A 72,089-nucleotide genomic window follows, 5' to 3' on the forward strand; every position below is an offset into this window, starting at 1 on the left:
TACAAATAATGCATCGAGTATGTAAGGAATAAAAACTAGTAAATAATAGACATGAGAGAAACACGGAGTAAAAGACTCAACATGTAAGCCTGCATAGCTATGTGAATCATTTAATATTTATAATGTCATGCATATGCCTATAAATATCATACCATGCATAGTTATATGCGTTCATAATATCATCAAGCCTCTGAGGGCATCCCATTATTTCATCTCGGCCACTATGGGAAAAATCATCAATGTATACCAGCTGATCAGGTGGTGGTGCGTATATAATGTTGTAACCTTTTCTCATATCCCATATACATATATATACATATACATATACGCGTATATAACGCCATCTAGTTATGGGTCAATGTACATGCATAAATAAAGGCAATGCATGAGAAGTACGTCAATAAAATCTCTCGGAACGTCATAAGACCATTATGCCTTTGATTAATCTCATAAAGTAAACTTTATCAACTTACATATTTTCTGAGACCCATGAACAGATTATAGAATAATAGGGCATATGGGGAATCAAGAACATAGGCATTTCTTTCTATGAATACAGTGAATTATAAAAGTTGTGCATTTGCTCGTTTCGTTTGTATCATATGGATCATGCCAATAGGAAAGAAGTGGTAGCCTTAACATACCTGAACCAATTCTCTTGACAATCCCTCTAACACATGTCTTTTGCGAAAATACGTAACGACGGATCAAAGTAGGAAAATTCGTATGATATTCTTGAGAAAGATTGTACTGAACTTTTTTTGAATTTGCAATTCACGTTGGACCTTGTAGGGTCCATATGAATCCCTTTATAGAATTACATTATCCATTACTTTGTAGTCATAAGCATCACAATTAAATGGATTAGGAAGGCCTTTTATCAATGTGGTTGTGGGCCCACTTGATACTATAAGTGTGCCACCTAGCAATCTAAGCCAAGGAGTCATTGTTTGATCTTAACAATTAGACTCCTTGCTGCCATGTTGGTGAAGTGTTAAGCTTATATACCAAATAATTATCCACAAAATTCAATTTACAAGTTAATCTCCCACTTACAAATTCATAATTACCCAATTATCCAAATAATTAAAAATTATCTCAAATTACTTAAAATAGTAGTCACCTTTAATACACTTTATATACCTTACTATCATGGTCATATGGTACCTTGTATGGCACAAGTCTATAAATACGAGGTATTATAGCTTGGACCGTATTTTATTCCAAATCGGCAAACTTCGACGAAACTCAATTTCTTCGATTCGCTTACCCTCTCACCTTCACGAATTTACTTATCACTTGTTTGAAATAGCATAATACAAATAATCTCAAAATAATCTCATTACCGAGCTTACGTCGATTAACTTACAATGAAAATTTAACGTACGAAAATGTGGGATATAGCATCTCATTTCCGAGCTTATATCAATTTACTTATGTCGTACTTCCACATATGAAAACATGGGGTATAACAATAAAAGTGTAGTCCACCTCCTCAACTCATCACTAGAACAAGTCGAGGTAAGATCTGTAAGCTTAACTTGGGATTGGCGCAATCGTATTATCGCCTATTTGCAGGACGACACACTCCCAAATGACAAAAAAGAAGCCAAGAAACTAAGAATTCAAGTAGCCAGATACATTTCCTCCATAGAGACCTGTACAAGAGGACTTACACTGACCCTTTGGAAAAATGCTTGGGCCTAAACCAAACCCAGCGCATCCTCGAAGAAGTCTGTGAAAGCCATTACGGGGCTCACACTGGCAATCGAGAACTCGTCAGATGCCTCATACGGGCAGGATACTATTGACCCATCATGAAAAAGAATGACGTATAACGTGTGAAGAAATGTGAACAATTCCATAAGTACGCCCCAATGATTCACCAAGAAGGCGAACACCTCCACTCAGTCACCTCTCTGTGGTCATTCATCCACTGGGAAATGGACATCATGGGCCCCCTCCCAGTAGGGCGAGGTAATGTACCATTCTTTTTTGGTTTTAACTAATTATTTCTCTAAATAGGTGGAAGTAGGAGCATTCTCCCAAATATGCGAACAAGAAGTAATCACCTTTATATGGAGGAACATCATCTGCCGGTTCGGCCTACCCAAGGAGATCAGCTATGACAACAGACCCCATTTCAGGGGAAAGAAAACAACTGAATTCTTTGAGAAATGACATATTAGGAGGATACTTTTGACCCCATATCACCCATCGGGTAATGAACAAGCAAAGTCCTCCAACAAGTCCATATTAAACAACATGAAGAAAAAGCTCGAAGACGCCAAATGATTGTGGCCGGAGATATTGCCAGAAATATTATGGGCGTATAGAACTACTCTAAAGACGAGTTAGAAGAGTAGAAAATAGGAAAGCAAAGGTCCATCCGCTCAAAGATGGGGACTTCATACTCAAAGTCAAAACTCAAGCGAGCAAAGACCTACGGGAAGGCAAGCTGGGAACAAACTGGGATAGCCCATACAAAATTACAGCCAAAGCGAAGAAGGGTTCATTCTAACTTGAGACAATGGAAGGAAAGCAACTACCGAATAATTGGAACATCAGCCACCTAAAATACTTCAACTTCTAAGGGAAGAAGTGTCCCCAAGTCGTACACTTTTTTCCCTTACTTGAGTTTTGTCCCATTAGGATGTTCTCAAGGAGGTTTCTAATGAGGTGACAATGGGAACACTTCAAGTCGAAGTATGCGAGGGAGGGACTATTTTTCTCTTTCATTGCTCGACTCCTCGATACTATCCAAGTCAAACAAAGAAGGGACTAGATAGGCTGGGACTAGGACTAGAACGCTAGCCAATGCCCAAAAATTTGTAACTTTCTCTAATCATGTAATCAGAGCAGCAACATCAAAGTAATAAGAAACTTATGTTTATCAGAAACACCTATCGACCCTCAGTCACGATTAAGAAAATGTTATGTTCGACCCTGGTCGAACAACACCTATGAGCCCTTGGCCATGATTAACATAAGGTTATGTTCGACCCCACTTGAACAGAATCTATTGGCCCTCAGCCGCGATTAACAAAAGGTTATATTCGACTCTACTGCAATAATACTTATTGGCCCTCGGCCACGATTAACATAAGGTTATGTTCGACCCTGCTTGAACAACATTTATCGGCCCTCGACCATGATTATCAAAAGGTTATGTTTGATGTCACGGCCCGACCTCGGAGAGCGCAACCGATGCTCAACCGAGATACCCCGGTCGAGTAACCTTGCACAATGTCGTCTACCCATCTCACCCATGAATAAAGAGAAGATACATTTCGTTACTTAGACAGCAAGAGGTCATATGAATAACACCAGTTCATTTCCATTAGTTACTTCATTAACAAGTATACAAAATAGTACACTATACAATCATAGCTTGAAATGGAATATGTAATACAATTACAACACTTTTAGTTTAACTTCTCTAAAACAAAGTACAACCCAGACTATGTCTACAGAGCCTCTAATAGAAATAAAAGAGTGATACGACAGTGCCAGCAATAAGGCTCCGGCTATACCTCAAAATGCTATGTACAAAGGATAAGAGATACAAGACCCCAAAATGAAGTAGGGCTCACCAAGTCAGCTGAGGAGAGGGTGTACTGCTATCAATGCTCAATGTCTCCCACTATGAAATCACCTGCATCCATTAAAGATGCAGCGGACCCGGCAAAAAGAGACGTTAGTACATATGGAATAGTACTAGTATGAAAAACTAAACACCCCCTCAATAGAACGAGTAATAGTACAATGAGAAAGAAACATGGAATCAATGAGGGCCTCAAACAATATTAAAGTACCAAGTTAGGAGAATGATAGATTTCAAGTAAGTTTTAATATTTTAAGTTGGGAGATCAATAGCACCGATACTCTATCGTGCTTTTAGCACGAAGTCCGATCTAAGACCAATCGGCTAAGCCGTCTCACCTCGAGACATGCACTCACAATACCACCATGTACGCAGCATGACATCCGATCTTAGCCTGGTCGGCTAAGCCATCTCACCACAATTCCATGTGGGTCGATATCACATCATATATTGCTAGCAATAATCTCGTCTCATTCAAGGGAAAATATCTCAACACATCAATCTTATCACATCAACACGGGGATTTACCCTTCAATCACTCCTACACCGGCACGTATAGTTTCGGGATTAGGTTACTTCGACCTACCCTTCCTCGGTGACTAAACAATACTGCCAAAGTATTTATTATTTAAAGGATTCACAACTCATTTTAATGTTTTTTACACGTCTCTTTATTTCATTGGCACTAGTGGCCCCAATTGTAGTATCATTCTTCGCACGTCGGCCATATTTAATAACTCATGCCACCTTTTCACTTTCAATCATCATGATGGATTATCAACAACAAGGAGTTTCTATTCAAGACTTTAAATACTCACGTGAGAAAATAAGAGTCTTAGGCACATTGAGATTTCTTACACAATTTGGCATAATAGCTTTAATTTGAAACACTACTTGAAGTCATAGCATGTTATTAAACAACCCATACTTAGATTACATTCTCGAAGGATAACACAATAAGATAAGATAAGAGCATTCAAAACACATTTTTAACATATAACTTTCGACACAAAGCTTATTCGAAATAGTCCAATTTATAATGAACAACTCGGGTCTTACAACTCAGGATTTACTATATCATTGTAGGATTCAATTCTAAGAGAAAGGTTTAGCCAACATACCTTATTTGAGTTTTCTTGAATTACCACAATATTTTCGGAAATCTTAGCAACTTCGATCTATTTGGAAATATAACAAATTTGAACACAAATTAGGAAGTTCACACTAGGTGGACATTATGATCTCAAGGTCCTCCTATGGTGGATTCTTCATCCCACAGCCCAAAGTCTGCCCATTTGAACCCAACAACCTTCCCATAAACTTTGATAGTACATGCATGCATAAATTATCACTCTTACACCCAAGAATCACACTCCCCATTAATCATCTTCTACCCCAAATTCGAAATTGAAACTAGGGTGTGGAACGTTACCACTTGGATGAAGAACTTGCGAGTTTTCCTTGTAGATTCTCCAACTTTTGAGAAAGGATTGATGAACAATAGCTTAGGAACCCCCCTCTCATTCTAGATTACTTCCTCACTCTAAAAATATCATATTTTCTCTTTAGAAATGGTCGTTAATGTCTACATATTGAAATAGGGTCGGGTTATAAAAACAAGAAAATAGACCCTCCAAACATAGCTCTGCACTCGCAGAGTGGACCGTATAATGAATATGCGGTACGCAAAAATGGGCCGCAGAAGTAATGTCAAGAACTGGGATGTTCGGCTTAGGTCTGACTAACACCTATCGGCCCATGACTACGTTTCAATAACTGCGCCGCAGTAGTAATGTCATGAACTGGGATATTCATTCCAAGGTTTATTACAAAGGCTCTTGAAGACATAGACAAATATATGCAGGAAAAACTACCGCTGACCATCACCATCACGACCTATGATATCCTCGCTGGCCAAATCATCAACAACCTCTCCCTCTTAGCCTAAAGGATACATAGAATCATACTAGGCCTCATCCTTATGGTGATCTACAGCATCCTCACGTCCCCATCCTCCTTGCCGGGATAAGACACAGCCAGGTCATAACCACAAGCAACCCAAGCCTCACAAGCCTTGACCCGAGCCTCATCAATGTCTGCAGTAGGAACAGAGCCAACCATATGCAACTCACGAAGCACATCTAATCGGGCTTCGGTATGGATCCACTCTCTATATAGCTCACAAGGAATGTTCGGGAAGCCATAAGCCATAGATGAAGACGGCCTTGCAAATAGTTTGGCCTTCTCAGCCTCCAGAGTGGCATCCCGATAATAAAGATCAGATGTTTCTTTCTCTAAATCCTCAATCCTTAAATCAAGTCGTTATTCCTTGAGCCTCGCCATCTACAAGTCATTTTCTCACTCAGAACAAAGAGTTCGGTTCGCCATTTCAAGGGACTCCACCCTCCTCTGAGCCTTCGACCGAGCTGACTCCGCCATGTCTAGCTCCTCCTACTTCTCGACAACCTCACCACTAAGTGCCTTCGCTCTAAATTATCACTCTTCGAGTTGGCCTTGTAGCAGGACCACTTGGGCTTGGAGATCACTGCATGGGCTTCTACGCCCCTACTAAGCTCAAGCTCCTCCTCTTTGCTCCTCAATGTCCATTCCAGGATGTTGTATTTCTCCACAACATGCATCAGCTCCTCGCCCCCCTCTTTCAAGTCCTCCCTCAGTTGGCGCACATTTCCGCCTTTGTAGAGCCGACACCGGAGCTCCCAATACTTTACAAGACATGTAAAACACTTTTCCTTAAACTTCACGAAAATATCTGTACATTTTTTTGTCCCGATGAGCACTCTCGATCTCCAGAATAACTGTCTGCAAAACGAAGAAAAGAAATTAGAGTACAAAAGAAAGCAAAACATAAGGAAAAGAACGAACAATAGTTGTACTTACCTAGAGAGAAAGACCAATAATGTTATTTAATAGGGTGCTGTTGTTTATTGTCTCAAGGGTCGTACCCTCATCTTTAGAACAAAGAGGACCGGGGAAAGGGACTATTTCCTTGGTGTTTACAAGAAGATTACGATCCATTGGGATTGCAATAGTCATGGAGCCCCCTTCCAACCTCACTTCGAGTTGTATGAGTCCCTCATCAATCATCCTCAACTCGTCCATATCCATGTTGGAGTCAGACCCAACGTCCTCCTCAGCGACGACCTCACTTTTGTCATCAACTACAGAAAGGACATCCACTACGGCCCTAGAAAACGAGGCCTCTTCTTGCCTCAAAAGTGCAAGGTCGTCATTGTGCACCTCGTCCTCGACCGTGTCCTCAGTGGGACGCATTGATGCACTCATGCTCATATCCTCCTAGTGCGGGACCTCGAGACCTGCCTCGAGGCTCTCTCTAATATGCACCGTGTCCCTCTCTCGAAGAACAAATTCACAATCCTCCAAATCGATGGCTACCGGCCTTTCTCCCCTTGCATCCACCGCTTTCCTCTTATGAGGCATTAGACCACCATAATCAGGAGAGACGTCATCCTCATCAACCAGTAAAAGGATTTGAGGAGTAAAAGCAGCAAATGGAATGGAAACGGGCTCTCAGTCTACGACAGCTGAGGTTGGGACCGGTACAGAAGACATTGTAGTCGCAACAGGGTTAGAAGCTAAAAGCACAGTAGCGTTCCTTTGAAAATAGGGAACCGATGCCCGACTCCTCCAAGAAGATCCCCTGCCTGAGAAAAACACACAACGTCAAATTAGCAAAATGAATTCACACACAACGGGAAGTGGAACGGCCAAGATCAAAGAAAGAAATTACCTGTCAAAGGAAGAGCAGGTTTGAATCTCTTGAAAAAACTCGGTCAATCATGAATTCCTACGATACGGGGGAGGAGTCGCTCGACCCAGTAAGAAATATGAGCGATAAAATGATAAGGTTGGCTATTGGATGCAAGAGAGGAAAGTGAGAAATAAGAATTAGAACCGAACAAATGCAGAAAGAAACAAGGCACTCACGAGTGTAGTTCCAAGCCTAAGGAAAGCCATTGGCCACGACGTCCTCAGTTCTAATGAAGAAGAAGTTAAGTCAGAACTGACGATTGGCCTTGTCGTCCATCTTCACTAACAAACATTTTCCTCCTCGGTGGTGAAGGTTCACCATAGTTCCCCTATAGAATCTAGGTGTGAATAGATGTACTAGTGCCGCAACATCAGTTCGACCTCGGCCAGCTCGACAAACTTAGTCAACATCTTGATGACCTTGTAGATATACGACACAAACCGAGCAGGGCAGATGCCATAGTGACAACAAAATTCTTCCACCAATGAAGAAAGGGGGAAAAATATCCGATGAGGAAGGGGTAGGCTTAAAAAGCACAGTACCCGGGGCGATGAACCTGTACCGTGTGTGCTTCAGTCGGGATCAGTTCGACATGGTTTGGAAAGCTGAATTTGGCCTTGAGTTCCACTAATTTCTTAGGCATCATCATTGATTGAAAGACTTCAGGTGCAACGTCAGGTACTTTGGTGAGCTCGAACCTAGAGTTAGTATTATTTCCTCCACCGATAGGAATGCGTCATCCTTAACAATGGCGGAAATGCTCTCTCCATGGGAGGGGAACATCACTACCAAGGGAGCAACACGACTCCCTTCGCTAGCGTCAGAAGGTACGTTTGACATGATTCAAGGTAGTGAAAGAAAGTAATAGATGCGAGAGAATAAAAAATGGTATAGGTCAATGAAACAGAGAAAGGAGATTCAGAGAAGAAGAAAGCATGAAAGAAGGTTGGTTCTTCGAAATGTTAGAGGAATGAAATTTTAAAACCATGTCCAAGAATCCCTATTTATAAAATTCATGGCACCAAAACCAAAAAATGGCTCGTCATAATTGGCACCGGAATCGAAACGACAGGTCTAATCAAGGTTCACACATGAAACGAGGCTACGTATTGGGAATTGTATCATAATGACGCATGATGTCATGACGTCATTCTAACCCTTGGACAGGATAACTCCAACAAATTACCCGGGAAATTTGAAGTATCTGAAATGTGCGGCTCACGGAGGGCCACAACAACCACAACCCGTATAGTCCACTTGATAAGCTAGAACACAAATGACATTATCTTCTAATCGAACTTGCACACAAAGTCGACCTCAATAAGAGGAGGGACTAACTGTATGGATCAAATAATATCTCTAATATGCTTAAGTCATGATGGTATTAATAAGGCATTCACAGGCCTCCATGTATCACCAATGCAACTCTAATAGGAATCTTCCCAAGGTTGAAATGGCTCTACAAACAATGAAGCTTACGATCAAGAAGTCAGCAAGGATTAAGGTCGAGGAGTCATCAAAGATCAAGGTCGAGGTCGAACATTCTTGACAGAGTTATAACGACTAGTTTCAAAATAATATATTAGAGAGAATATTTTAGTGGATATTCTTTGCACTTGTAATATTCGGGTTTCTAGGAACATGTTCCCTATAAATAAAAAAAGATACAAAGATAGAAGACATGAGATATTCATTTTGTAAAAAGCACATTAACTTTATAGAGAGAATCTGAATATATTGCAAGCATACAAAAACAACCTTTTTACTAAGATTCTTGTCTAGCATTTTCATCGGATCCAAGATCAACCTAAGTGTTCAAATATCAATCATTCATCATTGTCAGAAAGAATAACCAATGATCTCATCCGTTTTCGGGTGACTCACATATTTTATTTACTTAAATATCATTTACTGCTATTTAGTGCCATATTACATCTTCTTAGACAATTGACTATTGTTATCATTGCTGATATTCATTACTATCCGGATGAAATATACTAGTTATTTTATCTTGATAATGGTAGTTTTGTCTTTTGGATATTATTTTTAACTAAGATGAATCCTCTTTTATACAAATTTAATTGGTCGAGCCAAAATCTATATTTTTGGTCAAACATAGCTTAGTGGTTGAGTTGGTGTCACGACCTCGGTTCGCCCTCCGTGAACCATGGTGACGGCACCTAGTCTCTACGACTAGGTAAGCCTAAATTGCGGAAGATAACCAAAATTTGCAGAAGTAAAACAATTTAAAAGCAGAAATAAGGCAATAACAGTGTTTAAATGTGCCTCTCAGCATGCACCATATATAAATCTCAAAACCAATATCCAAATCCAAGACCTAGAAACCCACAAATCACAAGCTAAGAAAAAGAAATACTACATAACTCTAACTCCAAAATTTGTCTAATAAGAACAGAAAGTATAGAAGGGCTAAATACTAAAAGGCAGGAATAGAAAGGGACTCCTCGGTCTGTGGATGCGGCAGATGTACCTCGAAGTCTCTAAGTAGTCGCCTCCCTCAAGGATGGTAGGCCTGAGTAGAAGTACCTGGATCTGCACATGAAAAATATGCGTAGAAGGGGCATGAGTACATCACATTGGTACTTAGTAAGTGCCAAGCCTAAACTCGGTCGGGTAGTGACGAGGAAGGTCAGGACCTTACTGAGGTTAAATACAATATAAGGGTTAATAGTGTGGAATAAAATAGCATAAATAAGTGCAACAGTAAGAAATAACATAGAATTGACAGAACAACAACAACTAGAACAGAGACAAAACAAGCCATGGAAAGAAATACATCTCAACACAGAGATAACAACCGGGGCACCTTCCAGGATACCGTCCTGTAGTCCCAATTACAACTGTCCAATGGATCTCCCAGGATACCGTCCCATAGTCCATCATATATATGTCCAAAGGATCTCCCAGGATCCCGTCCCGTAGTCCAACTATCAATGCGCAGGGATCTACCGGAATCCCTATCCGTAGTCCCAAATGTAAATACCCAGTACTGGGGGAATCTACCGGCTGCATTCCCATAGTTCAATATAACTGTGCAGGGGGATCTATCGAGAATCTAACCCGCAGTCCTAAAGTAAATGTGCAGGGGGATCTATCAGAAATCTAACCTGCAGTCCCAAAGTAAACTGACAAGGGGGAGCTACCGGAATCCCACATCCGTAGTCCCAATGTAAATACACAGCAGCAGCAAGAAAATATTCAGAGAAGGGAAATTTCATATTAAGGCAACAAATAATTCTAGCCTAGCATGCTGCACAGGGTTCAGGTAAACAGATTGAGCAATTAAAGCAATTAAATCACTTAGACATGCTTTTCTAAGCTAATAACGGGCTTAATAGTAACAACAACAAAAACAACTCAGTATAATCCCACTAGTGAGGTATGAGGAGGGTAGTGTGTACACAGACCTTACCCCTACCCTGGGGTAGAGAGGCTCAGGCTTAATAGTACAAGTAATAAATGCAGGAGAAGGAACATACTGATAAGTACTTAAAGAAAATCGGATTTCCAATAATTTGCACAAATACGCACTCGTTACCTCACGTACAAGGCATTTCAATTACCAAATATATCAATCCTAAGGGGAAGATCCTCCACACAAGTTTAGACAAGCCACTTACCTCGAACCGGCTCAAAATCAACCCGACATCACGTCTTTGTTATGAGTACTCGACTCCAAATGGCTCAAATCTATTCAATTCATTTGCATAATATAAATAACACTTCAAGTAACGTATTCTACAATTAAATTCTAAGCTAATATGTGAAATTGTGTAAAATGACCATAAAGCCCCTCAGTCCCACGTCTTGGAATCGGTGAAATTTATATTTTCAGAAACTTCATACTATCACGAGTCTATACGCAACAAGAACACTGAAATCGGAGTCCAAATGGCCCCTCAAATCCTCATTTAAAGGCCTCTTAAACTCAAGTCCTTATTACCCATTTTTTCTCAAATTTCACACCATTAATTAGGTCTTTAATCAAATAAAAATGAGTTATGAAGTCAAAAATGTTACCTCAAAGTGATTCCCCTTGAATCCCTCTTCAAACCTCTTCAAAAAGCTTCAAAATTGCCAAATAATGGAGGAACCTAGGCTAAAATTCGTGAAATAAACCTTTAAATACATTCTGCCCTGGCATTTAATTGCTTCTTCGCGAACACAGTCAAAGCTTCGCAATCGCGAAACACAAAAATGATGTTGACCAAAAGTTCTCTTACGCGAACGCGACAAGGCCCTCGCGAACGCAATGCTTTACCCGTCTAACCTTCGCGAACGCGTTCCTCTCATCGCAAACGCGATAAGTAAATTTTACTGGGCCAAATTTCCTCCTTCGTGAATGCGGTTCACAAGTATCCAACCCTTCGCGAACGCGGATCTCCCATCGAGAACGCGAAGGATTAATATTTTCCTTGCTCAAATGACTTTTCGCGAACGTGTGGTTCCACTAGCGAACGCGAAAAGTAAAATTCCTCTGCAACAGCTGAACAAAATCTGCAACTTTTTAACAACTTAAAATGATCCGTTGAGCATCCGAAACACACCCGAGGCCCCCGGTACCTCAACCAGAGGCACCAACATATCCTAAAACCTTATTCAAACTCGTACGAATCTTCAAAACACCCCAAACAACATCAATTCAACCAAAACACATCGGATACAAGCCTAAGTCTTCCAAAATCTTCCGAATCACGCTTTTGATCAAAAACCCAACCAAACCACCTCCGAATGACCTGAAAATTTGCACACACATCCCAAATGATATAACGGAACTATTGCAATTGTCAGAATTCTATTCCAACCCTCGGATCAAAATCTCACTATCGAACCGGAAACTTCAAAAATACAACTTTCGCATTTCAAGCCTAAATTAGCTACGGACCTCCAAAACACAATCCAAACACGCCTCTAAGCCCAAAATCACCTAACGGAGCTAATGAAACCATCAGATTTCCATTCCGAGGCCGTCTTCACACTGTTCCAACTACGGTCAACTTTCCAACACTTAAGCTCTTATTTAGGGACAAAGTTTCCCTAAACTCTCCGAAACTTAAAATCGAACATCCCGGCAAATCAAAATAGCAGAAATAAACTTGGGGAAAGCAGTTAATAAGGGATCGGGGCAGTATTCTTTAGACGACCGACCGGGACGTCACATCCTCCTACACTTAAACATTCATTCATCCTCGAACGAGCATAGAAACATACCTGAAGTAGTGAAAAGATGAGGGTAGCGGTTGCACATATCCTGCTCGGTCTCCCAGGTCGCCTCCTCGACCGGCTGACCCCGCCACTGAACCTTCACTGAGGCAATGTTCTTTGACCTTAACTTTCTGACCTGCCTGTCCAATATTGTCACTGGCTCCTCATTATAGGATAGATCCTAGCCCAACTGGACTGAACTAAAATCCAACACGTGTGGCAGATCACCGTGTACCTCTGGAGCATCGAAACATGAAAAAAACCCGGATGAACTCCTACCAAGCTGGGTGGTAAGGCAAGCTCATAAGCAACCTCCCCAACAAGCCTCAATATCTCAAAAGGTCCAATAAACCTCAGACTCAACTTCCCTTTCTTCCCAAATCTCATAACGCCCTTCATAGGCGAAACCCGAAGTAGAACTTGCTCTCCAACCATATAGGAAACATCATGAACCTTCCGGTCCGCGTAACTCTTCTGTCTAGATTGGGCTGTACGGAGTCTATCCTGAATCACCTTAACCTTCTCCAAAGCATCCTGAACTAAGTCTGTGCCCAATAGCCTAGCCTCACCCGGCTCAAACCAACCCACCAGAGATCTACACCGCCTCCCATATAAAGCCTCATACGGTGCCATCTGAATGCTGGACTAATAACTATTGTTGTAAGCAAACTCCATCAATGGCAAGAACTGATCCCATGACCCTCCAAACTCAATCACACACGCATGGAGCATATCCTCAAGAATCTGAATTGTGCGCTCGGACTATCTGTCCGTCTGAGGGTGAAATGTTGTACTCAACTCCACCCAAGTACCCAACTCATGTTGAATGGCTCTCCAGAATTATGATGTGAACTGAGTACCTCTATCTAAAATGATCGACGCTGGAATACCATGCAGACGAACAATCTCCCAAATATAAATCTCCGCCAACCACTCCAAAAAATAAGTAGTACACATAGGAATGAAACGAGCAGGCTTGGTCAGTCGATCCACAATCACCCAAATAGCATCAAACTTTCTCAAAGTCCGTGGGAGCCCAACTACAAAGTCCATGGTGATTCGCTCCTACTTTCACTCTAGGATTTCAATCTGCTGAAGCCACCCACCTAGTTCCTGGTGCTCATACTTCACCTGTTGACAGTTGAGGCACCGAGCTACGAATCCAACTATATTTTTCTTCATCCGCCTCCACCAATAGTGCTGCCTCAAATCCTGGTACATCTTCGCGGAACCCGGATGAATGGAATACCGCGAACTATGGACCTCCTCTAGAATCAACTCTCGCAGCCCATCAACATTGGGTACACAAATCCGACCTTGCATCCTTAATACTCCACCATTACCAATAGTCAAATCTCTGGCATCACCTTGCTGAACCTTATCCTTGAGGACAAGCAAATGAGGGTCATCATACTGCCACTCCCTAATACGATCAAATAAGGAAGACCAAGAAACCACGCAAGCTAGAACCCGACTAGGCTCCGAAAGATCCAATATCACAAACTGGCTACCTAAGGCCTATACATCCATTGCCATAGGCCTCTCTGATACTAGTAAATAAGCCAAACTCCCCAAACTCTCCGCCTGGCGACTCAAGGCATCAACCACTACATTGGCCTTGCCCGGGTGATACAAAATAGTGATATCATAATCCTTCAGCAATTCCAACCACCTCTTCTGGCGCAAATTTAGATCCTTTTGCTAGAACAAATGCTGCAAGCTCCGATAGTCAGTATAAATCTCACAGGGAACCCCGTATAAATAATGATGCCAAAACTTCAGGGCGTGAACAATGGCAGCTAACTCAAGGTCGTGAACAGGGTAATTCTTCTCATATATCTTCAAATATCTGGATGCATAGGCAATCACCCTACCGTCCTGCATCAACACCGCTCCGAGGACAATCCTCGAGGCATCATAATAGACCATATAAGACCCCGAACCTGTAGGCAATATCAAAACTGGAACTGTAGTCAAAGCTGTCTTGAGCTTCTAAAAGCTCGCCTCACACTCCTCCATCCACTGAAATGGAGCACCCTTCTGGGTCAACCTAGTCATAGGGGCTACAATCGATGAAATCCCTCCACAAAATGACGATAGTAGCCCACCAAGCCAAGGAGACTACGGATCTCTGTAGTTGAGGATGGTCTGGTCCAACTCTGTACGACCTCTATCTTCTTCGGATCCACCTGAATACCCTCACTCGATACCATGTGGCCTAAGAATGCCACTGAATCCAACCAAAATTCACATTTCGAGAACTTAGCATATAACTTCTTCTCTTTCAGAGCCTGGAGCACTGTCCTCATGTGCTGCTTATGATCTTCCTGACTCCGGGAATACACCAGAATGACATCAATAAAGACAATAATGAATGAATCAAGATACGGCCAGAATACACTGTGCATCAAATGCATAAAGGCTGCTGGGGCATTGGTCAGCCCAAATGACATGACGAGGAACTCGTAATGACCATACCGAGACCGAAAAGCAGTCTTCAGGATATCTGGCTCTCGAATCTTCCATTGATGATAACCTGAGTGTAGACATGTGATTATTGACCCTCCCCAAGATTTTTCATATTTTAGCGCGTAAACATTTAATTTAGGCATAATATAGACATTTTAAGTAATTTTGACTTTTTTACTTTATTTTATTACAAGAAAAACAAAAAATCACAAAAATAGGTTCATTAATGTTTTGTAGTCATTTTTAATCTAAAAAAATCTTTAAAAAATAATGCAAAAATAGTATCGTATTTTTATTTTAATATGATATTTGAAAATACCAAGAATAGATTTGTTTTAATGGTTAGTTTTATTTCAATAATTATTTGAATAGTAGGATTAATTAATAAATGGGCCCGTATTTCTAATCTCATTCGTAGCGAAAGAATAGAGCTTGGGCTCGAGCAACCCATATTTAGGCCTAATTTTGGACATAGCCCACAATTGCCAAGCCCATAATTCCTAGGCCCATACCCCTTAACCTAAACCCTACCCAAAACCTAGACTATAAAAATAAAAAGGAACGAAAAGAACGGGGGAATGGACAAAAAAAAGCAGAACAAAAAGATGCGTCTGATCGATAACAAAAGAATGAAATAAAACGCTGAAAAATTGAACGAAAAGAGAACGGAAAGAACAAAAGGAACGAAGAAGGAACGAAGAGAATGAACGGGGGGATTAACGAAGAGAAAGGCTGAAAACGAAAAGGACGAGTAAAAATAACAAAAAGAACGGACAAAAAGCTAAAGAAAAAGGCTGTGCAGCCTTGACACCCACGAGACCCCCCCTTAAGGTCATCGTCTTCAGCCCCCCTAACGTTTTCTTCTTCAACAAGAAAAACCCCACCCCTAAACAACCCTCCACTCCCCGTCTCCCTACCAGCGGCGACTCGCCGGAACACACAGACGAGGACCCTCATCCCAACGACCAATCAAAACCAGTCACCAACATCCACCAGTTCCATCGACGACCTCCCTTCAGCAAAGTTGCCGGAACAAGCACACACACGCACATAGCTGCAACGGGAGGGCAACAACAGTGAAAGCAGCAGGAGTGAAAGGGAGATGACGAGTGGCGTTCGAAAAATCGATGAAACAGTAGTCTCGACATAGGTTTGTCTGAGTTGTCCGTTTGCGAATCCGAAGTGCCGATGCAAGGTACGTCGTTGAATGTTGTCACGTTTCCGGCAAAGTTTCCGGTGAGGCTTCGATGTCGAAGCTCTAACTCAAAGATTCAGTTTTTTTTAGGTCAGTTGGATCCTTCTTTGTTTTTAGACGTGTTGACTTTGATCATCCATAAAATTTGTTCGACAATTGGATTTTCTGGTGTTGAGACTCGACGCAATTTTAAAAAAAAACTTCAGTTTCGGAGATTGATTTTGAAGCTGTGTAGCCTCGTTTCGCTGCTGGAATTTCGTTGGTTTGAGTCCATTTTGGAACTCGCTTGTGAGATCTGCTCGGAGCCAATCGTTGAAGTCTCGAGGTCATTTCATCGAGGGTCGGTCACGGTTCGATTTTCGTACAAATTTCCATCGGAGCTTGCCGTTGCACTTTCGTTTGGCTATAGTGAAAGGTCCGTTTTGATTCATCTCATTTACATGACTTTAAAGTTTCATATGTTTTGGCTGAAATTTCTCTTTGGTTTCAAAATCATATTTTCTCGTTGTTGTTTATAAAATGATGTCTGGCATGGATTAAGTTGCTAAAATATTTGTTTAAATTGAAGCTCAAAACCACTGAAATCAAAAAAAGGGCCCATGTAATTGAGCAAGATATATATACGTGATATTAGTTGCTATTTCCAATTGACTTTGTATGGTATTGAAGTTTAGTCATAAGTTTCCTTCCCTCTGTTTCGTGACTTTGTATGGTTCCTTCTATTTTGATTGTTGTTTGTCTTAATAGGTGTTTATACTTGTTCAACGATTTTATCAATTTTAATTCCTCAAAGTATTTGGTCCGATTGATTCACATGTTAATGGGTTGTGATGGATATGCTGATTTGAGCATTAAATGGGCTGAAATTTTAGTTGGATTAGAGGGGTGAAGTTTTGTTCACTTAATTATTTTAACTCTTTATGAATCGAAGCGTGTCGTTTAGCGAATTTTCCATGGCTTTCACGAGTGTTATGATTTAGATAAAAAAAATGAAAAAAATGAACTTCGTAGTTTACCTTAGGCGCGTTAGTTATATAATTATCATGGCTATTAAAACCCGGGGGTGCATTTTGTGTGACCCGGTTCTAATTTCCAACAAGGTTAAATAGAGCGTGTTGTGAACCACGGGTGTATTTCATGTGGCGTGGCTTTCAATATGTTTTAAATAACCTTGAATTAATTCTTTAAATAAGTAAAAGCGGTTTTCAAAAGCTAAAATACACATAGGTATAAAAGCGTTTTAAAATCAGATAATTAAGCCAAATTGTAATAGTTTAGCTACCGTGCTAGAACCACGGAACTCGGGAATGCCTAACACCTTCTCCCGGGTTAACAGAATTCCTTACTCGGATTTCTGGTTCGCGGACTGTTAAATAGAGTCATATTTTCCTCGATTCGGGATTCAACCGGTGACATGGGACACCATAAATCTCCCAAGTGGCGACTCTGAATTTCTTAAAATAAATCTCGTTTCGGTTGTCCTTTAATTGGAAAAACTCCTTTATATGCCCCTTTTCCGGGGTGTAGTAAAAAAGGGAGGTGTGACGCTGAGCGCAAATCAATCTTAGAAAACACCCGTGCTCCCTGAAACTGGTCAAACAGATCATTAATACGAGGCAAAGAATAATGGTTCTTCACTGTAACCTTGTTTAACTGGCGGTAATCAATACACAAATGCATAAAGCCATCCTTTTTCTTCACAAACAAGACATGAGCACCCCAAGGCGATACATTGGACCGAATAAAACCCTTATCAAGAAATTCCTGTAACTGATCCTTCAACTCCTTCAACTCAGGAGGAGCCATACGATACGGAGGGATAGAAATGGGCTGAGTGCCTGAAAACAGATCAATGCCAAAATAAATATCTCTATCGGGCGGCATGCTGGGAAGATCAGCTGAAAACACATCGGGAAAATCTAGTACTACTGGGACTGAATCAACTGAATGGGTATAAATACTGACATCTCTCAGATAAGCTAAATACGCTTCACACCCCTTCTCAACCATAAGCTGAGCTTTAAGAAAAGAAATAACTCTAGTGGGAGTGTGATATAAAGTATCCCTCCACTCAACACGCGGTACACCTAGCATAGCCAGCGTCACGGTTTTGGCATGACAATCAAGGATAGCATAATGGGGCGACAACCTATCCATGCCCAAGATAATGTCAAAATCTACCATGTTGAGCAACAATAAATCAACTCTGGTCTTAAAACCACTAAGAGCAACCAAACATGATCGATAAATGCGGTCCACAACAAGAGAATCTCCCACAATAGTAGAAACATAAACAGGGGAACTCAAGGAATCCCGAGATACACCCAAATGCGGGGCAAAATAAGAAGACACATAAGAGTAAGTGGAGCCTGGATAGAATAGAACTGATGCATCTCTATGACAACCCATGACAATACCTGTGATGACAGAATCGGAGGCAACAGCCTTGGTACGGACATGAAGGGCATAATATCTAACCTGGCCTCCCCTCTAGGGCGACCTCTACCTTCCCGACCTATACCTCTAACTAGCTGAGTAGGTGGGGTAGCAACTGGTGCTGTAATCATAGCTTGAGAACTCTACGGGGCACGCTATGGCTGAGAAGTCTATGGAGGCGCACTCCTCCCAAGTCTAGGGTAATCCCTCACCACATGGCGTGTGTCACCACACTCAAAACAAGCTCTGGGAGGACGTGGCAGTGAGAATTGTACGGTACGGGTACTCCAAAACCCCTGAACATCTGAAACACTGTGTAAAATCTGAGATGCAAACTGAGTTGGCTAACCCACAAAACCTCTACCATGCCATACTCTTCCTCCAAAATAAGAACCAATGGGTCTCTCCACACTATGATGTCTCCTCACTTCCCTATACTCTCTCTCCTGACCTCGTTTGTCCTCTACTCGATGATAGGTCCTCACCACCCACTGAAATGGGACCACAAGCTATGTCGCCATGACACCGGGAACTTGAACAATGGGAACTCGCTGCTCTGGAGTGGGGGTGACGAAAGTCTGGATCCCTTCCCCGATCTGTGAAGTAGTTGGTACAACCTAAATCAACCCCGCCTGAACTAATATACCAAATATGCTCAGGAACTGTGCTAATGTCTCCTGAAGTGCTGGAGTAGTAGTAGCAGTAGGCGTATCCGATGCCTGGGCTCTGGATGGAACTACTGGTGGCTCCTCGGTGGCAGCTCGCGCGGGTGCTCTGGCTACACCTCATGCGCATCCTCGGCTTCTACCACGGCCCGACCTCTGACGGCTCTTGCAAGGGGCGTGGGTGTCTGATCATCACTGGTAGCACGTGTTCTCACCGTTTGTGAGAGAATGGAAGACAAAGGTTTAGGATTGTGACGTCAAAATCTCGCACAACAGGGAAATCAAATGAAGTGGAATTTTCCTAACGGTTATCCAGCCTCTCGTAGATAAGTACAGACGTCTCCGTACCGATCAACGAGACTCTAATAAACCGGCTTGTGATTCATGAGTCCTATGAACCTAGAGTTTTGATACCAACTTGTTACGACCCCGGTTCGCCCTCCGTGAACCATCGTGACAGCATCTAGTCCTTACGATTAGGTAAGCCTAAATTGCAGAAGATAACCAAAATTTACAAAAGTAAAACAATTTAAAAGCAGAAATAAGGGAATAATAGTGTTTAAATGTGTCGCTTGGCATGCACCATATATAAATCTCAAAACCAATATCCAAATCCAAGACCCGGAAACCCATGAATCACAAGCTAAGAAAAAGAAATACCTCATAGCTCTAACTTAGGAATTTGTCGAATAAAAACAGAAAGTACAGAAGGGCTAAATACTAAATGGAAGGAACAGAAAGGGACTCCTCGGTCTGAGGACGCAACAGATGTACCTCGAAGTCTTTAAATAGTCGCCGCCCTTAAGGATGGTAGGCCTGAGTAGAAGTACTTGGATCTGCACATGAAAAACATGCACAGAAGGGGCATGAGTATACCACAACGGTACTCAGTTAGTGACAAGCCTAACCTCGGTCGGGTAGTGACGAGGAAGGTCAATGCCCTACTGAGGTTATATACAATATAAGGGTTAACAGTGTGGAACAAAACATTATAAATAAGTGCAACAGTAAGAAATAACATAGAATTGACATAACAACAACAACTAGAACAGAGACAAAACAAGCCACAGAAAGAAATACAGCTCAACACAGAGATAACAACCAGGGCACCTTCCAGGATACCGTCCTGTAGTCCCAATTACAACTGTCCAGTAGATCTCCCGGGATACCGTCCCGTAGTCCATCATATATATGTCCGAATGATCTCCCGGGATCCCGTCCCGTAGTCTAACTATCAATACGCGGGGATCTACCGGAATCCCGATCCGTAATTCCAAATGTAAATACCCAGTACTGGGGGAATCTACCAGGTGCATTCCTGTAGTTCCATCTAACTGTGCAGGGGATCTATCAGGAATCTAACCAGCAGTCCCAAAGTAAATTTGCAGGGGGATCTATCGGGAATCTAACCCGCAGTTCCAAAGTAAACAGACAAGGGGTAGCTACCAGAATCCCACATCCGTGGTCCCAATGTAAATACACAGCAGCAGCAAGAAAATATTCAGAGAAGGAAAATTTCATATTAAGGTAACAAATAATTCTAGTCTAGCATGATGCACAGGGTTCAGGTAAACAGATTGAGCAATTAAAGCAATTTAATCACTTAGACGTGCTTTCTAAGCTAATAACGAGCTTAGTAGTACAAGTAATAAAAGCAGGAGAAGGAACATACTGATAAGTACTTAAAGAAAATCGGATTTTCAATAATTTGCATAAGTACGCACTCGTCACCTCACGTACAAAGCATTTCAATTATCAAATATATCAATCCTAAGGGGAAGATCCCCACACAAGGTTAGACAAACCACTTACCTCGAACCGACTCAAAATCAACCCGACACCACATCTTTGCCACGAGTACTAGACCTAAAATGACCCAAATCTATTCAATTTATTTGCATAATGTTAATAACACTTCAAAAACTGATTATACAATTAAATTCTAAGGTAATACGCGAAATTGTGTTAAATGACCAAAATGCCCCTGCACCCACATCTCGGAATCGGGTGAAATTTATATTTTCAGAAATCTCGTACTCTCACAAGTCTATACATAATAAGAACACTAAAATCGGAGTCAAAATGACCCCTCAAATCCTCATTTAAAGGCCTCTTAAACTCAAGCCCTAATTACCCATTTTTTCCCGAATTTCACACCACTAATTAGGTCTTTAATCACATAAAAATGAGTTATGAAGTCAAAAATGTTACCTCCAAGTGATTTCCCTTGAATCCCTCTTCAACCCTCTTCAAAAAGCTTCAAAATTGCCTAACAATGGAGGAACCTAGGCTAAAATTCGCGAAATAAACCTTTTAAAACATTCTGCCCAGGCATTTAATTGCTTCTTCGCGAACGCGGTCAAAGCCTCACGTTCGGGAAGCACAAAAATGACGTTGACCAAAAGTTCTCTTACGCGAACGCGACAAGGACCTCGCGAATGCAATGCTTTACCCGTCTAACCTTCGCGAACGCGTTCCTCTCATCGCGAATGCGATAAGTAAATTCTACTGGGCCAAATTTCCTCCTTCGCTAACGCGAAGCTAGTCACGAGCACGGTTTACAAGTATCCAGCCCTTCGCGAATGTGGATCTCCCATTGTGAACACGAAGGCTTAATATTTGCCTTCCTCAAATGACTCTTCGCGAACGCGAAGGGTAAAATTCCTTTGCAACAACTGAACAAAATCTGTAACTTTTTAACAATTTAAAATGATCCGTTGAGCATCTGAAACATACCCGAGGCCCCTGAGACCTCAACCAGAGGCACCAACATATCCTAAAACCTTATTCAAACTTGTATGAATCTTCAAAACACCTCAAACAACATCAATTCAACCAAAACACATCAGATTCAAGCCTAAGTCTTTCAAAATCTTCCGAATCACGCTTTTGATCAAACACCCAACCAAACCACCTCCGAATGACCTGAAATTTTACACACACATCCCAAAATGACATAAGAAAACTACTGCAACTCTCGAAATTCCATTCCGACCCTCGGATCAAAATCTCACTATCGAACCGGAAACTTAAAAAATTCATTTTTCAGCATTTCAAGCCTAAATTAGCTACGGACCTCCAAAACACAATCCGAACACGCCCCTAAGCCCGAAATTACCTAACGGAGCTAACGAAACCATCGGATTTCTATTCCGAGGCCGTCTTCATACTGTTCCGACTACGATCAACTTTCCAACACTTAAGCTCTCATTTAGGGACTAAGTGTCCCAAAACTCTCCAAAACTTAAAACCGAACATCCCGGCAAATCAAAATAGCAGAAATAAACTTGGGGAAAGCAGTTAATAGGAGATCAGAACGTTAATTCTTAAGACAACCGGCCGGGTCGTCACAGTTGGAAACAGAACATCATTCTAACCTACGAGTAGCTATAAAAAAATAATATATATTGGACATTGCTCAAGAGAAAAGAAGTCGAGGCTGAAACTGTTGACTGTTAGATATTCAGTACCCGAGAGAGAAGCACATAAAACAAGAATCGATTAGCAATTAAGCAGAACAAATTATGAATCTTTTACTGTTGGAGTAAAATTACTAAACAAAGCAGCATCCAGGCAAAGAACTAGCTAGTCCAAATCACAATATTTGGCATAGCAAACTGTGAAAAACTACTGCTATTTTCATACCAATACATCTGATGGAAGATCATTCATTCAGCTAGAGGAAAATGCAAATACAAGAATCTATATATACCAGTATCTCCAAATGAACATATACACCACTACTTACAGCTTACAATTATCTTCTTTATAAAGAACTTCTTTAATATGAAGTTCCTAATTCTTCTTTTTGCAACTCTTGGAATATGAGCTTCTAAAACTACAGCAAGAACACTTGCTGATGAACCCCTGATGCTAAAATATGAGCAATGGATGATTCAATATGGACGTGTATACAAAAACAATGCTGAAAAAGATAGTCGTTTCAAGATATTCAAGGAGAATGCAGAGTGAATTGAAGCTTTTAATGATGTGGCAAACCAGCCTTACAAGTTGGGAATCAATGCATTTTGCAGATTTAACTAAAGAGGAATTTAAAGCAGCTCGAAATGGTTTGAAGATTCCAATTTGTAAACCAAAAATTACCTCATTCAGATATGAAAATGTGACAGTAGTTCCAACAACTATGGATTGGAGAACAAAGGGTTCAGTCACACCAATTAAGGATCAAGGACAATGTGGTAAGTGGTCTAGCCTTACATTTTTATAACGATGAAGGATTTAATTTATATACAATGACAATATAATCTAACATGTTGTATCAAGTTGCTTACCATTATTTCCCATATTACTAGTTCCACTTATTATTGAGAAGTACATGTAATTATCTTTTAGGTGACACAATACTATTAATTCACATTATCGTTATTTTGTGGTCCTCTTAACATTTTTTCTATTACAAACAAACAGGGAGCTGTTGGGCATTTTCTGCAATAGCACCAACAGAGGGGATTACCAAACTCTCAACAGGAAAGTTGATCTCCCTATCAGAACAAGAATTGGTGGATTGTGACAGAAAGAGTGAAGATCAAGGATGTGAAGGTGGTTACATGGAAGATGCATTCAAATTCATAGTGAAAAACAAAGGCATAACAACTGAAACAACTTACCCTTACAAAGCTGCTGACGGAAAATGCAACACAAAAAAGGAATCTTCCCGTGTAGCAGATATCAAAGGCTACGAGAAAGTACCCAAAAACAATGAGAAATCACTCATTAATGCTGTGGCAAATCAGCTAATTTCAGTGTCTATTGATGCCAGTCATAAGAACATTTAGCTTTTCATGCATGAGAACAATTCTCAAATTTCTATACTAGTCATCAAAGTTTGGTCCTACCAACTTGTTGGTCTCAAATATTTCACGCAGTGATATAACAGACATATTGAAAAATCTAAAATATAGAAAAGAAAAGGCAATGATATAAGAACATATTTGCATATATCATAAAGACATAGACTTTTATCTAAATGATATTTCCACTAATTATTTTAAACTATTTACCCTCATTATAGTTTACGAAATCTTTATTTCTGTTAGCGGAGTAAAGGAATCCTTTAACAATATGTATGAGCCCTTTGGAAGTCAAGTCGTTTCTCACATATATTTTAAAGGTAGGTACTCTTACCAATTGTATCCCCATACAATTTTCTTAAATAGCTCTATATCAAATAGTCCCCTCGTAGTCAGATCGATCCTATTGGCATAGTTGAGTTCAACCATCATGATAACAAAGAATTTATTTAATTTTATACTCCCCCGGGTGGTCCAGGCGTCTAGTGTAAAATTGAATAATTCTTTCAATCCATACATCTAATGCAATAAATAATTTTAACATATTCTCGAACTATAAGTCTCATGATAGTCAGGTCGCTCCTTATAAACAAGAAATAAGTAAAATAATTTACCTTGATGGATAGCTCTATAATAAAATATCTTATATTTTATTATTTAAGAACTCAAATTTTAGTAAGAGAGAATTGTTACTAAAACAATTTTTAATAACATGAAGATCAAATTTTTTATAGCATGTGAATTTAGTTCAAGTTGTCTACATGCTTAGTTCTAAATTAATTTACATCACATGTAATAAATAATTCAAAATTATGTAATGAACAAGCATGTGACATAAAAACAAAATTCAACATTCTTCTAACATGTTTCATCTATATATCACATATATCACAAAAAAGTAATTCATGCCAGAATATCATTATTAATTAACATCTCATGAACTAATAACAATTAAAAATAATAATAGAATCATGTAACCTATTATAAATTCCCGTCGTATCTAATACAAAATTTCAAATTCAAGTTATGAACTATCTCAATAGTTATATGAATACATATTTTATCCACAATAAAATAATATCAACATTCAAACGATTTGACTATTGCATAAGACACGTGTATTATGGTTTGAACTCTTCAAATATAATATTAAAATATTTTGTAAAAATTTTTTAGACACAATAAACCACGGCTCTGATACCACTGAAGGATTGCGTAGAGGTGTTCGTAACACGCAGCGGAAAACAATAACAATCCTAGGCAGATCTTGAAGTGTTTAAAATTAATTTACATGTCAATAGATCGGATCTAAGACGTACCTGGTGAAGAGAGTCTCGTTTCAAAAAAAATTTGATAGTGCGAAGACTCTATGCGTATCCACATCTAGACTGATCCTTGCTATCAACTCTTTGATTAATGAAACCCGCGAACAAATTAAACGAAGAATATTGTATTGAAATTTTTCTCAAAAATCTCAACTCAAAGATAAAAGAACAAGAAACATTTTTCTTGTAATTGTATTTTCTCTCTTGGCTTTGTATTGCACTCTCACTTTCTCAAACTGTTTTTCTTCTAAAGAAATTAATGCAGCAAATTTTCTCCATCACCCTTTATATAGTATCACATACAAACTCTTTTCCCTTTTGGTTGAGGTAATGATTTGGTTAGGGTAAAAGTTTTTTTTTTCCAAAAATAAACTTGATGAAATTTCTATAAGTACCGAATTCCCTTTCTCGGTTTCTTGACTGCCGATCTTCCAATTCCAAATTGGATTGCAAAATCCTTATTAGTTTTTTTTTTTCTATAAAAAATGTAATTCCCATTCTTAATGGGTTTAAATTGCCGACTCGTCCTTCCATGGACTTTTGTGTCACTCCACTTCTATATTGGAGTTACCAAATAAGTTTTTATTAATATATTATATGCATATTTTGTACAAATAAATATTAATTATATATATCCCATCAACCAAGAAATATAATTTAATTTTCTATTCTAAATAGAAAATTTCAATTCGACCACAATATTAATTATAATCTCTGTGCTAGCAAAAAGTATAATAATATTTCATTTAGATTAATAATTTATTTATTTGACTAATTAAATTCTATAATTTAATTATCAAATAACAAAATAATTAATCCTTTAGCAAAGATCAGAACACTCGTTAGTGTGTGACTCCATAGGTTCAATACTAAGTCGGTAGCAAATTGATCACATCAATATACTAATGAAGGGTGACGTCTAGCAACACTCTTTAACGACTGTATAGCATGAAGTATACAATTTACTCTCAAGAACCCGTAGAAGAATAATGTAGTAATTCCTTCTGTCCTTATAGCTCTGGATCACCCTAGGATATGGTTCAACTGTCAAATCCTAATAGGCGACCAACTATGTGTTCATGTCAAATATAATCGACCACTGAATGACCTAAGAAACTCATTTCTTCTTTCATTCAAATGCCCTGACCAAGGTCTTAGTTTGGTTGTTTATAATTCATGACAACATGGAGCTTAAACTCATTACCAAGAGTTGACAGATTCCGTCTTGATCAATATCTAATTCTACAAGTATTTAATCGTATCCTTTCAACTATCGCCCTAGGGCCATTTGTGTCTGGTATCAAAGCACAATAAATAACTTGTCAATTACTATGACGATCTCAGGTCAAAGGAAACTCTTACATCACATTCTTCAAGAGAATATCCTATTGACAGTTTATGGTAATTCTAACCATTAGGAATTATCCAATGAGTCGGTTCAATGATCATATCTCTATATGCATCATCTATCTATGTGATTTAGTTAATGAGATCAACTAATCTTTATCCAATAAAGACGATCACATAAATATTAACTGGATTATTAATGTCCAAATTAATAATCCTCTGATCAAGAACAAATTTAGATTAAATTATAAGAAACTTCACTCTCATTATCATGATCTCCATCACAATATCAAGTCTCAAAATTTAATCAAGGGCCTTATCAAATTAATCAAACAATTAATAATAATGATAAAAGAATATCAAATGCCATTTATATTTTATATCAAATAACGTTCACAAAAATATGTTCGAATCATCAAATATGAGATTGGATCTAGGGCATACCTACTATATCCCTAACAATCTCCCACTTGCACTAGAGCCACTCACTCTTGTACTTCATTCCCAATTTCCACGTGTGCTTGTCAAACTCCTTTGTGCCAAGAGCTTTAGTGAATGGGTCTGCAACATTTTCTTTTCCATCAACCTTTTGAATCTCGACGTCTCCACGTTCAATGATCTCTCTTATCTAGTGATACATTCGCAGAACGTGTTTGGACTTTTGGTGTAATCTTGGTTCTTTTGCTTGAGCAATGGCTCCAGTATTGTCACACAACAGTGGAACCGCACCTTCTATTGAAGGAACCACACCAAGTTCAGTTAAGAACCTTTTCATCATACAGCTTCCTTAGCAGCTTCACTAGCTGCTATATATTCTGCTTCAGTCACTGAATCAACTACTGTAGCTCGTTTGGAACTTTCCAACTCACTGTACCACTATTTAAGGTGAATACATAACTAGAAATAGATTTGCTATCATCTCTATCTGAAGAGAAACTTGCATCAGTATAACCTTCAAGTTTCAACTCAGAATCTCCATAGATGAGGAATTGGTCTTTAGTCCTTCTTAAGTACTTAATAATGGTCTTTACCACCTTCCAATGTTCCTCACCAGGACTTGCCTGATATCGGCTAGTCACTCCAAGTGCATAAGCCACATCAGGACATGTAGTCATGGTATACATGATAGCTCACACTGCACTAGCGTATGGGATCCTACTCATGCGTTCTCTCTTTAGGTGTTTTAGGACAATCCTCCCTACTGAGAGTAATTTCAGTACCTATCGGTAGATAGCCTCTTTTGGAATTATCCATATTATACCTCTTTAAGATGGTATCAATGTACAAAGATTGGGAAAGTCCAATCAGCTTCCTAGATCTATCTCTATAGATCTGTATTCCTAATATATAAGCTGTTTCTCCCAAGTCTTTCATGGAGAACTGTTCAGATAGCCAAATCTTGGCACTTTACAATGCTGTAATGCCATTCCCTATGAGCAATATATCATCAACATACAACACTAAGAATATAATTGTGCTCCCACTAACCTTTTTGTACACACAAGGTTCTTCTTCGCATCTAAAAAAATTGAACTTTTCAATTGTCTTGTTAAAGCGAATATTCCAACTTCGAGAAACTTGCTTTAGTCCATAAATGGATCTTTGTAGCTTGCAAATTTTATTATGATCAGACGAAGATGTAAAACTTCAGGTTATGTCATGTACACATCCTCTTCTAGCTCACCATTAAGAAAAGCTATTTTTACATCCATTTGTCATATTTCATAATCATAGCATACTGCTATATCAAGCAAAATCCGAATAGATTTGATCATTGCCACGAGAGAGAACGTCTCGTCGTAGATAACTCCTTCTTTCTGACGATATCCCTTGGCAACAAGACGGGCTTTGTAGGTCTCCACCTTTTCGTCTACTCCAATTTTTTTCTTAAAACCCCATTTATAACCTATATGTTTTATATCCTTTGAAGGTTCAACTAAAGTCCATACTTTATTTTCCTTCATGGATTCCATTTCGGATTCCATCGCCTTTTGCCACTTTTCATAATCAAAACTTTGTATAACCTCTTTATAGGTCTTAGGGTCATCATCATTATGATCGACCTCATTTGATACATCATCTTGTACCAATAAATTTAATCTAGTTGGTACATGACGTTCTCGTGTAGACCTTCTAAGAGATACTTGTACAAGTTGTTCACCTTGTACTGGATTTGGTTGTTGTTCAATTTGGTTTGGAATTGGTTTATTAACCTGTTCTTGAACTTCATTTAGTTCTTGAACTTCAACCGTTGAAGATGACAGCTTCCTTGGCAACTTCAAAATATCCAATAAAGGTTCTTCAACTTGGGTCTCATGATCCTTATATTGTGTTGATTCATTAGTTTCTTGAACTTCATCAAGTTCTATTTCTCCATTATAATTTTCTTTTAAAAGAAATTCCCTTTCCAAAAAGGTTGATCCTCTAGCCACAAACACTTTATGGTCAGAAGGGTGATAGAAATAATATCCCATTATTTCCATGGGATACCCAATGAACCTACACTTATCAGATCCTGAGTCAAGTTTATCAGACTGTAGTCTCTTAACATAAGATGGACAACCCCAAACTTTAAGATGTTTAAGGTTAGGTTTACATCCTTTCTATATCTCATATGGTGTTGTAGAGTCTGACTTAGTGGGAACTTTATTAAGCAAGTATGTTGCTGCTTCCAAAGCATATCCCCATAAATTTATTGGAAGATTAGTGAACCCCATCATAGATCTCATCATATCTAATAAGGTTCGATTTCTCCTTTCAGATACACCATTGTGTTGTGGTGTTCCTAGAGGTGTCCACTATGAGAGAATCTCATTTTCTTTGAGATATCTGGTAAAATCTTCACTAAGATATTCTCCACCTCTATCAGGCCTTAGTACATTAATATTTTTACCAATCTACTTCTCAACTTCACTGCGGAACCTTTTGAACATTTCAAAAGATTCAGACTTGATTTTCATAAGATACACAAATCCATATCTTGACATATTACCAGTGAAGGTAATAAAGTAAGAATATTCACCTCTAGCTTGAATTTTCATGGGCCCACAAACATCTGTATGAATTAATCCCAATAATTCAAGCTCTTTCTCCACTTTCATTAAATGGAGATTTGGTCATTTTTCCTTTGAGACAAGATTCACAAGTTGGATATGATTCAAAATCATACTTGTCAAGGTACCCTTCCTTGTACAACTTGTTAATTCTTTTCTCTCCAATATGACCAAGCCTACAATGCCAAAGGTATGTATGATTTACATGATCATCTCTTTTCCTCTTAAGACTTGAAACATGCATAATCGAATTAGCATTCACATTAGGTATATCATAAACATTATGTTGGAGATAGTCATTCACATATAAATTATCACCATAATTATAGAGCAAATACCATTTCCTATAATAATGCGAAAACCATGTTGGTCTAAGATAGAAGCTGAAATTATGTTCGAAACAAATTTAGGAACGTAATAGCAATCATCCAACATAAGTACTTTGCCTGTAGGCATTATTAAAGAAATTGATCCTACAGCTATGGCCGCAACTTTTGCACCATTTCCATCTTGTAGATTAACTTCTACTTTCTTTAGTTTCCAACTAATCTTGAACCCTTACAATATATTGCGGATGTTATAACCACTACCAGTATCTAATACCCATAGTGAAGAATTAGTAGTAGCTAAAGAAACCTTGAAAACATTTTTCATTAATGTCTCACCTTGTTACTTGTCCTTTAGAGTTGCAAGATACTCCTTGCAGTTTCTCTTCCAATGCCTTTCTTCTTACAGTGAAAACATTCAGCATCATATATTGACTGCAAGATCAAATCTTCAGAAATCTCTTCACCAAGCTTGTACCCCAACTTCTCATGTTCTTCGGTAAGAACAATCATATGATTGACAAGGGGTCCAATTGGAGAGTTTTCAATTTCCAATTGTGTATCAACCATCTTCTTAAGATATTCAATGATTGCAGTTGGATCCATATTCTGATATTTCCTCTGGAGTTCAGAGCTCATAAAAGCGAGAATGATGTGTTTAATAGTAAGACATTCTTTCAAGTGTTTCTGATAAATCTTGGTGCCTTGAACATCATTCTCTGGTGGGACTATCTTTGCAGGCTTATCGATCACATCAATAAGCTTTTCATGCATGAGAACAATTCTCAAATTTCTATACCAGTCATCAAAGTTTGGTCCTACCAACTTGTTGGTTTCAAGTATTTCACGCAGTGATATAACAGACATATTGAAAAATCTAAAATATAGAAAAGAAAAGGCAATGATATAAGAACATATTTGCATATATCATAAAGACATGGACTTTTATCTAAATGATATTTCCACTAATTATTTTAAACTATTTACCCTCATTATAGTTTACGAAATCTTTATTTTTGTTAGTGGAGTAAAAGAATCCTTTAACAATATGTATGAGCCTTTTGGACGTCAACCAGTTTCTCACATATATTTTAAAGATAGGTACTCTTACCCATTGTATCCCCATATAATTTCCTTAGATAGCTCTATGTCAAATATTCGCCTGGTAGTTAAATCGATCATATTGGCACAGTTGAGTTCAACCATCATGATAACAAATAACTTATTAAATTTTATACTCCCCCGGATGGTCCGGGTGTCTAGTGTAAAATTGATTAATTCTTTCAATCTATACATCCAATGCAGTAAATAATTTTAACATATTCTCGAACTATAAGTCTCCTGGTAGTCAGGCCGCTCCTTATAAACAAGAAATAAGTAAAATTATTTACCTTGATGGATAGCTCTATAATAAAATATCTTATATTTTATTATTTAAGAACTCAAATTTTAGTAAGAGGGAATTGTTACTAAAACAATTTTTAATAACATGAAGATCAAATCTTTTATAGCATGTGAATTTAGTTCAAGTTGTTTACCTGCTTAGTCCTAAATTAATTTACATCACATGTAATAAATAATTTAAAATTATGTAATGAACAAGCACGTGATATAAAAACAAAATTCAACATTCTTCTAACATGTTTAATCTATACATCACATATATCACAAAAAGTAATTCATGCCAGAATATCATTATTAATTAACATCTCATGAACTAATAACAATTAAAAATAACAATAGAATCATGTAACCTATTATAGATTCCCGTTGTATCTAGTACAAAATATCAAATTCAAGTTATGAACTATCTCAATCGTTATATGAATACATATTTTATCCACAGTAAAATAATATCAACATTCAAATGATTTGACTATTGCACTAGACACATGTATTATTGTTTGAACTCTTCAAATATAATATTAAAATATTTCGTAAAAAAATTTTAGACTCAATAAACCACGGCTCTGATACCACTGAAGTATTGCTTATAGGTGTTCGTAACATGTAGCAGAAGACAATAACAATCTTAGGCAGATCTTGTCGTGTTTAAAATTAATTTACATGTCAATAGATCAGATCTAAGAAGTACCTGGTGAGGAGAGTCCCATTTCAAAATTTCTTCAATAGTGCAAAGACTCTATGCGTATCCACACCGAGACTGATCCTTGCTATCAACTCTTTGATTAATGAAACCCGCGAACAAATTGAACGAAGAATATTGTGTTGAAATTTTTCTCAAAAATCTCAACTCAAAGATAAAATAACAAGAAACACTTTTCTTGTAATTGTATTTTCTCTCTTGGCTTTGTATTGCACTCTCACTTTCACAAAGTGTTTTTCTTCTCAAGAAATTAATGCAGCAGATTTTCTCCATCACCCTTTATATAATATCACTTATAAACTCTTTTACTTTTTGGTTGAGGTAATGATTTGCTTAGAATAAAGTTTTTTTTTTCCAAAATAAACTTGATGAAATTTTCTATAAGAACCGAAATCCCTTTCTCGGTTTCTTGACTGCCGATCTTCCAATTCCAAATTGGATTGCAAAATCCTTATTAGTTTTTTTTCTATAAAAAATGTAATTCCCATTCTTAATGGGTTTAAGTTGCCGACTCGTCCTTCCATGGACTTTTGTGTCAGTCCAATTCTGGATTTACCAAATAAGTTTTCATTAGTATATTATATGCATACTTTGTACAAATAAATATTAATTATATATATCACATCAATCAAGAGATATAATTTAATTTTTTATTCCAAATAGAAAACTTCAATTCGTTCACAATATTAATTATAATCTCTGTGCTAGCAAAGAGTATAATAATATTTTATTTGGACTAATAATTTATTTATTTGACTAATTAAATTCTATAATTTAATTATCAAATAACAAAATAATTAATCTTTTAGCAAAGATCAGAACACTCGTTAGTGTGCGCTCCCATAGGTTCAATACTAAGCCGGTAGCAAATTGATCACATCAATATACTAATCACGGATGACGTCTAGCAATACTCCTTAACGACTGGATATCATGAAGTATACAATTTACTCTCAAGAACCCGTAGAAGAATAATGTAGTAATTACTTCTGTCTTTATATAGCTCTGGATCACCCTAGGATATGATTCAACTGTCAAATCCTAATAGGCGACCAACTATGTGTTCATGTCAAATATAATCGACCACTGAATAACCTAAGAAACTCATTTCTTCTTTCATTCAATTGCGCTGGCCAAGGTCTTAGTTTGGTCGTTTATAATTCATGACAACATGGAGCTTAAACTCATTACCAAGAGTTGACAGATTCCGTCTTGATCAATCACTAATTATACAAGTATTTAATCGTACCCAATATTCTTTCAACTATCGCCCTAGGGCCATAGGTGTCTAGTATCAAAGCTCAATAAATAACTTGTCAATTACTATGACGATCTCATGTCAAAAGAAACTCTTACATCACATTCTTCAAGAGAATATCCTGTTGACAGTTTATGGTAATTCTAACCATTAGGAATTATCCAATGAGTCGGTTCAGATCATATCTCTATATGCATCATCTATCTATGTGATTTATTTAATAAGATCAACTAATCTTTATGCAATAAAGACGATCATATAAATATTGATCTAACCGGACTATTAATGTCCAAATTAATAATCCTCTGGTCAAGAATAAATTTAGATTAAATTATAAGAAACTTCACTCTCATTATCATGATCTCCATCACAATATCAAATCTCAAAATTTAATCAAGGACCTTATTAAATTAATCAAGCAATTAATAATAATGATAAAAGAATATCAAATGCCATATATATTTTATATCAAATAACGTTCACAAAAATATGTTCGGATCATCAAATATGAGATTGGATCTAGAGCATATCTACTATATCCCTAACAGTTACAGCAGTCAGATATGGAAAAGCTGAAGACGGTACTAAATATTGGTTGATTAAGAACTCTTGGGGGTAGTAGTTGGGGTGAAAATGGATATATAAGGATGGAACGTAATGTTGATGCTAAAGAAGGGCTATGTGGGATTGCCATGGATGCTTCTTATCCAACTTCTTAAGTATATACATAAATTATGTATAGCCAAATCAAAGACTTAATCTTTTTTACTATTTGATATGTCAAGTGATTTGTAAAATTTTACTTGATTATGTAAATGTGCTAAAGAAACATGTCTTGTGTGTGCATATGGTCCATTTGGAAGCTGCCTCAAGATTCATTATCTGCACATAACTTGTGTTAAAAACTACAATAGTTCTGTTTGTGACATTGTAAATGAGCTAGCGCTTTTTTTGTTTTTGACATTCCTAAACTACAGGCACCAAGATTTCCTAGTTGAATTATCCCTAAAATAATTAAGAGATTAAGTGCACTCGATGTAGTTACAAGTAGTTCAATCCTATCCTTAGATAGAATCTATAAAATGAGGGTAACACCTCAAGTTCTTATTAATTAATCTTTCCCAATCACAAATTATTTTTTCTAAGATTAATTCAAAGTTAATGGGTGAGTCCTAGGGTTAACTAATCCCTTTGGAAACAATAAAGAACAAGAATAATTAAAGAAACAACAACTCATAAAATATTTAATGAAAATAATTCAATACAAAAGCACAACAAGAGATTTAATCCACACTTTAATAATGAATATTCCCATAAACAACATTCAAATTTTGAAATAAATACTACACACTTAGATATTCAATAAAAAGCAAGGAAATGAACAAATGACTAAAAATGGGTAAGAAAATCTCAACCAAAAATTTCAAATCTTCAAGTCCCAAGTATGTGTGCAAGAACCCTAGCTCCAAGACTTATATTCTCTAGTCAAAGAATGCCAAAGATCTCTTCCAAATGAGCTGTGTCGAGTATTAAATGGTTTAGGACCAAAAAATGTGAATTTTCAAATCTATCCAGTTTTTCTGCCGAATTCTTATTCGCGTTCGTGAAGAAGAGATTTTTCTGATCATCGCGTTCGCGATTCATACTTCTGCTTACTGATAAGTGGGGATTTTGACTACTTATTAGTGCCTTTTAGCTTTCGTTTTAATCCAAAAGTGCTTAATTATTTTCCCGAAAATAGATAAAATGTGCTTAATTGCAGGAATAGTGGAAGATGAGCTCCCAAGATGAAACCCAACTCAAGAAAGACTAATCTGTACTCAAGGACAAAAATAGACACAAAAGCTCAGAAGTGCGGACCGCAGAATATCATATGCGGCCTTAGGTTGTGAAGAAATTCCCATTAGAGAAATGTGCAAAGTGTGGGTCCGCACATGATACGTGTGGCCACATAAACTGGGTCAGAGCAAAAGTTCAGAGAACCATAATGTCAAGTCCAACAAAGTGCGGACCGCATAATTATTGTGCGGCCGCAGAAGAAAAGATACACGGCCGTAGTCACATTTGTGTGGACCGCAGAAGAGCAAGGTGCGGCCGCAGACATTATTATGCAGACGACAGACATTATTATACAGAATAGGGAGTGGGTTGGGGGAATCTTCCACTAAAAAGGGCCCATGGGACCCTAACTCATAATGTTTGATATAATACTCAAATGAGCTAGGACTATGATCAATTTCCTAATAATGAGTTCAATTGTGCTAGATTATTAAATATATTGAAGGTGCTAAAGGTTCCGAAACTTGTCGTAGGAATTAGGGAAAGACTCAATTAAGGTATGTATGGCTAACCCTTTTCGTCTTAGTGTCGAACTCTTGGTGTCCGAATAATTTGCGTGAGTTCCGAGTTGATCATACTAGATGGATTGCCTTAATATGTTCTAAGTGTTGAAAGATTTTTGTTCCAAAATTGTTCTAAGTGTTTACCCTTAAATAATGCTAGTTGAAAATGTGATTATGTTCTCCAAGTGTTCTTTTTATTTTCTTATGTGTGCATGTCTTATATGATAGCACTTATCGACATGGATGATGAAATTATTTGAAAAATAATGGGAAGACTTGAATTATAAAATTATGCCCATTTGCCAAGAACTACTTAATAAGCGGGGCTGTTTTTCCTATGTAATGGAAAATGGAAAGAAATGAGAATTAAGAAATAATTAAGAGAGTTTATGTCCCAAGTAAAATGGCTTAGCTGATCGGGCCGAGATCGGACACCATGTTGTACCCATGGTGGCATTTATATTGGATTTATGATAATCATTGTGAGTTTGGATATGTCTCAATTGGGATGGCTTAGCCAGTCGAGCCGAGACCGGACTCCGTGTAAAAATATGGTGGCATTATGGGTTGTGACACTAAAGGTTATTAACCTAAAGAGATGGAAAGATTTAATCATAACTATGTGAACATTATTTGGTGTTTCCTTGTAATCCTGTGAAGTACTTGTTGATTCTATAACTGCATTCTATTTGTTCACTGTTCATCCTATTAAGATTTGTGTTTGCTTTACATACTAGTACAATTCGACAGTACAAATGTTGGGGCGCTACATATTTGAATGGATGTAGGTTGTTCCATCGCAGATAGAGCCGATCGCAGATAGTGGTGCTCTCTTTCTCTCCCTACAACAGTCTTGGTTAGCCCCCATTCCTCCCAGGGGTTATGCAGTTCTTCTTTTGTATAATTTCCATATTTTGAGGTATAGTCGGGGCCTTGTTGCCGACATTGTCATATTGGTCCTTTATATCCTTAGAGGCTCCGTAGATGTTTATGTGGGTCATATGATTTTCGGGGTGGTCACTGGATCACGTTGTATTTTGAAACTCTTCTCCAATAGATTGTCAACTGTATGTACATTTGAAAACTTAACTATGGCATATAGTGTTTAAGTAAAAATGAACTAGTGACGTTTATGTATTTATATAACTGACCTCTCCCATGTTTAACAATTGGTGATGTGTTTCCCTTTTTTTGATTATGAATCAATCGGGTAGGAAAGGCTGGATAGGATTGCTCAACCAAGTTCACTCGATTGTGCACCGGTCGTGCTCCCCGAGGTTGGGGTGTGATAGCAAAATTGGAGACAAAGGTTAGTATCATGCAAAGAGAAGGCATTGTTTAGCCTTATGCAAATATGGAGGTAGGGCTTAGCCTCATGTAAGGTTCGGGATAGAGCATAGTCCTATGCAAATGGAAGGCAATGCTTAGCCTTATATAAATGAACAGGTAGCAAATAGGAGTAGAGTATTTCTTAGCTAGAGATATATTTGCATCTGGCGGCTTGATTGATAGTGACATTGATCTGTGTATGTTTGCGAATACTTCTGTTAGGTTCACCATGCCTGCGTCCGAAGAAATATTGTGAGTTTTATAAGGGGAGGTTGGTTCGTGCCTTCTTCTGCTGGCTGTACTTTGCTCCATTCTGGAGGCCTTGTTTGAGTTGCCCTGGGTAACACCTGGCTGTCACAGAAATAGAGTTTTCAAAAATATGCACTTATTGATGAAAATAGAGTTATTTTAGAAAACATAGTGAAATATCAAGTAATCTTAGATGAACTAGTGACTGTAACACATTTCAGAGACATTGCAGCTTTCTCGTATTAGAATTTTGAGGGTCCTCCTCAAAATTCTGCCCCAGTTTAGTAAATGATCCTTTACCGTTTGCGAGTGACAAAACTTGTTGAACCTTCTTCGGAATTTTGAGAATCCTTCTGAAAATTCTACCCTAGTTTCTTAACCAATTTCTGACTTTCTGGCATATGATGACGTCGTCTGGACTTGCTCCGGAATTTTGAGGGTCCTCCTCAAAATTCTGCCCCAGTTCTTGGTTTTGGGGGAAAATGAAAATTTTATTATGATATGACCGAACCCACAGGGCTGCCTACGTATCCCCTCTTAAACGGGAATCAGGTCAAGCGTCGTTCAATTACATCATATAAAGAGATGTAAATAGTCTAAACATAGTATCTCTTGACTGCGTCTGAATTGATTGGTTTTGGCCAAACTTCTCCGTCCATTTTTGCAAGTATGAGTGCTCCTCCTATTAGTACCCTGTGAACCATGTAGGGACCTTGCTAGGTGGGAGAGAATTTCCCTTTGGCTTCATCTTGATGCGGGAAGATCATCTTCAGCACTAGCTGTCCTGATGCAAATTGCCTTGGTTTGACTCTTTTGTTGAAAGCTCTGGACATTCTATTCAGATAAAGCTGACTGTGACATACTGTGTTCCTTTTTTTCCCGTCTATGAGGGCCAATTGCTCGTAGCGACTCCTTATCCATTATGCGTCGCTGAGTTCGGCTTCCTGTATGATTCTTAAAGAAGGGATTTCTACCTCGGCTGGAATGACAGCTTCGGTACCATAAACCAGTAAATATGTAGTTGCCCCAATTGATGTGCAGAATGTAGTGCTTTCCCGCAATAGGGAAAAGGGTAACTTCTCGTGCCATTGTTTGTGGTTTTCTACCATCTTCCTTAGTATTTTCTTGATGTTCTTGTTGGCGGCTTCTACGGCTCCGTTCATCTGAGGTCCGTATGATGTAGAGTTATTGTGCTTGATTTTGAAGGTTTTACACATGTCTTTCATCAGGTCACTGTTAAGATTGGCGGCATTATCAGTGACAATGTACTCAGGAACTCCGAATCGGCAAACAATACGATCCTTTACAAAGTCTGTGATGACTTTCTTGGTTACAACTTTGTAGGATGCAGCTTCTACCCATTTAGTGAAGTAGTCAATGGCCACTAAAATGAACATGTGTCCATTTGAAGCAGTAGGCTCGATCGGACCGATGACATCCATTCCCTAGGCAGAAAAAGGCCAAGGTGCACTTGTTGCGTTGAGCTCATTAGGTGGTACCCTTATTATGTCTGCTTATACCTGACATTGGTGGCATTTCTGTACATATCGGATGCAATCTGTCTCCATGGTCATCCAAAAATATCCAGCTCTGAGTATTTTCTTGGCTAGAACAAAACCATTCATATGTGGTCCACAAGTTCCGGCATGTATTTCTTCGAGTAATCTGGAAGCTTTCTTTGCGTCAACACACCTTAACAACCGTAGATCAGGGGTTTTTCTATACATGGTCCCTCTGCTTTTGGAAGAAGTGATTGGATAGCCTCCGCAGCGTGCGTTTCTGAGTGTGGTTTGCCTGTTCTGGGTATTCTTCTCTTGTCAAATATTCTTTGATGTTGTGGAACCAATGTTTCCCATCCGTCTTCTCCTTGACATGAGCACAGTAAGTCGGTTGATTATGAATTCTCACCGGGACGGGATCAATGAAATTCTTGTCTGGATGTTGTATCATTGATGACAAAGTGGCTAGTGCGTCTGCAAACTCATTTTGAATTCTGGGTACATGTTTGAATTCTATCTTTGTAAATCCTTTCATCAATTCCTACACATGATACAAGTATGATAGTATCTTTGTGTTCTTTGTACCCCACTCTCCTTGAACCTGATGTACCAGAAGATCTGAATCTCCAATTGCTAATAACTCTTGTATATTCATATCGATGGCCAGATTGATCCCCATGATGCAAGCCTCATATTCTGCCATGTTGTTGGTGCATGGAAACCTAATCTTTGCAGATACATAGTAGTGTTGACATGTCTCTAATGCCAAAACCGCTCCAATTCCCACTACTTTGAAGTTTGTAGCTCCGTCAAAGAACATTCTCCAACCGTCATACGCTTCAATAATGCCCTCTCCTACGAATGACACTTCTTCATCAGGAAAATGCATTTTCAAGGGTTCGTATTCTCCTTCCACAGGATTTTCAACAAGATGGTCTACCAATGCTTGTCCCTTGACCGCCTTTTGAGTTACATAGATGATGTCGAACTCACTTAACAATATCTGTCGCTTGGCTAATATTCCTGTCGGCATAGGCTTCTGAAAGATGTACTTCATAGGGTCCATCCTGGATATGAGGTATGTGGTATAGGCACAGAAGTAATGCCTTAATATCTGAGTCGTCCAAGTCAAAGCATAGCAAGTGCGTTCCAATAGAGAATATCGTGCTTTGTAATGTGTGAACTTCTTGCTCAAGTAGTATATAGCTTGCTCCTTTCTCCTTGTCTCGTCATGTTATCCCAAAACACATCCGAAAGCTTCATCTAATACAGATAGATAGAGTAGCAAAGTTCTCCCAGGTTCTGGAGGGACTAGGACTGGTGGTGTGGACAGGTACTCCTTGATTTTGTCAAAAGCCTTCTCACAATCTTCGGTCCAACTTGTTTCAGCATCTTTCCTCAACATCTTGAAGATAGGTTCACATATGATTGTGAACTATGCTATGAAGCGACTGATGTAGTTGAGATGTCCTAGGAAGCTCATCACATCCTTCTTGCTCTTTGGTGGCGGTAATTATTGAATAGCGTTAACTTTGTATGGGTCCAACTTAATTCCCCGACGGCTGACAATGAAGCCCAATAACTTTCCTATGGGAACCCCGAACGCACATTTTGCGGGGTTAAGTTTTAAGTTGTACCTCCTTAACCTGTAAAAGAACTTTCTCAAGTCTGCTATGTAATTTGCAGCCCTCTTGGATTTGATAATGACATCGTCAACATACACCTCTATTTCTTGGTGTATCATATCATGGAAGATGGTTGTCATGGCTCTCATGTAAGTAGCCCCAGAATTCTTTAGACCAAATGGCATCATCTTGTAGTAGTACACCCCCATGGTGTAATAAAAGTTGTTTTCTATGTGTATTCTTCATCCATCCAGATCTAGTGATAACCCGCGAAGCAATCTACAAAGGATTGGAGCTCATGCTTGGCGCAATTTTCGATCGGGATGTGTATATTTGGCAGTGGAAAGTCGTCCTTGGGACTTGCTCTATTTAAGTCTCGATAGTCAACACATACTCTTACTTTCCTATCCTTCTTCGGAACTGGTACAATGTTGTCTAACCAGGTCGGGTACTCAACTACCCTGAGGACTTTGGCCTTGATCTGCTTAGTGACCTCCTTCTTGATTTTCAGGCTCATGTCTAGTTTGAACTTTCTGAGTTTCTGCTTCACCGGCGGACATATTGGATTGGTAGGAAACTTGTGAGCCACTATGGATGTGCTCAAACCGGTCATGTCATCATATGACCATGAAACGATGTCCTCATATTCCTTTAAGAAATGAATGTACTCCTCCTTCTCTGGCGGTGATGTGCGAATGCTTATGCGAATCTCTTTGACGGTTCGACGTCTCCCAAATTTGCTGCTTCGGTTTCGTCCAGGTTGGACTTAGGCTTATTCTCAAAGTTCTCCACATCTCGGACAATTTCCTCAGGTATTTCATCTTTTTCCTCTGAGTCACTATCCTTATATTGCATTGTCTCATTACATGTTACAGTCATCGGTTCATCAAGAAAAGTAATAATAACTCCAGGGACTCGGCGCGCCCAGGATGGTGTGGCGGTCCAATTCCTAAGAACATCTCCCTTCTCCACAGTCTGAATGGTGAGGCCTTCATCCCCCTCCTCCTTAATTATCACACTATAGTCCATATCTCCGTCCTCCAGAAACAAATTTCTCAGCCCAGCTAAGGCATCTTCCTCTACAGTTCCCCATATTGTGTCAGCCTGGTGAAAAGTTTGACTCAGATGTGGCACTGGTTGCTCGAGAGGGTAATAAGGTCTACACCATGGAGGCAACCAATAGTTATACTCTTGACATGTATACTGGTATCAGATCCCGAAGGTTGTACCATGATGTTTCAGCTATATTGTCTTAGTAATGCTCTGGAGATTCTTCCCAAGCCCTTTGCAGGGTTCTTACTTAGTCCATGCCAGTATGCTTTCTATCTTGTTACTCCACCATTTATCCTTCTCAACTGCATTGACATGCTCAATGTGGTGATAAGTTTCTCTTCCTAGCCTTCTTCTATTCCCTATATCCGGGATGGTTTAACTGGTGTAAATATGATTACTTCCATCTCCGTGAATGATCACCTCCTGATGGTTCCATTCGAACTTTACGGCCTGGTGTAGTGTGGAAGCCATAGCCCCAGTGGCATGTATCTAAGGTCGACCTAACAGAAGATTGTATGTAGCTGATATGTCAATCACTTGGAATTCAACATCGAACAAGGTTGGCCTCATCTGCAGACAAAGAATAATCTCCCCAATTGTGGACCTTTGAGACCCATCAAAAGCTTTCACGTTCATATTTTCTGCTTGTATCTCATGGAAACCTTTGCCCAATCTTTTTAGAGTATCCAACGGACAAATGTTGAGCTTGAACCTCCATCGATCAGGACTCTAGCAATGAATTTGTCTTCAAATTATACTGTGATATGCAATGCTCGGTTATGATTCAACCCTTCAGGCGGTAATTCATACTCGTGGAAGGCGATTTTATGGCTTTCCAGCTCTTGCCCCACTATGTTGGCTATTTCTCCGCATGTGATATTGTTGGGCACATATGCTTCATTTAACACCCTTATCAAAGTATTCTTGTGCGCCTATGAGTTTTGTAATAGTTATAGGATGGATATCTGAGCGGGGGTTTTGTTCAAATGATCAATGTCGGAGTATTCCCTCGCTTGTACTTTCCTCCAAAGATCATTCGACCCAGTTTCGATGACAGGTTGTTTAGTAGCAGCCTCCTTATTTGATCCTCCCAAGTGTTTAGGTGTATAGACCCTTCCCGTTTTGGTTATTCCTTGTGCGGCATCAGATTCCTCCATCTTTGCCTAGTTTCGGCAATGTAGTCCCAAGGTATGGCTTTGTAATTGAAAGGAGGTGTGATTGATACTGTCACTGTGAAAGGTGTGGTCACTTTTACCTCAAATGGAACAGGTGTGGCTGCAAGTGGAGCTACCTCAACCTCAAATGGAACTGATGCGGCTACCTCAATCTCGACTGACGACTGTGTCTGCACCACAATAGGAGTTAGTGTGACTGCAGGTTTAAAGTCATCGCCTTCCCGAATAAGCTCGATTGACCCCTCAGGATCCCATTCTTCATTCATCTCTATCACTTGTATCCCACCACCCCTATAATATGGGAGCGGATTGTTGTGGACTTTGGGCGCAACTTCTTTTGCCTGTTTGACCTTGTTGTCAATCAATGTCTGGTTTTATCTTTCAATGTTTGGCACTCGTCAATGGTGTGCCCCTTTATACCAGAATGATATGCACATGTTTTGTTTGGGTTGACCCATTGAGATGAGTTCTACACTGCCATAGCAGGAATAGGAGTGACATAACTAGCGGACTTCAACCTTTCGTACAGTTGGTCGATGGGCTTAGTAATAGTGGTGTATTGTCTGGGTGGTTAGCGATCAAAGTTAGGTCGGGGATTCTGATAATTTGGACAAGTTAGAGGTGAATGATAGTAGGCTGACTGGGTGTTATAAGTATGATAGGCGGTGGTGGGTTGAGAATATCTAGGAGATGAGAGTTGGTATATAGGTGGAGGTGTTTCGTTTGTGGGCGGAGGTGTTTGGTATGTGAGTGGAGATTTTGGGCCTTAAGCCACCATTACCACCCCCACGTCTTTCTTCTTTGATATGCCTCCTGATTGTAATGCTTTGTTCGTGGCCTGTAGTGCCTCGAAATTTGTTACAATCCCGCTTTTGATACCTTCCTCAATCCTTTCTCCGAGTTTAGTGATATCGAAGAACTTGTGATTCTCAATGACCATTAGCGTTTCATAATACTGTGGGTCATGTGCCCTAACAAATAACTTGTTCATTTGTTCTTCTTCTAGTGCTGGTCTGACCATGGCTACTTCCGACCTCCATTGAGTAGCATACTCGCGGAAAGTCTCAATTGGCTTCTTTTTTAAATTCTGGATGTAGAAGACATCCGGTGCATTCTCCGTATTGAACCTAAATCGGTCCATAAATTATGATGCCATGCTTAGCCAATTGGCCTATTTCTTAGGGTTCTTGCTTATGTACCTAGACATGGCATCTACGATAAGACTTCTCATAAAGAGCTTCATTTGGATCCTTTCATCTTTTCCGACCCCCATGAGCTTGTCACAGTAAGTTCTCAAATGAACCTTGGGATCACTTGTTCGGTCAAACATTTGAACTTGGGAGGTTTGTAACCCTTCGGTATTTCCACATCTAGTTGTATGCATAGATCCTCATAATTCAGACCTTCTATCCCTTTGCCTCCTTCGACACCCTGGTCTTGACTTGTCAATTTCTTGAGTTCCTCAGCGATGTTCTTGATGAGCGGTCCTTCTCAGCGTATTCTAGTGTGTAGGATATTGGTTGAGTAGAGTGAGGTACGATTTCCACATATATAGGGTTGTTTTGGTAAGTACCAGTGACTTGGGTATGGTGGTGGTCGTTGGTTGAGTTTTGAAGGTCGGGAATGGGTTGTGGTGTGTTCTGATGACTGTGATAGGTAGTGGCTTGCGGCTACTGGATTGGTTGATGATGGTGTTGTGGTGGAGTTGGTATCGGTAATGGATTGGGATTTTGAGGTGGAGTTGCATATTGATGTGGTGTGGGAGGGTTTTGTGGATGCTGGTTTGGTGTATTTTGGGGAGGCGCTGGGTTTTTGGTATTTTGTTAGTTGGTATCAGGGACATTTAGGGTGAGGGATAGGTTTGCTAAGTTGCGGAACTGCTCAAGTTCTCCCTGTAACTCCAGTATCTTTTGTTCCAACTGTAAAACCAAGTCATTCGGTGCCGGAGTACTCCGAGCGTCTGAAGTTTCCACATTCTTCGCATTTTCCTTTCGAATACCACCTAAATCATCTATTTTAGCTTTCCTTCTGCTCTTTGTATTACTTGGAGGAGGAGGAGGTGGAGGGCCTCTAGATCTGGTGTAATATGCCGATGATGCCAGTATGTGCGAACCAACCTTAGAGGATGGGAATAATAAAGAATAAAGAAAAACAAAAGGTAAATAATTCAGTAAAAGTTCTGAAATGTTTGCATTATTTAAACACATATTGCGAGAATGTAAATTCGTATCCTAATTTGGGAGCCTCGTTGTGCCCGATGTAGGCCTAGCGCCAAATGGATTTAGAGAAATTCAGTGCCAATAATTGCCTCATTTCATTAATGTAAGAATAGATAACCCAAAACGACGCTAAATAAGATAATGTTATTAATGACACTTGGACTTAGTACATTAAAAAAAGCAAGTAAACTAATCTACTTGGTCCTAGAAGGACCCTCTCCAGACTGGATGCTCTTGTCGATTAATTCCCCCAGTTCGTGTAGGTTTAGTAGTAAGAATGCCCTTGCCAAATGTCCTCCTTCATTTCCCTCAGTGTTCTGGAAATCAGTGACCCTTTTTCTCATTTTCCCTTCCAATTCCATCAGACTATACTCCAGATATTCCAGCCTTTCGCTGGATTTAATATTGCTCTCTTTCCATTCATTGATCATTTGCATTTCGGCCTTATGCTGCTCCATATGCTCAGCTTCAGACTCCCGAATTCTTTTACGCAGCTTGTTATACTTTATCTTTGCTTCGGCAAATTCGTCTATGACCCTGTTTCCTGGATCAACCCTTGGCTCGAAGATTCCTGCTATGTTATCATCCAACCATGAGGAGTAGAAGTATAAGTGACCCATATGATATCGGTCTGGCTCGATGGTATCCTTTCCACGATAATCTTCAAGTTCCATATGTGTTGTGCTTCATTCTTATACGAGATGGCATCACCCTGAAAATCGGCTATGAGGTGACTCATTTTAGCGACTCGCGGTATGTCCTGTCTCCTGCCTGCCTGTCTCATAACCCTGAGGGGAGCATAAGGGTATATGCCTCTTAACCCAATTAGTAACAAGTGGGGGACATCCCTGGATCTGATGATATACTCGTCGGTAGGGAATCACTCGAACATCCATTAAACCTGGTCCTCAATTAACTTGTTGAAAAACTGCACCCATCATACACTATCCTTAGGATGGGCAAACATGTCTGGAATATAGGTCATTCTCTTGGGATGATGACATGCTATGTGATTATTCCACGGCCTTCGCAGAAATTCGTGATGGTATTGACCCTTTTGGAGATGTTCTAGCAGCCAAACTTGCAGCAGCAAATTGCAACCCTCGAAGAATCTGAACCCCTTTTGACAACGTTACAAGGCCCGGTACATATCTGCAATGATCATGGGAACAATGGTATATGTTTGCCCCTTGATCCCATCCATCAATGTTTTGGCCACCATGGCCAGCCTGCTATGGATTCTGTCTCCTTGGATTGGGAACACTAGCATGCCCAAGAAACACACTATGAACACAAAGACCCTACGATGAACCCAACCTAGAGAGGTGATGGAGAGCTCATCATTAAAAATGCGGTAAGAGCTACTGTGACTGTATCGTTCATAGAGGAAGTCGAAAGGTATGTAGGAGTTTTTCAGGCACTCCAAGTCATCATTTTTCTTCAACACCGTCATCTTAAGAAATCTTTTAGTGGTGCGATTTTTAGGTGCCAATAAACCGGGGCTATCCCAAGGAAACCCAGGAAATCCCCCTATTTCTTCCAGAAGAGGGGTCATTTCTATGTCACCAAAGTGGAACACAACCCTTTCCTTGTCCCAAAACATGGTGGCAGCAACATTTTGTTTGGCTGAAGATCTAATAGAGAAGGCAAATTTCTTGAGACTCATTTCATATGATTTTGGTCACTTGAGGGAAGGTCCCTCCACCAATCTAGCAAAAGTGAGGTTATACTACCGACCATGCCAAATCATGGGACTTCGTGCATCATTTTATGCAAAACAAAAGGTGGTTAGGCCCTTTTCCCCTCCAAAATCATCTATTTATACAACAATAATTAGCATATTGAAATTTATTTCTCCAAACTAATGCACACAATCGTGATTGCGTCCGTTGGGATTATGGAAAATCCGATGGACGTTTAGGTGAGGCTTGTCTTAAAGGGTCATTATGTGGACAACATATTAACTCGGCTGGGTTAGACCATGATACATGTACAATTAATCAGAGTAAGGTTGCTATAGAGGTCTAGACTGGGACCCTCAAACGGACAACTTGAGGTGGTGTCGCATCCCATTTTTCCCATCCTCGCGGGGGAGGTCCAGGTTCCGACATTCATAGGGGTGCAATGACTCATTTCCTTTTGGGAATTGGGTATTTAAAAAGTTGCCACATTATGGATTATGGTGCGTTAGGTCACCTAGAGCAATTAACTCTTCGGTTGGTTTGCATTACCAGAGATTAGGGTAAGGGCACGAAATAACCTCAAGGGAAAGGTGTTAGGTACCCCTCATGGTCCACAACTGTGGGTCCCGACCAAACTTATATTTACAAATTAGTCAATATAAACAAGTAAGTTGTAATGCTCATTGAACAAGTCAAGTAATGAAATAAAGGTTTGAACAAAGTTTTAAATAAGGAGAGGATTTGGGGTAAGAAGGGGTCCTAGGTTGTTTATCCTATAGGATCACCCCACGCAATATCCGGTAAACACTGCTCAATGAGGGGCTACACGTGACATTAATGCGTAGTCATCATATCCCATGTCTACCCTTCCCATCCCCATATTGGTCATGCAAAGCGAGTGTTTGGTCATTGATTCCTATTGCGTGCTGCTACTCGCCCTTTCTTAATAGTCCCAGAGGGAGTTGGGACCTCTACCTATAGGTAGTTCTAGATGTACCCCAAAGGTTTTAAAGGCAAAACACTAAGGCGACAGTCAAAAAGCATCTAGGACTTTCACATAATGAGAGCAAGTAAAAGGTTCATAGTTTCCTCCGCAAACAAGTATGCATGCAGCACGACTCAACCACAAGTAAGGTCTTTAGTAATCAAAGTCCTAAAACAGGATTTCTAAATGATTATCCAGAAATAAACCACTTTCAGATACAGAAGTCACAAATATTATTAGCTGCCTAGGACCTCCTCTTTAAAAGCTTATTAGAATTCAGAGTCGCAGACGTCGAGTGACAGAAATAGCTTCAAAGAAATGCAAGTTTTGAATATGCCCTAAGGCTTGCCTACATGCAGAACTATGTCTATGTTAGTGCAGAAACAGACAAGTTTTCAAAATAAAACCTTTCAATACCTATAGGCAGAATATCTAACGGGATTAAAGCAATTACAAAAGGACCAGTTTTAGAGAGTTATCGCTTGACAAGGCCAGTTTTAAGAAGTAAACTAGGTGAGATAAAATCGAGTCATTAGGCTAATTAGATTATCAGACATAATTGGGAGTAGAAGTCCCTATAGGCATGGTATCTAGGTGTGTTACTGGTTTTAGGCAATTTGCAGTAACTTATTGAATCAGAATTATGTCATATAGGCATGGTATCTATACTTGAAGTGATTTAAAACATGATGGCTTGGAACCTGGAAACATGGTTTCTAACATGACAAATGCAAGATTTAGAAACATGGTTTATATCTGATGCAAATGACATTAAAAGTGAAAACATATAGACATGATGTCTATTATGCAAAATGAAATCAAATTCAAGAAGAGTCACACCCTATGAACATGTTTTCTATTGAGTAAAGCAGGCCGATTTGAAAGTAAAATCCTAAGAGTAGGATTTATACCCATATTACTCCATAAAGTATACATCTACCCACCCTTTTTACTGAATTACCCCGAATATCTGTTTACAAAATATTATAGGCCAACAAATGAATTACATAAATGAAATAAAAAACTAAGAAGCTATTCTATAGGGAGCCTGCAATCAGGCCCAAGTTTCTCAAAGCCTCCAATGGTCTTTGAAACCTCATTTCCATAGACAAATCAGGGTCTAGGTGCATCAAAGTTCCCTAAGGGTCTCAAGGACTCCGGGAAATGCTTACACCTAGACTTAGTAGCGAAACATTGAACCAGTGTTGTGTGGAAAGCCAGCCTCAGTATGCCAGATTTCCAAGGGTTATCAAGAGGATCCCAAGGCAGTACACATACTAGAGGGGGCAGAATGTATTAACTAAGAGTAGAGTGAAAGTGCAGGACACATGTTTGGAAGAAGTTTATTAAAGACGGGACTTAAAGGTCTATTTTGAAAGCAATTAGTAAAGCAATGGAGGTTGTTTGAAAGAGGCTGGAGTAGTAAACAGAGTTCAAACACTTCAGGATAAGACCACACACAGCAAGTTCACAGAATCTAAATGTATTCAGTAATCACACAGCGGTTAAGAGGTTTGGGGATACACAGACATTGCCTGCAGACATATGACCCCAGCAGGAGTATTAGGATTGGTATGGACATGCTCAGAGACAGCTTGACTCTAGCATAATCACAAACCAGTCATGAGGAACATAAACATTTATATGGAAATAGGGATTTGCGATTCACAAAATGGTAAGTGCACAGTAGGTAAAGGAAAACAATTTTGCAAACATGCTTGAATCACACAATGGAATACATGAGCTTAAAGGGAGGGATGTCCTACTAGCATGTTTAACTACAAACTCCACACCAAAACCATAAGTAAAAGCAGACTAGAAATAAAAGAAACTGAAACAAGAAAAGAAACATGTCGTTGTTGTGGCTGTAAATTAAACTAGGACATACCAGTGAAGATAGAAGTAAGCAGAATGAAAGAACCAAAGAGCACAGATGATTAGCCTTGGCTTGCAGTCGGCTAATAGTAATAAAATAACACAGAGATTTTAAATAAGAGATGGGTTTTTTGGAAGCCAAGTGTGTCTTGTTTGTGAAGGACTTAACGTATTTATAGTTGAAAGTAGATAGTGGAATAAGGTAAAAAATATAGTAGTATACTAATTTAAGAACTCAGAATCAATCACTTAGAGAATCAAGGAAGTACTTCCTTGAGTTAGGGGAATCAAGGTCAAACGGAAAGATTCAGTACCACATAAGGGGGAAAGGAGGAATCAGTGCATAATTAAATAAGGAATGGAGCCAGAGTCCATTAGGCATAAAGTAGTCGATTAGAACCAAATTTAGAAAGACCCAATTAACGAAAGACTTAGTAAAACCAAGTATCATAGTAAATAATATAATAAAATCAGTGAATTCAAACATACGAGTAGAATTCTAAGGCCTTGAAGGAAAATCATGCAATTACCAACAGTAAAGGAAAATTAGAACAAATTATGCGGGGTCATGATTCTGCGTGTTTCAACATATAAATAGAGACAAATGAATAGAAGTAGCAAACAAAACAAGGTCAATTATATAGGCAGAAAGAAATAAGAGATGAGCAAGCACAATCATATAGAGGTGATGTAAGTAGGCTAGAGATTCAGTAGGACATATTCGAAGCATGGCGACCACGAGAAATTAACAAGACCAAGGCAAAAAAAGTTATGCTAACACACAGAGCCTAGGCAAAGAGAATCATGCTAACACACGGAACCAAAGTGAAGAAAATCGTGCTCACACACAGAAAGAGAGTAAGAAAATCATTCGAACATATAGAAACAAGTAAAGAAAAATCAGGCTAACATACAGAAATAAGTAAATAAAATCATGCTAAGTCATAGAAACAAGAAAAGAAAATATTTTTAATAATTAGGGATTTTAACAGAGTCGAGTTAAAAAGCAGTAGGAACATAAAATCCATCAAAATAAACAAGGAAAAAAGGTTTAATCATGAAGAAATCGGTTGAACCAGGTATAGAAAGAACTCCGAGAAAACCCTAGTTTTCAAAGAAAGTAAGAACGTTTTAGACTAGAGGATCTTTCAGAAAAACGCTCAAAAATAAGCAAATCATAGAAGGAAACAGGTTTAAAGAATGAAAATAACACAGATCTGAGAGATCCAGAAGAGCGTTAGGGTTTCAAAAGTAAACCTAGGTAGAATTCGAAAGAACCTGTTGTAACTTCATAAATCGTAACACACATGGTGTGATTTTGCCCAAAATCACACCAGAGAAGCCTCGAACAATAGAATCAAAAACCCTAGGTCTGAATCGACATGGCCTAGGACCTTTGAATGCCTTAGAGATAATGAGCAAGGTGATGAGAGTAACCATTGGAGGCTTGGGGTATGAGAGATAGTCATCGGAGATGACTGGAGAAGGAGGTGAGTGGAGGAGTCTAGGGTTAGGTTTGAGAGAAGAGTGGAGATGAGAGAGTATCCGAAGGTGGAACCTTTGGAAAAGTGACTTAGCGTTAGGGGTCGTTTGAAAATTAAAAAGGAAAGGAATTATTTGGATCGTTGATTAAAACGGGTAGGTGGGTTCCGAATTTGGGTAAGGATTAATAGGGTATGGGTCGGGTGATTTGGGTGTGAAATTGGGCTGGAAAGGGGTCCAATATTGGCGATAATTGAAAGCCAAATTTGGTTGTTATTTAAATAGCCAATTTTCCCCTATTTAATTTATAAAAAATAGTAGGTAATTTCTGAAAAATAAATCAAGGTACCAAAATGATTTAAAATACATAATTAATAATTTAAAAATATAGGATCCATTTTTATGCATATAAACATAATTATATCTAAAAATGGGATAACATTGCAATTATATGCAATTTAGCTTTAAAAATACCAAATGTAATTGTAAAAAATACATAAAAATTACATTAGCCATATTTTGGCATAAATATAGAAATTAAATAAAATAATTATCAAAACAATAATTTTGGAAATAATTATTGGATTTTTATGGATAAAAGGGGAAAAATAAATCAATTTAAACCCTTAAAGTTATGGGAAAATAATAAAAACCTTGTGCATGCTTATATATGCTATTTCGAAGGTATTTATGCATATTTAAAATATATAGGAAAAAATTGGGTATCAACAACTTCCCCTTTTTACTCGGGAAGGATGAAAGAGATTTCGGGTAAAGAAATGATGACGAATTTTGACCGGATGGGATGTTTCAAAAGACGGAGGCCGAACTCCAGTTTTTGAGCTTCCTACATATCCCTGGTTTTATAGGAATCAAACCATGTGTAGTTCTGGATTCACCTTCGGAGTATGTCGATGGAATCATTGTAAGAACGGACACGAGATGTGGAAGCGGATACGGTGAGTGTTTATGGCTCGGGATGGTTGGAGGGAACTGGAGCAAGATTGCTCCGGCTAGGATAGCGGTTGCTTACTGGTTACCTACAAATAAAGATGCTACAAACGTATTTGCAAAAATTTAAACATGATGCAAATTCCCTTTGGACAATGAAGGCTGTCTTCAATTGGTTAAAGATGACGTCTTTGGACCATGATGTCTTGGGACATGAATAGTCGTCCCTTCTTAATAGTCCCGAAGGGATTTGGTACCTCTACCTATAGGTAGTTCTAGACGTACCCCTAAAGTTGTAAAGGCAAAACTCAAAGGCAATAGTCAAAAAGTATCTAGGACTTTCACATAATGAGAGCAAGTAAAAGGCTCATAGTTTCCTCCGCAAACAAGCATGCATGCAGCACGACTCAACCACAAGTAAGGTCTTTAGTAATCACAGTCCTAAAGCAGGATTTCTAAGCGATTATGTAGAAATAAACCACTTTCAGATACAGAAGTCATAACATTATTAGCTGCCTAGGACCTCCTCTTTAAAAACTTATTAGAATTCAGAGATAGGGGTGTTCATGGTTCATTTTGGATCGGTCTTTCCCTAAAAAGAAATCAAACCATGTAAGTCGGTTTTTCAAATATTAGAACCAAACCAAACCAATTAAGTCAATTTTTTCTCGATTCGGTTTATGTCAGGTTTTGTTGATTTTTTGGTTTTTTCGGTTATTTGTCGATTTTTTCTTAAATATAAGACATACACTAACAAACACATATTTCGAAGACCATATTTTCAACGTAACACTATCAAATCAATTGCCCTTTGAGAAATCTATTATTTACCAAGATATATTGTTGATAATTGAATCAAATAGTGATGAATAATTTAAAGACTCAATTAAAAATATATTATTTTTAATACGAAATGTATTCTTACACTTAACAAAAGAAAACTTCCAATTAAAATAGAATGTAAAGGTAAAGAACTATACAAAAATGCAAACTATTAACACTTACCATTAAATTTTTGAAACTTTGTATAAAAAATAAAAAATATAGATGTAATAATAAATTTAAAATAGCTACTCCTATAGTCAGTTTGGTTCTGTGTTTTTCGGTTTTTTTCTGATTAAAACCAAAACCAAACCTAATTTGATTGTTTTTTAAAATTCAAAACCAAAACCAAACCAAAACCAAACCAAACCAAAAAGTATCGGGTTTTTTGGTCGGTTTGGTTTGGTTCGATTTTTCAGATTTTTATGAACATCCCTATTCAGAGACTTCGAGTGACAGAAACAGCTTCAGAGAAATGCGAGTTTTGAAAATGCCCTAAGGCTTTCCTATATACAGAACTATGTCTATGTTAGTGCAGAAACAGACAAGTTTTAGAAATAGAACCTTTCAATACCTATAGGAAGAATATCTAACGGGATTAAAGCAATTATAAAAGGACCAATTTTAGAGAATTATCGCTTGATAAGGCTAGTTTTAAGAAGTAAACTAGGTGAGATAAAATCGAGTCATTAGGCTAATTAGATTATCAGACATAATTGGGAGTAGAAGTCCCTATAGGCATGGTATCTAGGCGTGTTACTGGTTTTAGGCAATTTGCAGTAACTTATTGAATCAGAATTATATCCTATAGGCATAGTATCTATACTTGAATTGATTTAAAACATGATGGCTTGGAACCTGGAAACATGGTTTCTAACATGACAAATGCAAGATTTATGAACATGGTTTATATCTGATGCAAATGACATTAAAAGTGAAAACCTATAGACATGATGTCTATTATGCAAAATGAAATCAGATTCAAGAAGAGTCACACCCTATGAACATGTTTTCTATTGAGTAAAGCAGGCAAATTCGAATGTAAAATCTTAAGAGCAGGATTTCTACCCATATTACCCCACAAAGTATACATCTACCCACCACTTTTACTGAATTACCCTGAATATATGTTTACAAAATATTACAGGCCAACAAATGAATTACATAAATGAAATAAAAAACTAAGAAGCTGTTCTATAGGGAGCCTGCAATCAGGCCCAAGTTTCCCAAAGCCTCCAATGGTCTTTCAAACCTCATTTCCATAGACAAATCAGGGTCTAGGTGCATCAAAGTTCCCTAAGGGTCTCAAGGACCCCGAACAATTCTTACACTTGGACTTTGTAGCCAAGCATTGAACTAGTACAATGTGGAAAGACAACCTCAGTATGCCAGATTTCCAAGGGTTCTCAAGAGGATCCCAAGGTAGTACACATCCTAGAGGGGGCATAACTTATTAACTAAGAGTAGAGTGAAAGTGCAGGACACATGTTTGAAAGAAGTTTATTAAAGACTGGACTTAAAGGTCTATTTTGAAAGCAATTAGTAAAGAAATGGAGGTTGTTTGAAAGAGGTTGGAGTAGTAAACAGAGTTCAAACACTTCAGGATAAGATCACACACAACAAGTTCATAGAATCTAAATGTATTCAGTAATCACATAAGGGTTAAGGGGTTTGGGGATACACAGACATTGCCTGCAGACACATGACCCCTGCAGGAGTATTAGGATTGGTATGGACATGCTCGGAGATAACTTGACACTGGCATAATCACAAACCATTCATGAGGAACATAAACATTTAGAGGGGAATAGGGATTTGGGATTCACAAATAGTAAGTGCACAGTAGGTAAAGGAAAACAATTGTCCAGACATGCTTGAATCACACAAGGGAATACATGAGCTTAAAGGGAGGGGTGTCATACGAGCATGTTTAACTACAAACTCCACAACAAAACCATAATAAAAGTAGGCTAGAAATAAAAGAAACTGAAATAAGAAAAGAAACACGTTGTTGTTGTGGCTGTAAATTAAACTAGAAAATACCAATGAAGTTAGAAGTAAGCAGAATGAAAGAACCAAAGAGCACAGATGATTTTCCTTGGCTTGCAGCCGGCTAATAGTAATAGAATAACACAGAGATTTTAAATAAGTGAGGGGTTTTTTGGAAGCCAAATGTGTCTTGTTTGTGAAAGACTTAGGGTATTTATAGTTAAAAGTATGTAGTGGAATAAGGTAAAAAATATAGTAGTATACTAATTTAAGAACTCAGAATCAATCACTTAGAGAATCAAGGAAGTACTTCCTTGAGTTAGGGGAATCAAGGTCAAACGGAAAGATTCAGTACCATATAAGGGGGAAAGGAGGAATCAGTGCATAATTAAACAAGGAAGGGAGCCAGAGTCCATTAGGTATAAAATAGTCGATTAGGACCAAATTCAGAAAGACCCAATTAAGGAAAGACTAAGTAAAACCAAGTATCATAGTAAATAAGGTAATAAAATTAGTGAATTCAAACATACGAGTAGAATTCTAGGGCCTTGAAGGAAAATCTTTCAAATACAACCAGTTACAGAAAATCAGAACCAATCATGAGGGGTCATGATTCTGCGTGTTTCAACATATAAATAGAGACGAATGAACAGAAGTAGCAAACAAAACAAGGTCAATTATATAGGCAGAAAGAAATAAGAGACGAGCAAGCACAATCATATAGAGGTGATGTAAGTAGGCTAGATATTTAACAGGACATATTTGAAGCATGGCGACCACGAGAAATTAACAAGACCAAGGCAAAGAAAGTTAGGCTAACACATAGAGCCTAGGAAAAGAGAATCATGCTAACAAACGGAACCAAAGTGAAGAAAATCGTGCTCACACACAGAAATAGAGTAAGAAAATCATGCGAACATACAAAAACAAGTAAAGAAAAATCAGACTAACACACAGAAACTAGTAAAGAAAATCATGATAACTCATAGAAACAAGTAAAGAAAATCTTTTTAAAAATTAGGACTTTTAATCATGAAGAAATCGGTTGAACCAGGTATAGAAAGAACTCCGAGAAAACCCTAGTTTTCAAAGAAAGTATGAATGGTTTAGACTGGAGGATCTTTCAGAAGAAAGCTCGAAAGTAAGCAAATCATAGAAGGAAACAGGTTTAAAGCATGAAAATAACATAAATCTGAGATATCTAGAAGAGAGTTAGGGTTTCAAAAGGAAACCTAGGTAGAAATCGAAAGAACCTATTGTAACTTCATAAATCGTAACACACATGGTGTGATTTTGCCTAAAATCACACTAGAGAAGCCTCGAACAACAGAATCAAAACCCTAGGTCTGAATCGACATGGCCCAGGACCTTAGAGATGATGAGCAAGGTGATGAGAGTGACCATTGGAGGCTTGGGGTTTGAGAGATAGTCGTCGGAGATAACCGGAGAAGGAGGTGACTGGAGGATTCTAGGGTTAGGTTTGAGAGAAGAGTGGAGATGAGAGAGCATCCGAAGGCGGAACCTTTGGAAAAGTGACTTAGGGTTAGGGGTCGTTTGAAAATTAAAAAGGAAAGGAATTATTTGGACCGTTGATCTGGTAGATCAACAGTCAGGATTAAAACGGGTAGGTGGGTTTCGAATTTGGGTAAGGATTAATAGGTTATGGGTCGGTTGATTTGGGTGTGAAATTGGGCTGGAAATGGGTCCAATATTGGCTATATTTGAAAGCCAAATTTGGCTGTTATTTAAATAGGCAATTTCCCCTATTTAATTTATAAAAAATGGTAGGTAATTTCTGGAAAATAAATTAAGGTACCAAAATGATTTAAAATACATAATTAATAATTTAAATATACAGGATCCAATTTTATGCATATAAACATAATTATATCTAAAAATGGGCTAACATTGCAATTATATGCAATTTAGCTTTAATAATACCAAATGTAATTATAAAAACTACATTAGCTATATTTTGGCATAAATATAGAAATTAAATAAAATAATTATCAAAACACTAATTTTGGAAATAATTATTGGATTTTTATGGATAAAAGGGGAGAAAATAAATCAATTTAAACCCTTAAAATTATGGGAAAAATAATAAATACCTTGTGCATGTTTATTTATGCATATATATGCTATTGCAAAGGTATTTCTATATATTTAAAATATCTAGGGAAAAATTGGGTATCAACAATTGCCCTTTTTTACCCGGGAAGGATGAAAGAGTTTTCGGGTAAATAAATGATTGCCAATTTTGATCGGATGGGATGTTTCAAAAGACGGAGGTCGAAATCTAGTTTTTGAATTGCCTACATATCCCTAGTTTTACAGAAATCAAGCCATGTGTAGTTCTGGATTCACCTGCGGAGTATGTAGATGGAATCATTGTAAGAACGGACACGAGATGCGGAAGCGGCTACGGTGAGCGTTTAAGGCTCGGGATGGTTGGAGGGAACTGGATCAAGATTGCTCCGGCTAGGATAGCGGTTGCTTACTGGTTACCTGCATATAAAGATGCTACAAACGTGTTTGCAAAAATTTAAACATGATGCAAATTCCATTTGGACAATGAAGGCTGTCTTCGGATGGTTAAAGATAACGTGCTTGGACCATGATGTCCTAGGCCATGAATTGTTTAATGAGGGATTCGCAGGCCATGAAGTGATGTTCTCGGGCCATGAAAATGGTGTCCGAACAATGACGCCTTTGAATAATGATATGCAAATTTGAGAGATCCTCAGGCCATGACATTGTGTCTTCAGGCTATGAGGATGGTGCCTTTATACTATGACACCTTTATACAAATTGGTGATGTTTCGGGCCATGATATGCAATAATATGATGTAACAAGACAAGGCTTAGTCTTGCGAAGTAGAGGGCAGAGCTTATCCCGATTAAAAATCGGGTAAATAGTAGTAGAAAATAGAGCAATATTGGTGCAAGGAGGGACGGTGCTTACTCCCATGCGAGTGGGGAGGCAATGATTAGCCCAATGCAAATGGGGAGGAAAAGATTAGCCTCATGCAAATAGGTAGTCTGGGCTTAGACTCATGCAGGTATGGAGGCAAGGATCAGCCTTATGCAAATATGGAGTCAGGGATTACACTCATGCAAGATTGGAGACAGAGCTTAGTCTCATGCAAAGAGAAGGCAATGCTTAGCCTTATGCAAATATGGAGGTAGAGCTTAACCTCATGCAAGATTCGGGATGGGGCTTAGTCCCATGCAAATGGAAGGCAATACTTATCCTTATGCAGATATGGAGGCAAGGCTTAGCCTCATGCAAGATTCAGGACAAGGCTTAGTCCCATGCAAAATGGAAGGCAATGCTTTGCCTTATGCAAAATGGAGGCAAGGCTTAGCCTCATGTAAATATGGAGGTAGAGCTTAACCTCATGCAAGATTCAGGACAAGGCTTGGTCCCATGCAAATATGTAGTCAAGGATTAGACTCATGCAAATGTGGAGTCAGGACTTAGACTCATGCAAATATGGACTCAGGGCTTAGACTCATGCAAATGTGGAGTCAAGGCTTAGACTCATGCAAATATGGAGTCAGGGCTTAGACTCATGCAAATATGGAGTCAAGGATTAGACTCATGCAAATATGGAGTCAAGGATTAGACTCATGCAAATATGGAGTTAGAGATTAGACTCATGCAAAGAGAAAATAGTAGATAAGGGTAGAGTATATCTTAGCTAGGATAGGTTCAACGTCTAACGGCCAGATGGATGGTGAATTTGCTTTGTGTACGAATGCTATCGTCAAATGTCCCTTCATTCAAAGAAAAATCGTAAGTTTCATGAGGGGTGGTTGGTTCTTGCTTCATCTGCCGGCCTTGCTTTGCTTCGCTCTGGAAACCCCCTTCGAGTTCCCCTAGGTAGTACCTAACCGTTATGAAAAATAGAATTTTCAAAAATATGCATTCATTGATAAAAAAATGGAATTATTTTGGAAGCGTATTGATATATCAAGTAACTTTTGATGAATGAGCGACTGTGACACATTTCAAAGGCATTGCAGCTCTCTTATGTTCGAATTTTGAGGGTCCTCCTCAAAATTTTGCCCTAGTTTGGTAGATGATTTTTAATTGTTTGCGGATTGCGGACCTTGCTGAATCTTCTTCGGAATTTTGAGAATCCTTCATAAAATTATGCCCTAGTTCTTGATTGATGACTGGCTTCCTAGCATATGATGGCACTGGCTGGACTTGCTCCGACATTTCGAGGACCCTCCTTAAAATTCTGCCCCAGTTCTGATTTTGGGGAAAATGAAAATTTTATTATGATATGACCGAACCCATAAGGCTGCCTACATGTCCCCTCTTAAACGGGAATCAGGTCAAGCATAGTTCAATTACATCAAAAAGGAAAATGTGAAATAATCTAAGCATAGTATCTCTTGACTACGTCTGAATTGATTGGTTTTGGCCAGATCTCTCCATCTATCTCTGCAAGTATGAATGCTCCTCCTGTTAGTACTCTGTGAACAATATACGGACCTTGTTAGTTGGGAGAGAATTTCCCTCTGGCTTCATCTTGGTGTGGAAAAATCTTCTTCAATACCAGCTGTCTTGGTGTGAACTACCTTGGTTTGACCCTTTTGTTGAAAGCTCTGGACATTCTGTTCTGATAGAGTTGGCCGTGACATACCACGTTCATCCTCTTTCCATCGATAAGGGCCAATTGTTCATAGCGACTTCTTACCCATTTCGCATCGCTGAGTTCAGCTTCCTGTATGACTCTTGAAGAAGGAATCTCTACCTCGGCTGGGATGACGGCCTCGGTACCATATACCAACATGTAGAGGGGTTGCCCTGGTTGACGTGTGAACTGTGGTGCGGTACCCTAACTGAGCAAAGGTAGCTTTTCATGCAACTGCTTGTGATTCTCTACCATTTTCCTTAGTATCTTCTTAATGTTTTTGTTGGCGGCTTCTATGGCTCCATTCATCTGAGGTCTGTAGGCGGTGGAATTCTTGGGCTTGATTTATATAGATTTCATCAGATCACTATTGAGGTTGGCGGCGTTGTCAGTGATAATGGACTTAGGAACCCCGAATCGGTAGACGATACGATCATTGACAAAATCTGCGATGACCTTCTTGGTCACGACTTTGTAAGATTTAGCTTCCACCCATTTTGTGATGTAGTCAATGGCTACCAGAATAAACCGGGGTCCGTTTGAAGCCGTGGGCTCAATTGGACCAATAACATCCATTCCCCAGGCGGCTATTGGCTAAGGTGAGCTTGTTGCATTAAGCTTGTTTGGTGGCACTTTTATCATGTCGGCATGTACTTGACACTGAAAGCATTTGCGAACATACTGAACACAATCCGTCTCCATGGTCATCCAAAAGTAACCTGCCATGAGTATCTTCTTGGCTTGAACGAAACCATTCATGTGCGGGCCATATGTCCCAGCATGCACATCCTCAAGTAGCTTACAAGCTTCCTTTGCTTCGACATACCTTAGCAAACCCAAATCCGGAGTTCTTCTATACAAGTTCCCTCCATTGTGGAATAAATGATTTGACAACCTCCGGAGTGTGCATTTCTGAATGTAATTTGCATGCTCCGGATATTCTCATTTTGATAGGTACTCCTTAATGTCATGGTACCAAGGTTTTCCATCTGCTTCTTCCTCGACATGAGCATAATATGCCGGCTGATTATGGATCCTCATCGGGATGAAATCAATATAGTTCTTATCTAGATGTTATGTCATTGATGACAAAGTGCCTAATGCATCGGCGAACTCGTTCTAAATTCTGGGCACATGTCAGAATTCTATCTTTGTGAACCTCCTTTTTAATTCCTGTACATGGTGCAAATATGACAAAATCTTGGAATTATTGGTAGCCCATTCTCCTTTCACCTGGTGCACAAGCAAATTTGAATCGCTGATCACCAATAACTCCTGAATGTTCATGTCGACTGCCATGTTGAGCCCTAGTATGCAGGCTTCATATTCTGCCATGTTGTTGGTGCAGGAAATCTGAGTTTAGCAGATACGGGATAATGCTGACCCATTTCTAACACTAAAACTGCTCCAATGGCCACTCCTTTGAAATTTGCTGCTTCGTCAAAGAACATCCTCCAACCGTCATATGCTTCAGTAATATCTTCTCCTACGAATGATACTTCTTCTTCAGGAAAATACATTTTCAGGGTTCATATTCTCATCCCACTGGATTTTCGGCGAGGTGATCTGCCAATGCTTGTCCCTTGACTGCCTTTTGAGTTACGTAGATGATGTCAAACACACTCAGTAGTATCTACCATTTAGCCAACTTTCCCGTACGCATGAGCTCCTGAAATATGTACTTCAGAGGATCCATCCTGGATATGAGGTATGTAGTGTATGCATAGAAATAATGCCTCAATTTTTGGGTTGTCCAGGTCAAAGCACAAAAGGTGCGTTCAAGTAGAGAATATCGTGCTTCATAAGGTGTGAATTACTTACTCAAGTAATATATTGCTTGCTCCTTTCTTCCTGTCTCATCATGTTGTCCCAAAACACATCTGAAGGCTCCATCTAACATGGATAGATAAAGTACCAAAGGTCATCCTGGTTCTGGCAGGACCAGAACTGGCGGTGTAGATAGGTATTCCTTGATCTTTTCAAAAGCTTTCTGACAATCCTCAGTCCAACTTGTCTTGGCATCTTTCCTTAGTATCTTGAAGATGGGTTCACATATTACTGTGGCATGTGCTATGAACCGACTGAAGTAGTTGAGCTGCTCCAGGAAGCTCATTACGTCCTTCTTTCTTTTGGGTGGTGGCATATCTTGAATAACTTTGACTTTAGTAGGATCCATTTCGATCCCTCGAAGACTGACAATGAATCCCAATAACTTTCCTACAAGAACCCCGAATGCACACTTTGCAAGGTTCAACTTCAAATTGTACCTCCTGAGCTTGTTGAAGAATTTCCTCAAGTCTGCTATGTGATCTGCGACTCCCTTGGATTTAATGATGACGTTGTCCACATATACCTATATTTCTTTGTGTATCATATCATGGAAAATGGTTGTCATGGCTCTCATGTAAGTGGCCCTAGCATTCTTCAGACCGAATGGCATCATCTTGTAATAGTATACACCCCAAGGCGTAATAAAAGTTGTCTTCTTGGCCTCTTTTTCATCCATCCAGATCTGATGATAACCTACGAAGAAATCTACAAAGGATTAGAGTTCATGCTTGGCGCAGTTATCGATCTGGATGTGTATATTTGGCTACGGGAAATCGTCTTTGGGACTTGCTCTATTTAAATCCCGATAATCGACACATACCCTAACCTTCCCGTCCTTCTTCGGTATTGGCACAATATTAGCTAACCATATTGGGTACTCAACCACCCTGAAAACCTTGGCATTGATCTACTTGGTAACCTCGTCCTCGATCTTCAAACTCATGTCTGGTTTGAATTTTCTAAGTTTTTGCTTGACTGGCGGGCACATGGGATTGGTAGACAACTTGTGAGCTACTATAGATATGCTCAAACTGCTCATCTCTTTATACGACCATGCAAAGATATCCTCATATTCCTTTAGAAAACATATGTACTCTTTCTTCTTTGTTGGTGACAAATGAATACTGATGTGGGTCTCTTTGATAGTCTCGGCGTCTCCCAAATTTACTGCTTCTATTTTGTCCAAGTTGGATTTAGGCTTGTTCTCAAAATTCTCAACCTCCCTGACAATTTCCTCGGGTATCTCATCTTCTTCCTCTGAGTCACTATTCTCATGTTGCATTGCCTCATTACATGTCATAGTTACTGGTTCATTAGGAAAAGTAATAATAATACTGTAGAAGGGAAAAAGTATAAAAATAGTAAAGAATAATGATAAAGGTTAAATGCATTTGATTAAAACTGAGAAATTTTTTCAAACAAAGCTGGGCTCGGTGAATCGAGCGTTTATTTTGAAACAAAGAAATCTTAAAACAAAATTGCTGGAAATTTTAAATGCCTAGAACAACTTATAAATTCTGCTAAGCTACCCAGGGACTCGGCGGGCTCGGGATAGTGTGACGGTCCAATTTCTGAGAACAGCTCCATTTGCCACAGTCTGAATGGAGAGGCCTTCTTCCTTCTCCTCCTCATTACGGCACTGCAGTCCATATCCTCATCTTCCAAGAACAGATCCTTTAGCCCAGCTAGTGCTTCTTCTTCAGCAATTCCCCATATTGTGTCCGCCTGATGGAAAGCCTGTTCTAAATGGGGTATCGGTTGCTCAAGAGTGTAATATGGTTCACTCCATGAGGGCGACCATTCCCTGTACTCCTACCATGTATACTAGTATCCGAGCTCAAAGGTGGTACCATGATTTTTCGGTCATATCGGCTTGGTGATACCCTGGAGGTTCTTTCCCAACCCTTTGCCGGGTTCATATCCGGACCATGCTAGTATGCTTTCTATTTTGTTACTCCATCACTTATGTTTCTCGACAACATTGAACCGTTCAATGTGATGATAAGTTTCCCCTCCTAGCCTCCCTCTATGTCCTATGGCTGGGATGTTTGACTAGTGTAGATAAGATTTCTCCCATCCCCATGAATGATTACCTCCTGAAGGTTCCATTTGAATTTTATAACTTGATGTAGTGTGAAGAGTACGGCTCCAGCAGCATGGATCCATGGGTGGCCCAACAAAAGTATGAGGCTGGTATGTCAAGCACTTGGAATTCAACATCGAACCAAGTTGGTCCCAATTCCAAGCAAAAATTGATTTCCCCAATCATGGCCCTCTGGGACCCATCGAAAGCCTTCACATTCATACTTTTGGTTCGTATTTCATGGAAAACTTTGTCCGACCATTTCAGAGTATCCAGTGGACAAATATTCAGACTATACCCTCCATAAACCAGGACCCTGGCAATGAACTTGTCTTTAAATTGTACTGTAATATACAATGCTCGATTGTGATTCAGACCTTCGGGCGGCAGCTTATCTTCGTAAAAGATAATCTTATGGCTCTCCAGCACTTGACCAACCATGTTGGCCATTTCTCCACCAGTGATATTATTGGGTATATAAGCCTCGCTCAATACTTTCATCAAGGTGTTCTTGTGTGCCTCTGAATTCTGTAGTAGTGATAGGATAGATATCTGAGTAGGGACTTTGTTTAGGTGATCAACAACAGAATATTCTTTCGGCTGTACTCTCCTCCACAAGTCATCTGGTCTAGTCTCAATGTCAGGTTGTCTAGCAGCGGCATCTTTGCTTGAACCTCCCAAGTGTTCAGGTGTGTATACTCTTCCAGTTCTAATCATCCCTTGTGCGGTGTAAGATTCCTCCATCTTAGTCTTCCCTTTTTGCTGAGCCTCGGCGACATAATCCAAGGGTATTACCTTTGAGTTGAATGGGGGTGTGGTTGACACCGTCACAGTAAAAGGTGTAACCACTTCTACTTTAAATGGAGCGGAGGTGGCTGCGGGCAGAGCTACTTCCACCTTGAATTGAACTGATGCAGTCACCTCAACGTCAATAGGTGTCTGAGTTTGAACCATAATGGGAGTAAGTGTAATTGCAACGTTAAAGTCATCACCTTCTTGGATAAGCCCAATTGACCCTTCGGGGTCTCATTCTTCATTTGTTTCTATAACATGTACACCGTCATCTCTATGATCAGGGAGGGGATTGTTATGAACATTAGGTGCGGCTTCCTTTGCTTGTATGACCTTGTTGTCAATGAGTGTCTAAATCTTATCCTTCAATGTTCGGCACTCAGCAGTAGTGTGCCCCTTTATGCCGGAGTAGCATGTACATGTTTTGTTCGGATTGACCCATTGGGATGGATTTTCTGGTGCCACAGTGGGAGTAGGAGTGACATAACCTGCAGCCTTTAACCTTTCATACAACTGGTCGATGGGCTCAGCAATGGTAGTGTATTATCTGGGTGGCTTGCAGTCGAAATTGGGTCTTGGTCTTAGATAATTTTGGCGATTTGGTGGTGATTGGAAGTGGTATGGTTGGGAATTATAGGTATAATGGATAGCGGCTGATTTGGAATATCTGGGAGATAAGTGTTGATATGTAGGCGGTGATGCTTGGTATGTGGGTGGAGATGCTTGGTATGTGGGTAGAGATGCTTGGTGTATGGGTGGAGGTGCTTGGTATGTGGGCGGAGGTGTTTGATATATGAGTGGAGCTTTTAGGCCTTGTGCCACCATTACTGCCCCAACATCTCTCTTCTTCGATATGCCACCGGATTGTAGTGCATTGTTCCTTGTTTGCAGCGCCTTGAAATTTGTTACCATCCCGCTCTTGATTCCTCCTGGATTCTTTCCCCGAGCTTGATGATATTAGAGAATTTGTGATTTCCGATTACCATCAGTCTCTCATAATATTGTGGATCCTGTGCTCTGACGAAGAATTTATTCATTTGTTCTTCGTCCAAAGCGGGCCTGACCTTGGTGGCTTCCGACCTCCAATGAGTAGCATATTTGTAGAAAGTCTCAGTGGGCTTCTTCTTGAGATTCTGGATGCAGAAGACATCAGGTGCATTTTCTGTGTTGAACCTAAACCGGTCCATGAAATCTGACGCCATGCTTACCCAATTGGACTATTTCTTGGGATTCCAACTGATATACCATGACAATGCGTCCCCAGTAAGGCTCCTCATAAAAGGCTTCATCCGAATCTTTTCATCTTTTCCAACCCCGACCAGCTTATTATAGTAAGTCCTTAGGTGAACCCTGGGATCACCTATACCATCGAACATTTCAAACTTGGAAGATTTGTACCCTTCTGGCAGTTCCACATCGGGCTGTATACATAGATCTTCGTAGTTCAAACCTTATATTCCTCTATCACCTTCGACACCTTGAACTCGGCTTGTTAACTTCTTGAGTTCTTCGGCCATGTTCTTAATGAGCAGGTCCTTTTCGGAGGGTTCCGTTGCACAGGAGATTGGCTGGGTAGAATGTGGTATAGTTTCCACGTATATGGGGTTGCTATGATGGGTGCTAGGAACTTGGGTATAGTGATGGTCATTAGTGGAGTTTTATGGATCTGGAATGAGTGGTGGCGTATTTTGGGGAGTGTGGTAAGTGGTGGTTGGTGGGTATGAAATTGGTTGATGTTGTGGTGGAGTTAGTATCGATAATGGATTGACATTTTGAGGTGGAGTTGCGTATTGATTTGGTATGGTAGGGTTTTGTGGCTGTTGGTTTTGAGAAGGTGTTGGGTTCTTTACGTTTTGTTGGTGGATATCAGGGACATTGAGGGTGAGTGACAAATTAGCCAAATTGTGGACCTGCTCAAGTTCTCCTTGCAATTCTAGTATCTTTTGTTCAAGTCTCAAAACCAGGTCATTCAAGGCCGGAGTATTACGACCATCAGAGGTGTCTACGTTCTCAATGTTTTCCTTTCGAATTCCACTTAAGTCGTCCATCTTTACCTTCCCTCTGCCTTTTGTGTTACTTGGAGGAAGATGAGGTGGAGGGCCTCTGGATTTGGTATGATATGATGATGAGGCCAGTATGGATGAACCAACCTATGGGGATGGGAATAATAATAATAAAAAATAAACAAAACAAAAAGGTAACAAGTTAGCGCGGATCCTGAAATATTTGCAGTATTTAAACACACATAGTGCGAGATATAAATTCGTATCCTAATTTTGGAGCCTCGTTGTGCCCGAGGTAGGCCTAGCGACAAATAAATTTGGAGAACTTAAAATGCCAATAAATGCTTCATTTCATAATATAAAATAGAAATATCCAAAACGACACTAACATAATAACAAAAACAAGTCACTACTGGCACTTGGCCTTATTACATTTTAAGAAAAGCAAGTAAATCTAATCTATTTGGTCCCAAAAGGACCTTCCCCAAATTCGATCTTCCGGACTCCATCAAACAGATCTCCTAACTCACGTAGTCCCAGCAGCAATTAGGCTCGGGCCAGATGTCCTCCCTCGGCTCCTTCAACATTCTGACAGTTTTCAATCCTTCTTGTGACTTTGCCCTCTAGTTCCACTATTCCTCGCTCCAGGTATTTTAATTTTCTGTTGGAAGTGACTTCCATCTCTTTCCATTCCTTAATCAACCTCACTTTTCTCTCATGTATCTCCTGATGCTCATTCTCAGAGTCGTGGACTCTCTTGCGCAGCCTATTGTACTTTACTTGGGCTTCAGTTTCCTTGTCTATGATTCTGTTCCCTCGACCAGTCCCTAGTGTCACCGCTTCTTTCAGATTGTCCTCCAACCATGTAGGGTAGAGAGGCTCGCACCTCGCTTGATATCTGTCTGGCTCGACAGTGCTTTTCTCCACAATGATTTTGCAATGCCACATGTGCTGAGTTTGGCAGTTGTAAGGTATGTCATCATTTTGGAAATCTCTCCTGAAATGACTCATCTTGACGACCCTTGGTACAACCTACCTTCTGCCTGCTTACCTCGTAACTCGTATAGGAATATATGGATATATCCCTCTCAACCCGATCAATACCAAATGCGGAGCAACCCTGGACCTGATAATGAACTCGACCATTGGAAACCATTCAACCATCCACTGCACCTATTCCTCGGTCAGATTGTCGAAGAACTCTACCCATTCGCTGGCACTTTCCGGTTGAGCAAATCTGTCCGGAATGTAGGCCATCTGCTTAGAGTGATGGAAAGCGATGTGGTCGTTCCAAGCCCTTCACGGAAATTCTTGGCGATAGTGATCCTTTTGGAAATGCTCAATAACCATAACTGTAGCAGCAAGTTGTAACCCTCAAAATGATGGACCCCTCTTTGATAGCACTCCAGGGCCCTATAGATATCAGCTATGATCATGGGGACTATGGTATACGTCTGCCCATTAATTCCCTCTATCAGAGTTTTGGCGACCATGGCCAACCTGGTGTGGATTCTTCCCTTTTTCACTGGGAACACTATCATCCCCAAAAAGCACATGATGAACACGAACACTTTACGGTGGATGTGACTGAGTGAAGTGAGGGCGATCTCATGATGATAAGTGTAGAAGAACTTGCTGTGGCCATACCTCTCGTAGAGATATTCGAAAGGTATGTAGGAGTCTTTCAGGCACACTAAGTCGACATTCTTTTTTAGTCCCATCATTTTCAAAAATCCCCTGCCTATACGATTTTCTAGTACCAAAAGCCCGGTACTATCCCAAGTAAACCCGACAAGTCCTCCTATTTCCTCTAGGAGCGGTGTCATTTCTATGTCGCCGAATCGGAACACGGCTCTTTCACTATCCCAGAATAGCATGGCAGCCTCGATCAGTTTCTTGTTCGGTTCAATATCTAGCAGGGAGGGCAAATTACCCAAGTACTTTTTTCACATGATTCTTGTCACTTGAGGAAAGATCTTCCCACCAGTTTAGCAACAATGGAGGGATATTGCTAACCATACCAAATTTAGGGACATCGTGCCTCATTTTCTGCAAAATAAAAGTGTTAGGCCTTACCCCCACCGGACTCAACTACTTATACATTTACGATCAGTATATCGGGATTTAGTCCTCCAAATTAATGCACAGAACACGATTGCGTCCGTTGGAATTATGGAAAACCCGATGGACTTTGGATAAGGCTTATCTTAAAGGATCATTATGTGGACAACATAACTGATCCAACTAGGTTTGACCATGATGCATGCACAATTTAAATGGAGTAAGGTTTCTATGGGGTTTTAGACTGGTACCCTCAAGCAGAAAACTTGAGGGGGAAAACTGGTTTTACCGCAAATAAGCCTTTCCGAATTTATGGGTAACAAATAGGAAGAGCGCAACCACTCATTAAAGCGTTGCAATAGGATTTGAGACACATGAGTGGAATATTATGTGGAGCATGATTTATGCAAAAATTAATAACATGTAGGCAAGTATTTTCATGTAGGAAAAAATAAATACATCATTTAGATAATAAAAAGTAAAACAAAGAGACAAGTCTATTTTCAGGGTAATAAAGGAATCATAAACGTTTGAAAAAAATAAAATAGATAATTAAATCCAAATAAGGGAGCAGGGTATGGGATAAGCATGCTTGGACTAATTTGTAAAAACAAGTTCGTTATGGTAATAGCCTAAAGATATCCCCAGCAGAGTCGCCATGCTATCGCGCCCCCTTTTTTCTCATCCTCGCGGAGGGAGGTCCGGGTTTCGACATTAATGGGGGTGCAATGATTCATTTCCTTTTGGGAATTGGGTATTTGAAGAGTCGCCACCTAACGGATTATGGTGTGTTAGGGCACCTAGAGCAATTAACTCTTGGGTTGGTTTGCATTACCAGACATTAGGGTAAGGGCTCAAAATAACCTCGAGGGAAAGGTGTTAGGCATCCCTCTTGGTCCACAACTGTGGGTCCCGACCAAACTTATATTTACAAATTAGTCCATATAAACAAGTAAGTTGTAATGCTCATTGAACAAGTCAAGTAATGAAATGAAGGTTTGAACAAAGTTTTAAATAAGTAGAGGATTTGGGGTAAGAAGGGGTCCTAGGTTGTTTATTCTATAGGATCACTCCACGTAATGTCCGGTAAACACTCCTCAATGAGGGGCTACACGTGACATTAACGCGTAGTAATCATATCCCATGTCTACCCTTCCCATCCCCTTATTGGTCATGCAAAGCGAGTGTTTGGTAATTAATTCCTATTGTGTGCTTCTACCCGTCCCTTCTTAATAGTCCCGGAGGGAGTTGGGACCTTTACGTATAGGTAGTTCTATACGTACCCCTAAGGTTTTAAAGGCAAAACTCTAAAGCAATAATCAAAAAACATATAGGACTTTCATATAATGAAAGCAAGTAAAAGGCTCATAGTTTCCTCCGCAAACAAGCATGCATGCAACACGACTCAACCACAAGTAAGGCCTTTAGTAATCAAAGTCCTAAAGCAGGATCTCTAAGTGATTATGCAGAAATAAACCACTTTTAGATATAAAAGTCATAACATTATTAGATGCCTAGGGCCTCCTCTTTAAAAGTATATAAGAATTCAAAGACTTCGAGTGACAGAAACAGCTTCAGAGAAATGCAAGTTTTGAAAATGCCCTAAGACTTGCCTATATGCATAACTGTGTCTATGTTAGTGCAGAAACAGACAAGTTTTCGAAATAGAACCTTTCAATACCTATAGGCAGAATATCTAACGGGATTAAAGCAATTATGAAACGACCAGTTTTAGAGAGTTATCGATTGACAAGGCCAATTTTAAGAAGTAAACTAGGTGAGATAGAATCGACTCATTAGGCTAATTAGATTATCAGACATAATTGCGAGTATATGTCCCTATAGGCATGGTATCTAGGCGTGTTATTGTTTTTGGCAATTTGCAGTAACTTATTGAATCGTAATTATGTCCTATAGGCATGGTATCTATACTTGAATTGATTTAAAACATGATATCTTGGAACATGGAAACATGGTTTCTAACATGATGTCTATTATGCAAAATGAAATCAGATTCAACAAGAGTCACACCCTATGAACATGTTTTCTATTGAGTAAAGCAGGCAAATTTGAAAGTAAAATCCCAAGAGCATGATTTCTGCCCATATTACCCCACAAAGTATACATCTACCCACCTTTTTTACTGAATTACCCCAAATATCTGTTTGCAAAATATTACAGGACAATAAATGAATTAAATAAATGAAATAAAAACTAAGAAGCTATTCTATAGGGAGCCTGCAATCAGGCCCAAGTTTCCCAAAGCCTCCAATGGTCTGTCAAACCTAATTTCCATAGACAAATCAGGGTCTAGGTGCATCAATGTTCCATAAGGGTTTCAAGGACCCCGGGCAATGCTTACACCTAGACTTAGTAGCCAAGCATTGAACTAGTATAGTGTGGAAAGCCAGCCTCAGTATTCCAGAGTTCCAAGGGTTCTCAAGAGGATCCCAAGGTAGTACACATACTAGAGGGGGCAGAACTTATTAACTAAGAGTAGAGTGAAAGTGCAGGACACATGTTTGAAAGAAGTTTATTAAAGACTGGACTTAAAGGTCTGTTTTGAAAGCAATTAGTAATGCAATGGAGGTTGTTTGAAAGAGGTTGGAGTAGTAAACAAAGTTAAAATACTTCAGGATAAGACCACACACAACAAGTTCACAAAATCTAAATATATTTAGTAATCACACAGGGGTTAAGGGTTTTGGGGAGACATAGACATTGCCTGCAGACACATGACCCCATCAGAAGTATTAGGATTGGTATGGACATGCTCAGAGATAGCTTACACTGGCATAATCACAAACCAGTCATGTGGAACATAAACATTTAGAGGGGAATAGGGATTTGGGATTCACAAAATGGTAAGTGCACAATAGGTAAAGGAAAACAATTATCCAGCCATGCTTAAATCACATAAGGGAATACATGAGCTTAAAGCGATGGGTGTCATACTAGCATGTTTTACTACAAACTCCACAACAAAACCATAAGTAAAAGTAGGAGCATGGGGAAAGGAGGAATCAATGCATAATTAAACAAGGAAAGGAGCCAGAGTCCATTAGGCATAAAGTAGTCGATTAGGACCAAATTCAGAAAGACCCAAGTAAGGAAAGACTAATTAAAACCAAGTATCATAGTAAATAAGGTAATAAAATCAGTGAATTCAAACAGATGAGTAGAATTCTAGAGCCTTGAAGGAAAATCTTTCAATTACCAACAGTTAAGGAAATTCATAATCAATCATGAGGGGTCATGATTCTGTGTGTTTCAACATATTTATTGAGACGAAAGAACAGAAATAGCAAACAAAACAAGGTCAGTTATATAGGCAGAAAGAAATAAGAGATGAGCAAGCACAGTCATATAGAGGTGATGTAAGTAGGCTAGAGATTCAGCAGGACATATTCGAAGCATGGCGACCACGAGAAATTAACAAGACCAAGGCAAAGAAAGTTATGCTAACACATAGAGCCTAGGCAAAGAGAATCATGCTAACACACGGAACCAAAGTGGAGATAATCGTGCTCACACACAGAAACAGAGTAAGAAAATCATGCGAACATACAGAAACAAGTAAAGAAAATTTAGGCTAACACACAGAAAAAAGTAAAGAAAATCATGCTAACTCACAAAAATAAGTAAAGAAAATCTATTTAAAAATTAGGGCTTTTTACAGAGTCGAGATAAAAAGCAGTCGGAACATAAAATCTGTCAAAATAAACAAGGGAAAAAGGATTAATCATGAAGAAATCGGTTGAACCGGGTATAGAAAGAACTCC

General features: G+C 39.2%; 1 protein-coding gene and 1 pseudogene across 1 annotated transcript; one reads left to right on the plus strand and one right to left on the minus strand.

Moving 5' to 3' along the window:
* The first annotated feature begins 8,142 nt into the window (after positions 1 to 8,142).
* On the plus strand, positions 8,143 to 34,331 carry LOC104244954 (senescence-specific cysteine protease SAG39-like; annotated as a pseudogene).
* Positions 34,332 to 39,251: 4,920 nt separating this feature from the next.
* LOC138883326 (uncharacterized) lies at positions 39,252 to 39,920 on the minus strand. The gene is made up of 2 exons (XM_070164007.1): positions 39,642 to 39,920; positions 39,252 to 39,572 (listed from the first exon to the last, which is right to left on the minus strand). The coding sequence occupies exons 1-2, from the start codon at positions 39,918 to 39,920 to the stop codon at positions 39,252 to 39,254; spliced, it is 600 nt and encodes a 199-aa protein (XP_070020108.1).
* Between the last annotated feature and the right edge of the window lie 32,169 nt (positions 39,921 to 72,089).

Source organism: Nicotiana sylvestris, chromosome 12, assembly GCF_000393655.2.
Source record: "Nicotiana sylvestris chromosome 12, ASM39365v2, whole genome shotgun sequence".
Taxonomy (NCBI): domain Eukaryota; kingdom Viridiplantae; phylum Streptophyta; class Magnoliopsida; order Solanales; family Solanaceae; genus Nicotiana; species Nicotiana sylvestris.

Bases quoted from the DNA above. Each gene is read 5' to 3' on its own strand.
- LOC138883326 (XM_070164007.1), bottom strand. From the start codon at position 39,920: ATGCATTTTCCTGATGAAGAAGTGTCATTCGTAGGAGAGGGCATTATT. The intron at 39,573-39,641 runs GTACATCAGGTT...TATCATGTGTAG, and splicing joins TTGGAGATTCAGATCTTCTG to GAATTGATGAAAGGATTTAC.